The sequence below is a fragment of the Chenopodium album genome, chromosome 11 (genome assembly GCF_948465745.1).
Source record: "Chenopodium album chromosome 11, dcCheAlbu1.1, whole genome shotgun sequence".
NCBI classification, from domain to species: Eukaryota; Viridiplantae; Streptophyta; class Magnoliopsida; order Caryophyllales; family Amaranthaceae; genus Chenopodium; species Chenopodium album.
This window is the reverse complement of record NC_137844.1, coordinates 20234810-20306898: the sequence shown is the minus strand read 5'-3', so window position 1 is coordinate 20306898 and position 72089 is coordinate 20234810. Positions and strand designations below refer to the sequence as shown.

The following is a 72089-nucleotide window of genomic DNA, read 5'->3' as shown; positions in this document are numbered from 1 at the left end:
TATTTATGCTAGCATAGTGCTCGTGCGATGAACAATTTATAAATCAAATTATTAACTATCAATCCCGTAGGAAAAAAAAAATAAAGACAATTCAATTAGTAATAAAGGGCTCATTTACTAGTAGTCGATACAAAAATAAAGGAATGTATTTTGAATAGTATTTTAAGTTATTACTTTTTTTTTAATAATTTAATTTTATTAATTAAAAAATAAATGAATATTGCTCCATATAATTATATAAAAGAAGTAGATTCATTCATTTTCCATCTTCTGTAGAAAAAAAAATTAAAATTTTCTTGTCATACCTTTTGTTTTAGTAGCTATGATCTAATACGAAGTATAAATTTTACCTGTCGTATTCACCAAAATCTTTAATTATTATTATTATTATTATTATTATTATTATTATTATTATTATTATTATTATTATTATGATTTTGTTATTATTATTATTATTATTATTATTATTATTATTATTATTATTATTATCATCTCAAAAACAAAAGTCATACAACCTATAATAAATTAGTGGGAAGCCGAGATACAATCTGGACTCCCACTCCTTTAGCTATAGCAAAGCCTACCCTAATGAAGATATGAGCTACCACACGAGCCCCAATGTCTTGCGTCGTCGAGAACTTGTGAACCCGCTTTAACAACGCAACAGCCTCCTTCTCTAATTCTCCTAGTGAAGAAAAGGAGAAGGGAATGAAACCATATCCATTCTCCCAACAAAGAGCTTCATACTTACCCCGCTTCCGATGAGCCGCATCAGACACAACCCGTCCCAAAACAAAATCAGCTAGCCCTGTCTATGTCCTTATTATTATTATTATTATTATTATTATTATTATTATTATTATTATTATCATACAAAGTTATACAACGTATAGAAAATTAGTGGGAAGGCAAGATACAATTTGGGCCCCTACTCCTCTAGCTATAGAATAGCCGATCTTAGTAAAGATATGAGCAGAAGCACGCACCCTAATGTCTTGAGTCTATGAGAACTTATGGATCCGCTTCAGCAATGCAATAGCCTACTTTTCTAACTCCCCTAGGGAAGAGAAAGAGAAAGGAAGGAAGCCATATCTAATTGCTCGACAACTGGATTCGTACTTGACCCGCTTCCGATTGGGCACTTCAGTCATTACCCGTCTAGGAACAAAGTCAGAAAGCCCAGACTGTATCAATGGAGAAGACCCGTTGAAGTCAACACAAACATCGCGACCACGATCCCATGAATAAAGTAACACATCTGCAGGTCTGAGAGCCCCGCTGTTCCCTCCAGATAACCCAATTTCCACCTCCTTTCTAGCTAAAATCCCTGACCGATATCAAACATCAACAAGGGTATCCCGAAGAACATTATGCCGATGTTTAATGCCCACAATACCAGCACAAGACACTGTGAGATCACCGAAAATATCCCCAACAAAAACCCTTGAACAAGCAGAATACGACGTCGTGATAGCGAACAATGGAACACCCAACTGGTAGCACAACACACAACAATAAGTCTTGGTGTTCATCGTCTAACCAAACCCCGAAATAGGGACCACCCGAAGCCAAGAAGAGGTGTGATCTCCCTACTGTGATTTCCATAATGCTGATTATCGAGGAGTTAAAGAATATGCAGATTCTGCAGAAGCGGTAACCTTTGTGAAATATATATATGTCAATTTCTTCATGAATTTAGGGGCAGCGACCTCACTAGGATTACTCAAAACGTCAGACTCCACTGTTCCATTAAACAGACCCAACGCATCCTTAAAGGCTCGTCCAAGACCAACAATGCTAGCATGTCGTAGAAGTTGTGTCTACAACCCAGCAGACTGCAACCGAGAAGCAAGAAAAGCATAGTGACGAACATCACATTCGGAATAAACACCAAGCCCTCCAAACACAAATGGTAAGGTGGTAAGCCGCCACTGCTAGTCGCCAAACCCAGGCCCTGAAGCAGTAACAGTACGCTTCAAGTAAGATTGAAGAGCCCCATTGAAAGTGCGCTGAGCCGCCTCAAAAGTACTAGGAGGACAAGTACGCAATGCAAAGTAGAGTTTAGAAACTCCAGTACACGCCCTAAGTAACAACAGTTCACACTGAGGAGCATCCATTATAGCGACCTTATCCATAAGGGCAATGGTCTTGGTCACCCTCTACATCACAAGCTCACCACTAAAACCAGAATCGGAACTAGCGCAACTTAACCCCACGTAAAGGGGGAGCAATATTAGGTGGAAAGACACCCACAAGCTTGCTTCGAGGGTCTTCTGTAGGCTAGGAAACTTCAGTTTTTTCCACATTAAGACGTAACCCAGAACGAGGCCCTTCCTCCATAATCAACTGTAAAACCTTCCCCACTAACAACGTGTCACCAATAATAGTGCCGTCATCCAAATACCAAGCCTGAAGACATAAATCAAAAGTCTCTCTGATTTTACACACCAGGGGTTATAAAACCAAAGCAAAAGGCAAAGGACCGAGGGGATCACCCAACTGCACCCCTTGAGATGACCATAAGGTTTGGTCCCCGTAATATAATCTGGCTGGATTAGAATAACAGATTTCAACCCATCGCGAAATGCCTGGACAACAGCGATGTACTTCACGTAACATGACCGAACGATCAACTAGATTGAAGGCGTTTTGAAAATCCACCAACAACATAGAAAGATCAACATCAGAACCACAGTCCTCAATCAACCGATTCACAGCATGAAGAATTGCCTCACCACTTGAAGAGACCCCAACATCAAATTAAAGACCATCAAAGTAACTCCCTAAAAACTGACCAACCATAACAGCACCCACCTTCGAAACTAGACGCCATCAAACCATACCCACAACAATAGGACGAATACCACTACCGGGCTTAACAAGTGGTGTAAGAGGAGCACTAGCAATATACTCTCTTAATTCCATAGGACATCTTCCAACTAGAAAAAGATTAACCACCCCAGTAATAGAGTCAACCAACTCATCTGAGACTGCCACAACTGCACCACTCAAGCAATCCATAAGATGTTGAGCACGCAAACCATCCCTACCACATGATGTTCCATGAAGGAAACTCTTAATCCGATCCAAAACAACAACAGAAGTTGTAACGAGATGAAGGTGATCAACAGGTATATCAGGCAAGGATGGAGCTGGAGACGAAGGGTGCTTTGACTGTAAATCCACAAGAGAGACGTCATTATATGGAGCAACATCTGAAGAAGAAACAACCAGAACTGCAGCGGTGTAATGGCCATCGCAAATCTTCCTACGACACTGCTTAATATTATGCTCTTCCAAATCAAGGTCCTCATCATCAACCACCGACAAAGTAGGAGAATCCTTTGCCAAAATTTCCCTCACAAGGTGCAAATTACCACCCGCTACACGCCAAGAACAAATAGCATGGGAAATACTCTCTTCCTGATGTCGACGTCTTACCGAACACCGAGACTCACGACTGCTTCATGGGCGAAAGATTTTAAGGATGCAAAGAGGTAACACCAACAAAGAGACCCAATTAGAAATGCCATTAATCTTAGAGATCACCTTATCAAGAGCACCTTGTAGAACCCGAGAAAACCCTAGACGATACTTGGGTGGGATAGACTTAACAGAGCGAAACCCCTTAAAGAATAAACAATCAAGGAGAGCCACATCAAAACCACCGCTATGATCTCATGTCAAACCATCCACATGTCCAACTCGAGCAGGAGAAAAAGGATCTTGCGGCTTGGTGAAATTATGAAGCGCAAAACGAACAATAACATCTCCTTCATCGGGGGTGACACATCCACACCCCTACCATGATGACACTTAGAACGTACCGTGTGCGTTTTGAAGCAAACTACACTTAACCAAATCCACATATGCCTAAAAGTAACTTCTGCCTCTGTATAAATAGCCAAGTTAGAAGTAAGAGAATGTCGGGTGATATCTTGCGCACCGATACAACAATGATGATCACTAAGATGCCTGATTAGAGAATGTCGAGTAAGGCCATTTTCACTCCCATCTTGATAACCACTAAGACCCACAAAGGGACAATGAAACTTCACAACGGCAGCCGACATAGCTCCACACAAACATGCTGTAAACCCTAGAAATTCCTTTCCTTTAAAATACCTGTTTTGCTCTTTTTAAGGATCAAAATAGGAAAAATCTAAGACATTACCGTCACCATGAAAACGACTAAGGCAATTATCAAAGACACGGAGCGGAAGACTATCTTTAAAAATATTCAAAACAAGTCAACTTAAAAAGTCAACCAAACGAAAGTAAAGTCAAACCAAAGTAAAACGAAGTCAACCTACAACTTGGAACTATTGTAGGCCCTTATTAAAACCGAACAATATCAAAACCTTTGCGTTAGTCTCATAATTATAAATAAATATACAATATTCAAAGCAATAAAACACACCGTAGTCTTATAGAAACTAAGCATGATTCGTTTTTCACTCGCCCTTCATGAACATGCTTCACCATTGAAAAGCTTCACTCTACTTGTCCCCACTACTCGCCATTAGAAATGGGTCGTTGTAGGGCCAAGATAAAGACAAGGCCAAACAAACATACTGTAGGGAATATTTCAAGCATCCCATACTTGAGCCCCACTGTGATCATACACTTAAGCATGGTGGCGTCCAAAGGGAAGGAGGCTAGAGCAAAAGAGTCGCCAACAAGTTTTAGGAACTTGTAAACCGTTCACAGGGTGAAGGTTACACCCCTTCATGATCCATGAGATCGTTAATTCCATAATGGTCTGGAACCATGACTGGATATTCAGGGATAAAGGTACAAATTCAACCTAAAAGATATTGAACCTGCCCTAATAATAGACCTCTACTTTATTCTTCTTATATTCATGTGCGCTTTCTAACTAACATACAATCAATATATTAATCCTAAACATGTTTAATCTATGTTGGTTGAATATTAATGCACAAACAAATCTATTATTGGTGATCACTTAAATTAAAATCACATTAGCCTAAACAAGAATATTAATTATATTATTAAGCGTGATTACAAGTACAAATTCCCTTTAATCCTGCAAGAGAGGGCGTGATCAAGTAATAACAATAATATATCAAGCAATAATAATAACAACAATCATCATAATAATAATACCATCAAAGCATAATAATAGCAAGATCCTAGGCATGATACTAACAAGATTAATAACAAACCCTAATATGCCACTAAACATTAAAGATCAAAGCGTTAGCCCTAACATGATACCAACATGATAGAAGAAATAGGAAGCAACCTAAGAATGATACTAGAAACATACATGATATTAAAAATATTAGTTAATACCCTAAACATGATACTGGGAATCATAAAGACATCCTAACATGATACTAAGAATTAAAATAATCTAAGCATGATTCCTAAAGAAATAGAGTAACTGAATAACTTACTTTGTTGCCTCGTATCTCTTTCTATCAAAATAATACACACGTTAGTAACTTCAAGGAAAATATTAAATCGAACAATTAATTTAAATAATTAAAATAGGGATTTGGGACCAAACCCTCAGAAATTATCAACCTTTCACGTCTAGGGTAAAGGCAACTTTGAACTTGTCTAGGTGTGTCTAGAACTCGTGAATGCGGTATTTTTATTTGAAAAGGGGAGGCTTAGAAAGAGGGAGAAAAAATAAGCTATTAGCTTGAGAGAGAAGAGAAAGATGATTGTGAATTATTGATGATTGTTGATGATTGTTTGTGAATGATTAAACACGAGGAAATACAACCCTATTTATAAGAAAAATAGTCCGGAAATAATCAGAAAAAGACCGAATCCTATCAGGAGTAAAACTGCGCCTGTCGTTGTGCGACAGGCTTGTCGTGGCGCGCCAGCTTTGTTGTTTCGCGTTGATTCACACGTTTTTTTTAAATATGTACGGAATCATTAATCTAATTAAATTCGATTAATAACGTCCGTACTTATCTTTGAAAATCATATTTAATCTCTTTAAAAACACTTGATTTAATCCAAATAGAATTCTTTATTTTCATAAAAGATATAATTATTAATCCTAATCCCATTAGAATTAAAAATAACCTTCTATATTATTCTAGAAGATTAAAATCAATCCTAATAACTTTAGGAATATTAATTAATGAGCCCTCCACTAGATCATTGGGCCATAAAACCATTTCAGACACAATTTAGTATTTTGGCCATAACTTTCTCATTATTCATCGGAATTGGGCTTGTAATATATCGTTGGAAAGATCTTTTCAAGCCCAACCCAAATACACCATTATTGGACCGTTATCATGGACAAAACTAAATTAGACTTGACATTTTCATAAATAGAGTACATTTTCGAAAACATAAAGAAGAGATATTTTATTAAAACAACTGCATCACAAGAATTTTCACACTTTCACTTCATTTGATAAGCAATGACGCGAAAGATATTCATCACTGGTCTTGGTTTTGGGGAGACACAATTAGGTGTTTACACATACAAACACACAATCAGCAATGCTGAGTACATAAGCGTAAATAAAACACACTAGCATGCATTCACCCTAATATCACACGACTTACCTTGTTTTACCTGTTTACAAGCATACAACATACTCAACGACCAACTAATACATAACTAATTTATTAATTAGCTTGATTACGCATCGAACGGGTTTCCCCCTAACCTGCCCAAATAGAGGGGTGTTAACACGAGAGCTAACCGTGCCAGTATAAAAGAACCACTCGTAAGTGGCGGAATTCTTGCGCATAATAAAATGGAAAGTACAGCGTCCTGTACCCCCAGTAGAAGTTATGGTTAAATATAAAACCCCATAACTCCCCCCATATGTTCATACTCAAGGTATATACGTTCCAAGAGTTTTGGTGCATAATCTCTTTCACTTTACGTTATTTACATATTATTAGACTTGGTGATGACTCTCAAACCATAATACAATCAATCATAATAATTATTCAAACAATCAAACATACTAATATAATTCTTGACTAATTAGTGACCACATCCTCTTTAAATTTTGAACCCTTTTAATCTACTTCAATGTCAAAGACAACTTAAACGCAAAATATGCCATAATCCTATCCCTCGGTGTTAGAAACACCTTAAGTGCACGAAGGAACCAAAAATATAATTTAATCCTCGTTTACAAAGATACTTAAATAGCTCCTTTCTCATGCTTATAGCATCGATAAAAATTATATGAACCATAATAAAATTTCTTTCCAATATTCCAAACCAAATTTAACATTTAGTTTAATTAAACATGCTCATTATCATCCCAATAATAAAAGTGTGGTTCATATAAATCATGCCAAATTAATTATTTTCAATCACTAATCCAATAAATAATTTACTTCAACCAATCATGCTTCACAAATAATTCACCAAAACCATTCTCAATTTAATCAATCCAATTCATATCACCAATCTCATTTCAATTCAACCGTTCCAACCAATTCCTAGCATGACACTAACTTGGAATCACTTAAATAAATCCTAGCATGTTTCTACACGCTTAATAAATTTCCGAGTACATGTACGTACCTCAAATAAGCCCTTAAAGTAGCCGAGAACATTGCAATAATTCCTGAACCAAGTCTCCTACATAAAGGGATAATAATACTATATTAATTAACCTTGTAAACACAATTTCCAGCAAATTAAACTCACTTTAAACAACTTATAATAATCTAAAAATTATCTTAAACCCCTTAATTAAACTCTTCTTTAATGGGTAATTATACCCTTTTTATAAAACACCAAAAATAATACTTTAGGCAAAATTCTAGCGTTTTAGATTTATTAAACACCCTTCAAAACTTCACTAAAACATCACTTTTATGCTTAATTAATCCATAGAATCACTATACATATAAAAGCCCCAAATCAATTTATAAAAGAACCCTTAAAAATCCCTTCTTCCATATATTAAAACCCTAGGTTTATAAATTACAAAGTCTGAAAATTTTAAACACAATTGCTATTTGAAATTATAAGTTTAAACCATCAAAATCATGAATTTGATAATAAAAATATAATATTCATACTATAAAATCAAAACATAAACAAAATTAATAACTTTAAGCAAAATAAAAAAATTAAAAAAAAAAACAAAAACAAAAACAAAAACAAAAAACAAAAACAAAGGGAAGAGAGAGAAGAGCAGCCACGGTGGGCCGCTACTAGAGGTGGGTCACCGGCATACTGGTGGTCGCCGTAGACCAGGTGGCGGTGGCATCAGGCTAGGCGGCTCGTGGTGGCAGCAACAACGGTGAGCAATGATCACTTATGGAGGAAGGGAAAAGAAAGAAAAAGAAAAAGAAAAGGAAAAGAAAAATAAAAGGAATAAATAAAAGAGAAAGAAAATAAGAGTAACCTTTTGTGTGGGAAAATTTTGGAGATTGAATGAGTATTTATAGTGTAGGGTTGTTTAGGGTAGGTTTGGGCTTTATAAAAATTGTGGACTTGAATAATAGAAAAGGTAGCTGATATGTCTATTTTATATAGTATTTTACCCCCGTCCCTTGGTCATAATTGGTAGTGTTTCTGGCTCTTTAGAGCCACTTTTATTACTAATTTGTGTTTTCTAGTGTTTTCGTAGTTTTTGTTGAGTTTTGTAGGGAATTTCACTTTTGGAGCATTTTCCCGAGATTTTATGGAGTGACTACGAGCGTTGGAGGAGCACAACCAGTTTTCGTAGCCTAGGGCCGACTAGAGTCATCAAACCGGTGATTAAGGGCTCAACATATGAGATAGCGAGGCATTTGGACCAAGTATTCAAGACCCAAAGAGGAAATCCAGATTGGGTCGAAGAATCGGAGCCTTATAGAAGTCCAAGATAGCCCAAGTGGCCTTGCCCGGCCAAGTATGGTCCCGCCCGAAGGCACGCCGGCCGGAAGAAGAAAAGAGTCCTTCGCCCGAGCTCGCGTGCCGACCGGGCGCAAGAGAAGTCTCATGATAGCAAAAAGGCGGGTCTGATCGGGCAGTGCGGTCCCAGCGCGTGTCCCTGATAGAGATTTAGAGCATCATTAGTCGTTTTAGTTTAGGATTAACTTGCTGAATATAAATACGATTTCGTTAAGCAAGTTTAGCATCTCTTTTATCTTTTTTATTCTCTTTTTACCTCTTCTCTTAGACTTTCTCTCTCTACTTAGTTTTATTTTCTCTCTCTACAACCTTACTCTTTGTTCTTAATTCAACTCATTATTTCCGTTAACTTTGGTAACGATTTCTTCTTTATTAATTTCAATAATTTTATTTCTCTGATTCATCATGTCTTCTTTAATTGCTTTTTTAAGTTTAGATTTAATTATGTGTGAGTAGTTTTCTTTCTAGGGTTTGTGGGGATCCATAAATAATATGAAGGGGTAATTTATTGTTGTTGATTGTTAATGCTTGATTAATTTCCTATTGATTGATTTAATGCTATGCAACCAGATTTGCGCAGATCTTTTATGTATGAGTTTAGCAATATTGATTCGAGATTCGAGAGATGAGAATTGATATTTAGGCTTAGTTTCAATAGGCAGGTTAATTTATAAATGGTTAAGTCGAGATTCGAGAGATGAGATTTAATACCGGTAGATTAATTATGTGATTGTAATACGTAGCGAAAGCCCTTTATGATCTGATTAATTGATGCTTTGATGATTGATTATTATGTTTTACCCTGGAATGTTATTCATTGGTGAACCTATGCCTTAGGCTTTTAATCCTTGATTTTCTCTTTACCCTTAATCTTCATAGTTTAGTTTCCCTTCAATTAATATTATTTTGTTACTTAATAAATTAGATTGCTTAGATTAATTAGGAATAGAAAGACCAGTTTTTCTGTGGATTCGACCCTACTTCCCTATCTACTTTAGTTAGAGGATTTAGGTAATACTTTTGATTAGGTGATACGACTTTAGCCTGTCAGTAGCCCAAATGTAAAAATAGAATGATTGGGTTTATTATGAAGATGGATTATATTCGGATTGAATACTTATTAACCCAAAAATTAAACCTTGTATTATTTAAATCCCATAATAAAAATAATTTGGCCCAAAATTATATTTTACAAATAAATAAATAATTTATAAAATACATTAAAAATACGGGGTATTACACATGCACCACCCAAAACTACCCAAGCCGCAAGAAACACCAAAAAAGCCGATACGAGACAAAAACTACTAAATACAACACAAACATACGCTACAAATAACCTCCAAAGAGACCAGAAAATGACTTGAAAACTTCCACTTAAACCTCTATAAAGCTGCCTGAAAACAGAAAATCTGCCTGCACCCAAATTGCACCAAAAATTATTATTATTATTATTGTTGTTGTTGTTGTTGTTGTTGTTGTTGTTGTTGTTAATTTAGTATTGATTTTACTTGGAATTTTTTTTTTAACTTTTAGATGTATATTTTTAATCTAAGTTAATTTAATTTTACTTTAGGTTTGTACATTAAACATTTTGAAACTCTATATTTATTTAAAATTACATTAGATAATAGTCTAAAATTACATACCTAGAATGAAAAATATTAATTGCAGAAATGAAAAGTATATGAATCAAAATAATCACAATTATATTATATGATTTGGTGAATTTTTTGTGCATAACTTATAATAGGTAATTAATGGTATTGACTAAAAAAAGGAACAAAAAAAAAAAGGAAAGGGATTTGGACGGAAAAAACAACACTAGGAAATGACACGTGTCATTCATGGTGTCTGTTTTAGTATTATGTTATGTTATTGATTGATTGACCAGTATATTAAAAGTCATTATAAAATATATTAAACTCTTATGACCTTTATTATAACACACTAACGTTTATTATAGCATAATAACCTTGGTTTCCTCTAGGTTTTCTCCTTGGGAGGGTTTTATTGGTTTTCTCTAAGATTTTTTCCTTAGGTTGGTTATCCTAGCCTCAATTGCTAGGTTTTTTGTTTTAAAAGGTTTTCCTTCCCTCTTTTCTCTCCATCTCTACTACTTTTCCTTTGGGTCTCAATTGTGAATATTTGTAGGGGCATCAACTAATGTTCTTACCGGTGCTAAACTCCAAAAACCTTTTAACTGCTTTCAATAAATAGATCTTATACTTGAGATAATGATTTTTCTTTTGTATTTACTTTCATTTTCTATTTGCATGGCTAGAATAATTGAAGATCTATTAGAATAATTGAAGATATAGGGTTTCATATAAAATCTTTATAAGAATCCAAATGACCACATGAGTAATTTCATTCAAACGACTACACATCAGTGAATTTTAAGGTGAATCACTATTAACTCACAAATGTATTGCTTTACATGAAGTTTTTTTTATTAAGGCGATTGTTGATCAATTATGTAATATATTTAGTTTTAAGGTGTTATGTACCCGTGTTAGAATTCTTGATTTTTTAAGAATTATTTAATTTTTGTTTGGGCGTTTAACTATATCTTATTAGTGAAATCCCTTTTCTTCTTGTAAAAAAATATTAAAAAAAAGTATATTGACTTTTTTTAATTAATATAACGACTTTGTTTTAAAATAGCAACATTTAAACATATTGATCCTAATATTAGTGGTCCTCAATAAAATAATGTGAGGCAATTCTATTTAAGAGCTCTGGTCTAATATGAATCAAAACATGTTTAACCTAGTTAAACTCTTTTACAACCTGCCCATTTCAACTAGGGGTGAAAGTTCGGTTTGCGGTGTGATTTATAGCCCAAACCGAAACCAAACAACATTAATTCGATTTTGGGATTTTTCAAACCACACCACACCATATTACTATTGAAACCGAACAAAACCACACCGTTTTAAATTCGGTTTTTCAAAAGAAAACCGAACCACACCGAAATTTTTCATCATTTTCCTTTTTTCTCCATCTAACTGGTCATTCACTCCAACATCGCCCACATTGATTGACATTCTAGGACATAAAAAAACACAAGTTTTATTATTTTTTGGTTTTATATATGTAGGGTAGAATTTAGTTTTGGGCTAGGCTATAATTTGGATATGGACCATAATTCGGTTTGGATTTCGGTTTTTGTTTTTCAAATCTTAAAACCAAAACTAAACCATATTAATTCGGTTTAGGAATTCCTCAAATCGCACCGAACCATATTAAAAAAAAAAAAAAAAAAAAAAAAAAAAAAAAAACCAAAACCGCACCACATTTCTAATTTGGTTGGGTTTGCGGTTTGGTTTGGTTTTAAACCGCATTAGTTTCACCCCTAATTTCAACCAAAACATAATATGGCCTTCCTTGGTTAGAACTCGACCTAATTTGAAAAAAATTCAAAATACGATTGAACCAATTTGATTCTCTAGTTTTAAAATTGACCTAAACTAACCCATTGTCCAAATAAACCATTTAACCTAAGGAAAATTTTTAAATTAACCCAGAAATGTATCCATTTTCAAAATAACCACCCATTAAAATTTTTATTTTAATATGGACCCCACCCAACGACTTTTAGTGGTGGCAGGAAGAAGATGATCAGTAGTAGTGACAATTCAGATAGCAAGCTGTTGGTTTTTTTTTTTTATTATTATTTTTTTTTTACTTTTTTTATTTTAGGTTGTCTTGTACTCAATAAATTGGTTTAATGGGGAGGTGGAGTGAAGACAGGGCTGATTGTAATGCTTAGACATAGCCGTTACTAGCCGTTGGGTGGGTCCACATAACAGAAATCTACCGGAATTTTAAAATGGGTGGTAATTTGAGTGGTTTTTTTAATGTAAGGGGTGGTAAAATAAAAATAAAAATTAAACGGGTGGTTATTTTAAAAATGGATACATTTTTGGGTGGTAATTTAAAATTTTTCTTTAACCTAATGCAAAATCAAATTGTCAACCCAAATTGGGCACTCACATTTAGAGGTTTCAAAAATTAACCTGATCAACTAATCCAAAAACACCCGATTTAAATTACAACCTGTATAGACACAATAATTTAGTACTCAGTATCACTCAAAATTTTAATCGCCCCGATCCAATTTGTCCTAACTGAACCCGACACAGACACCCGAAATGACCCCTCTACTCACATTAGAAGTTTTGACTCGTTAATCAAACCTTATAACATGGGTCCCTTTTTATAAATTGCTCCTTGACTTTGTACCAAATTTAGAAAGTGAGGTCATGGAGTCAACGTCAAGATCACCAAGTGTAGTTATATTTAAATCTTGAAGAAGTTTCGTTATTGAAAAATTAGAAATACAACAAGTAGACGTATCTTAATTCAATTAACCTCGAGTTTATTTGACCAAAAATAAATAAATAAATGGAGTCAATCAACCCTAACCTGCCTCGTGGGGACATCATTTAAAATGTTTGAAGTTAATAGATAAAATTGGAACTTCAAAATCTACAACAACTACGAGTATAAATTTCATGTTATTGTACAAAACAAAAGTTTGTGATCAACTGAAGATGGGAGTATTATTTTCAAGGTTTTGTGATTGCCTTAAAAAGTGGAAGTTTCGCCATGAATCTGCTGCTGAAGCCGAAGAAATTTCTGAGCTATTTTTTGAGCTTCGAATTCTTCAGGTTGCAACCAATTTCTTCTCCGTAACGAATTTGTTAGGTCATGGTGGTTTTGGACCTGTTTTTAAGGTATTTTCAGTCACCTTCATTAGTAACTATTGCTATCTTTTATTTAATGATTTATCTTTAATTCACCAAACAAAAAAAGGATTTATCTTTAGTTTGTTGGATCCAAAACTTAAGTTCGTTGTCATTACTTTTTAAGGTCATAACAAATCACAATTTAAATGTCATATTATTATAATATTGAATGTCGTAACATATTGCTAAATTGTGGCATCTTGCCGGCCGGTAAAACTAGCATAGTAGCTACATATGTAAATTATGTTCTAAATACAGAAAAAGGATAAAGGAATTCAGAATTCTCACCCCCAAAACTGTGTCAGGGTAGGAATTGAATTATGACCTCAGTTATAATTTTGATTTATTAATAGTTAGAGTTTAACTTCTTCATATTTCAAAGCAGTTGACGGGGATTTTTTCTCAGGGTAAGTGTGAATGTAATAAGTTTTTTTTTTTTTTTTTTTTTTTTTGGATTGATTATGCTTCATGTCTCCTGTATAAATTAATAAATACCAATATACTTATTTTGCTAAATCTTTCAAAACTGTAGTCCTACAAATTCAATAGTGATTAACTCCTATTCTATGACTTTTTCTTATTGCAAATAATATGAATTAAACTGAATATGTCAATTATATTTTTATTTGAGAAATTGTCTCAATAGCCCTTATATCAATTTTTTGGTCCTAATCTATTTGAACTTTCTCTTAGAGATGAAATGATCAAGACCTAATGTAGATGGTCCAAGGTTTCATTTGGCATGTTTTTGTTTATGCAACATAATTGTAAGGAACTAAAATTATTTGACCAAAAAAGAAACAACATATAATGATGGTGATAAAACTTCAAGCACTGTATTACATATTTATATAAAGCTAGAATTGATCATTTGATCCTAATTTCTAGGATAGAGAATAGTTTGGATTAATCCAGAGATAATTTATGAAGAAAAAGGGAATCTTGAGACTCGAGGATGCTAAATCATGTAACAGTGACTCCTAGAGAGAAACATGGAGAGGGTAGAGAATGATAAGAAGGTATAATTTTATCGATCATATCATCATGTTACATCTTCTCATTTACTTATAGCTCTCAACACCAGTGCTATGATAAAATGTGCCCATACCTAAGCTATGACAAAGAAAGTAACTTTTTTTTTTGAACAAAGGAAAGTAACTGAATCAAAATGACACATAAAATGGAAAGGAATGAACATGATTAAATCAAAATAGAAAGCTAAACAAACACAAAATTCTTGACTGAAATCCGTTCATTTGAAAGCATATTTATGGGAATATTGCTGAATAGGTTGCAGCCCTGCCACCTCAGGTCCCCTGCACAACCACCTCTGGCTCAGAGCTTTCCTCTTCAGCAGCTGGCAATGATTTAACGTTTCAGCTATGATGCTTAATTCCACCTCAATACATACCCTTGAGCTTGTATCAGATGGTGGAGTTTAGATGCCTTCGATTGTAAAACCAAGTGTTGTCTGAGTTAGTGCTTACGTATTTAAGATATTCTTTTCTGCTTTATATGAAATATTTTGCTGCATGTTCTATACCATAGGCTTATATATCTGTTCCTTGAATTCTAATGGAAGTATGGAACATTACGATGTAATGTTTTGATTAACTTCATTACAGTTTCCATCTGTTTTTTTTTCCCTTAATCTAAACAAGCCTTAAATATTGTTCTATTGTTCAAAAGATTTTGCATTTTTATCTTCCTTTAAGGAGTGAGTTTGAGCATTATAGGGCAGTATCTAGACTGATATGTCAAGGAGATAAAAGGTGCAGAAATAATTCATGTTGCTTAATAACAGGTCATTTTAGAGCAAATGAAAATATAGCGATGGCTAATGAGATCAACAGGACATTAAATTCTTCCCTCTCATGTGCTTCGGCATCCTCTATAACCATGGATCTCTCACAACCAATGGCACAATTGGCATTTACTATTAGGAGTTAGGACAATGCCACTACTTTGCTGACCTTGATCTTCATTACCTTAAGTCTGTACCCTGTAGACTATCCACCAGCTGCATTTTTCTTTTTGATTAGAGGCCTCTTCTGAATAATGTTGTTTATCAGTTAACAAAATTTTCAGATTCTAATACTACAATTGATATTATTACTAGCAGATTTACTTGTAGAAAATCTTCTATAGTCCTGCTTAAGCATCAACTAAGGCAATGATTGATATTATTTGCTTAATCAATACTTGTATATTATTTGCTGGATCTGAGAAAGACAATTCTCTGCATTCAGAAGCGGAAACATTAAACTCATCCGGGTCTGAACTTCAGGGACTGATGCCAAATGGACTAGAAGTAGCAGTGAAAAAGTTGTCAGTAAACTCTAGACAGGGTGTTACAGAATTCACTAATGAAGTGAAGCTACTGTTGAAACTTCAGCATAAAAACTTGGTGACATTGTTTGGCTGCTGCATAGAGGGAGCTGAGAAAATGCTTGTGTACGAGTATCTTCCAAATAAGAGCCTTGATTATTTTATTTTCAGTAAGATGCCTTTCTGACTAGAAAATTCTGCTACAAGTCTCTTCAGTGAGGCTGATTGCACTGATTTGAGCTAATATAGTGCTAAATTTTTATCAGAGAAAGACAACTCATCAGTCCTTGATTGGGCTACATGGTACAGAATCATAACTGGTATTGCTAGAGGACTTCTCTACCTCCATGAAGAGGCTCCTGAAAGGATTATTCATAGAGATATTAAAGCCAGCAACATATTGCTTAATGATCAATTAAATCCTAAGATATCGGATTTTGGTTTGGCCAGGTTATTTCCTGGTGAAGGCACCCATTTGGATACGCTCAAGATTTCCGGTACTTAGTGAGTAATTGGAAGCAACTTTTTATCACTTTGAACTAATTTTCATTTGTACAGCTCATGATCCCCATGCTTGGCTCTTTATTTGATCGATTCTTATATTTACTTAAATGCTGATTAAGAAACTTTGTCTATGATTGCAGCGGGTATATGGCACCTGAGTATGCAATGAATGGAATTTTGTCAGTGAAGTCGGATGTGTTCAGTTTTGGGGTACTGACATTGGAGATCGTAAGTGGAAGAAAGAATTTTGTTGACAACCTTGGTGCAGAGAAGGCAGATCTCTTGAGCTATGTAAGTTCTTATTCTGGTTACAATATATCTGAAAAAGTCATCATTATGTGGAATTTGTACACCTTTTCCTAGATTATATTTCCTCTGTTCTCTTTAAGTTGCAACATTTGAATGACAGCACTTGTTCTCCCCCCTGACCACTTTTATTGATTTATATGTTAGACAAAACATAATCATATGGGTTCTTGTTAGAAAGATTAGTCTCAATTTAATTTTACAACATCAAATTTTTATAATTTTAAATTTTCTATTTAGCGATTTAAAGGGTTGAAATTATGCATTGAGAAACGTGAAAGCCAAAATATTACAACTAAATGAGAGTGAAGGTAGAGTATCATTTATTGCTTGAGAATTAGTGATGCACAAATACAAATATGCTTTAGGGAAGGTGCCATAAAAGAGGGAAACAGGAGCTTTCTACCTTTTGATTAATTGTAAGAGTTCTAACAATATACTGATCGCAGAAAATGCAAAACGTTTATAGACGTAAAACCTAACATGAAGTTATATGTGTTACAGAATTATAGGCAAAACACTGAATCTGCTATATAATTCTACTATCAATTTTACTGTGCAAAGCTCTTTGTCTAATCTGAACTGATCTTAATGAAGATAATATTTCTGATGAGGGCATGAGGCATTGTCTAATGCTCAGTATGTGGATCTTGCTCATGGTCTAGTCCTTGTAGGAAATCCGGTCTATGCAATGCACAAGGCCAAATAAACTAAAGGCCTCTTAATTCTAAAATATGTATTTAAGATATTCATTTATATGTGCAATACTTAATGAAGGTTATAGTTGATTGTTGACATATTGGTTCATACTTCATACTTATAGAAACTTCCTTAGACAACTATGTTACTGTTAAGCTAGCATCAAAGAGATACTGTTAGCTACTTCATTCCGCTTTCTGAATAGATGTGAAATCTTTAGTTCTAAAATTGTCTGTGCAGACATGGAAGCTCTTCCAGGAAGGGAGGAGCCTGGAGTTAGTTGATGCTAGCCTTGGTAAGTGCAATCCAGATGAGGCGGCAATGTGCATTCAACTTGGGCTGCTATGCTGCCAAGCGACTGTTGCTGAGAGGCCAGCCATGAGCTCTGTTCATCTGCTTTTATGCAGTGAGTCATTTAGTTTGCCTCAGCCAGGTAAACCTGGAATTCATGGTCGCCGATGGATTGGACCAACTAGCTCTTCTGCTTTCACCAAAACTAATCCTAGTAGTTCGTCCTCCGGTCTCACCAAGACTACAACAGGGAGCACTGCTGTTGAAGACTTTTCAAGAAATTCCATCTCTCTCTCTTCTGTAGATGAAGGTAGATGATTTATTACAGTATATTAGGAATTGTAATAATTTATATGCTTGTAAAGCTTATTCAATATTTGTTTGTCCAAAATTATCATCACTTTGTGGAAGTCATCATTTAACATCCATTACACCATCTTCATAAATCAAAATACTGGATTATAAATTTTACAAAATCTCTATCTCTGAAAGTAGCAATTTATTTTGGAATTTTGGTGTTGTGTTTAAGGGATGATAAAAATCAAACTAATAAATACAAGTTTTTAAATAAGATCGCCTTACCATCATATATGACTACCTTGTAGCCTTGTAGGTGGGATGAATTAAGAGGAGAGAAAATTCTGGATAGGGACATATGCTTACAATGATTCACAAAAGTGGTCTTATGATTGTAAGATGGTGTTATACGAAAGCTTCTTAATAGTGGAAATGAAAATGGATTAGGTAGTTAGGGGGTAAAGGCAATGATGATGGTGTAATAATATATATATATATATATATATATATATATATTTTTTTTTTTTTTTTTTTTTGGTGGAAATGATGGTGTAATAATAATAAGGGGGTTGAGAGGTAACTATTGTGCACATCTATTTTTTGCTCCTTTAATTGACCAAATAGTGCAATGATGAGACAATTACATTACTATGAGTCTACGAACTAGATAAAATCTAAGCTATTGTGGACTACTTCTCAAAAAAAAAAAAAAAAAAAAAAAAAAAAAAAAAAAAAGAGGAGGCTATTATGGACTTCCGAATGTGAGGAAAAGTGATCTCAAACCTCTTTAAGCCCAATTAGAATTACCAATGCACTGAATTGTATAAATTCGTGTTTTAAGCTCTGTTAATAATAGTAACGCTTAGGTTAAAAATCTTAAACTAGTCTTCCACCATCAAATTTCAATGGGGTTGCGGTAGCATGCCAACGCAATATTTAGGATTGCAACCAACACATCAATTGTATCCCAAGTAATATTATTATTATTATTATTATTATTATTATTATTATTATTATTATTATTATTATTATTATTATTATATTCAAAAATATACAAAATTATACAACCTATAGAAAATTAGTGGGAAGGCGAGATATAATCTGGGCCCCCACTCCTCTAGCTATAGAAAAGCCGATCCTAGTAAAGATATGAGCTGCAGCACGCGCCCCAATGTCCTGAATCTTCGAGAACTTCTGGATACGTTTCAGTAATGCAACAGCCTCCTTTTCTAACTCCCTAAGAGAAGAGAAAGAGAAAGGAAGGAAGCCATATTTAATTGCTCGACAACTAGATTCGTACTTGACCCGCTTCTGATTGGCCGCATCAGTCACTACCCGTCCAGTAACAAAGTCAGAAAGCCCAAATTGTGTCAATGGAGAAGACCCTATCAAGTCAACACAGACGTCGCGACCACGATCTCATGAATAAAGTAACACATCTGCAGGCCTGAGAGTCCCGTCGTTCCCTCCAGATAACCTAATGTCCACCTCCTTTTTAGCTGAAATCCCTAACCGATAGCAAACATCAACAAGGGTATCCCGAACAACGTTATGCCGATGTTTAATGCCCATAATACCAGCACAAGACACCGCGTGATCACCGAAAATATCCCCAGCAAAAACCCTTGAACAAGCAGAGCACGACGTCGTGATAGAGAACAATGGAACACCCAACCGGTAGCACAACACACAGCGATAAGTCTTGATGTTCATCGTCTAACCCAACCCCGAAATAGGGACTGCCCTAAGCCAAGCAGAGGTGTGATCTCCTTGCTATGATTTCCATAATGCTGATTCCGAGAAGTCAAAGAATAAGCAGATTCCGCAGAAGCGGTAACCTTTGTGAAATATATATCTGCCAATTTCTTCATGAGTTTAGGGGCAATGACCTCACTAAGATTACTCAAAATGTCAGACTCCACTGTTCCATTAAACAGACCCAGCACATCCTCAAAGGCTTGTCCAAGACCAACACCAGCATGCTGTAGAAGTTGTGTCTGCAACCCAGCAGACTGTAACCGAGAAGCAAGAAAAACATAGTGACGAACATCACCTGCGAAATAAATAGGGGTGTAAATGAGTCGAGCCGAGCCGAGTACTACCTTTTTTCATGTTCAAGTTCAATTAACTTAGGCGAATCCGAGCACGATCCCGAGTTTTCAAGTGAGCTCAAAAATCTGTTCAAGCTTGGCTCATTTAATACACTATATGTTCGCGAATGGTTCGTGAACGGCTCGTTTATTAAATGAGCGTTTCATACATGATTTTAGTAATAAATGAGCTTCTCTAATAAACGAGCTTTGTACTTTGACAATTGAAACTCTACAAAAATAGCATAATAATTAAATCCTAATTATAAACCTAAGAATTAAATTAACAATTGTGAAAAAAACAATAATTCATGAATATAAATAAACGAGTAGTTCGCAAACATAAATAAACGAGCTGTTCATGAACTTATCTGAACGAGCATATCTATGTTCGTGTTCAAGCTCCTTTATTATACGAGCTACAAAATTTGTCCAAGCTCGGCTCATTTATCAAATAAACAAACATGAACGAGCTTCAATTGAGCTCGAACCCGAGTAGTTTATCGATCGGCTTGGTTCATTTACACCCCTAGGAATAAACACCAAGCCCTCCAAACGCAAATTGTAAGGTGGCAAGCCGCCACTGCCAGTCGCCAAATCCAGGCCCCGAAGCAGTAACAATACGCTCCAAGGTAGATTGAAAAGCCCCATCGAAAGTGCGTTGAGCCGCCTCAAAAGTACTAGGAGGACAAGTACGCAATGCAAAGTAGAGTTTAGAAACTCCGGTACATGCCCTAAGTAACAACAGCTCACACTGAGGATCATCCACCATAGTGACCTTATCCATAAGGGCAATGGTCTTGGTCACCCTCTGCATCACAAGCTCACCACTAAAACCAGAATCGGAACTAGCGGGACCACCAATCAACTTTACACCACGCAAAGGTCGAGCAATATTAGGTGGAAAGACACCCTCAAGCCTGCTTCAAGGGTCTTCTATAGGCCAGAAAACTTCAGTTTTTTCCACGTTAAGACGTAACCCAGAACGAGGCCCTTCCTCCATAATCAACTGTAAAATCTTCCCCACTACCAACGTGTCATCAATAATAGTATCGTCATCCAAATACAAAGCCTGAAGACATACATTAAAAGTCTCTCTGATTTTACAAACCAAGGATTGTAAAACCAAATCAAAAAGAAAAGGACCAAGGGGATCACCCTGCTGCATCCCTTGAGATGACCATAAGGTTTGGTCCCCATAATATAATCTGGCTGGATTAGGATAGCAGAATTCAACCCATCGCAAAATGCCTGGACAACGGCGATGTACTTCACGTAACATGACCGAACGATCAACTAGATTAAAGGCGTTTTGAAAATCCACCAACAACATAGAAAGACCAACATCAAAACCACGGTCCTCAACCAACCGATTCACTGCATGAAGAATTGCCTCACCACCTGAAGAGATCCCAACACCAAATTGAAGACCATCAAAATAACTCCCATGACCAACCATAATAGCACCCACCTTTGAAACTAGACGCCGCCAAACCGTACCCACAACAATTATTAATATTATTATTATTATTATTATTATTATTATTATTATTATTATTATTATTATTATTATTTAAAAAACACACCAAAATCCTAGAGGTGATTAAAATTGGGCTGGGCTGGGCCTTAACATGATAAGTCGTGCCCGGCCCACAAAAAGTAGCGGGCTTGTCAGGCCAAAGCGGGCTTTTTTCAGACAAGTTTCGAGCCTTTAACTAAAAATGTGTTTTTAGTTTGCCTAAACCCAACCTATTTTCGGGTTTTGGACCGGGTCAGGCCAATGTTGATCACCTTTACTAAATCCTTTTTTTTTTTTTGCGATAACACATCTTACGCCATTGACTTGGTTTGCCGTGTAATACCCCGTATTTTTAATGTATTTTATAAATTATTTATTTATTTGTAAAATATAATTTTGGGTCAAATTATTTTTATTATGGGATTTAAACAATACAAGGTTTAATTTTTGGGTTAATAAGTATTTAATCCGAATATAGTCCATCTTCATAATAAACCCAATCATTCTATTTTTACATTTGGGCTACCTATTATATTATTCAAGTGCATAATTTTTATAAAGCCTAAACCTACCCTAAACAACCCTACACTATAAATACTCATTCAATCTCCAAAATTTTCCCTCACAAAAGGTTAGTCTTATTTTCTTTCTCCTTTATTTTATCCCTTTTATTTTCCTTTTCCTTTCCTTTTTCTTTCTTTCCTTTTCCTCCATACGTGAGCTACTGCTCACGACTGCTGCCGCTGTCTGTCCGCCTCCCTTGCCCGCCAAAAACCGGCGCCGACCACCAGCCCGACCGTCGCCATGGCCGGCCTTCCTTATTCTCTTCTTCCTCCTTTGTTTTTATTACGTGTTTAATTATAAATATATTAGTTTTGGGTTTTGATTTTATAGTATGAATATTATATTTTTAGTATTAAATTCATGATTTTGAGGGTTTAAACTCATAATTTCATATTACAATTGTGTTTGAAATTTTCAGATTTTGTAATTTATAAACCTAGGCTTTTAATTTATGAAATATGGGATTTTTAGGGTTCTAATATAAATTTAATTGGGGCTGTTATATATCTAGTGATTCTATGGATTAATGAAGCATAAAAGTGATGTTTTAGTGAAGTTTTGAAGGGTTTTTAATTAATCTAAAATGCTGGAATTTTGCCTAAAGTATTATTTTTGGTGTTTTTATAAAAAGGGTATAATTACCCATTAAAGAAGAGTTTAATTAAGGGTTTTAAAATAATTTTCAGATCATTTTAAGTTGTCTAAAGTAAGTTTAAGTTGCTGGAAATTGTGTATACAAGGGTAATTAATATAGTATTATTGTTCCTTTATGTAGGAGACTTGGTTCGGGAATTGTTCTATCGTTCTTGGCTACTTTAAGAGCTTATTTGAGGTACGTACGCGTACTCGGAAATTTACTAAGCGTGTAGAAACATGCTAGGATTTAATTAAGTGATTCCAAGTTAGTGTCATGCTAGGAATTGGTTGGAATGGTTGAATTCAAATGAGATTGGTGATATGAATTGGATTAATTGAATAGAGAATGGTTTTGGTGAATTATTTGTGAAGCATGATTGGTTGAAATAAATTATTTATTGGATTGATGATTGGAAATTGTTAATTTGACATGTTGCATATGAACCACAATTTTAATATTGCCATGATAGTGAGTGTTTAATTAAACTACATGTTTAATTTGGTTTGGAATATTGAAAAGGAATTTTATTATGGTTTATATAAATTTTATTGATGCTATAAGCATGAGGAAGGAGCTGCTTAAGTGTTTTTATGTTTAATTTTTATTGAAAAGGAATTTTTATTATGGTTTACATAATGGAAAAAAAAAGTTCAAAGACAATTAAAACATTAAAATTGACTAAAAATATGAGAAATTAAAGGGGAATGGATATTAGAAAACATCATGAAAAAAAATCAAAGAGATTGTCAGAAAGAAAAGAGAAAGAGAATTGATAAAATACCGGTGACGAATTGGGAATGAATTTAGTATTTATAAATAATTGAAATAGAGGAACTGAAAGAGAATAGCGTCGTTTGAGGGGCTGATTGTATGAAACATTGTGTCTTTTTGTGAAGGAAACTGAAGGATAAATCATAAAAATAAGAATAAATTAAAAAAAAAGGAGAAAAATACCTAGGAAAAAATAGAGGTGACGTGGCACTCTAACTTTTGTTTTAAGTTTCTTGTTTTAAAATAATAGTAATGATGTGGTCACTAATTATTCAACAATTAAATTGGTATGTTTAATTATTTGAATAATTATATTGATTGATTGTGTTATGGTTTGAGAGTCATCACCAAATCTAAAAAATATGTAAAACAACGTAAAGTGAAAGAGATTATGCACCAAAACTTTTGGAACGTATATACCTTGAGTATGAACACATGGGTAGAGTTATGGGGTTTTATATTTAACCATAACTTCTACTGGGAGTACAGGACGCTGTATATTCCTTTTTATTATTATGCGCAGGAATTCCGCCACTTACGAGTGGTTCTTTTATACTGGCACGGTTAGCTCCTGTGTTAGTACCCCTTATTAGGGCAGGTTAGGGAAACCCGTTCGATGCGTAATCAAGATGAATAAATAAATTAGTTATTTATTTGAGGGTCATATTATATATTGTATGCTTGTAAACTAGTGCAACAAGGTAAGTTGTGTGACGATAGGGTGAAAGCATATTAGTGTGTTTTATTTACACTTACGTACTCAGCTTTGCTAATTGTGCATTTGTGTGTTTGTTTGGCTTTGTCTTTACTTTGGCCTAACAACGATCCATTTCTAATGGCGAGTAGTGGGGACAAGTAGAGATGAGCTTTTCAGGTGATGAAGCATGTTTATAGTGGGCATGAGTGAAAAGCGAATCATGTTTAGTTTCCATAAAACTATGATGTAATTTATTGCTTTATTGATTATAATATTATTATGCATGTGAAACTAACTAACGCAAAGTTTTTCAAGTCTTATTTGGTTTTAATAAGGGTCTACAATGATTCCAAGTTGTAGGTTGTTTTCGTTTGACTCTACTTTCGTTTGGTTGACTTTTAAGTTGACTTATTTTGAATGGTTTTAAAGATAGTCTTCCGCTGTGTGTCTTTGATAGTTGCCTTAGCCGTTTTCATGGTAGCGGTAATATCTTAGATTTTCCTATTTTGAGTTTTTAACAGGGCAAAACGGGTATTTTAAAGGAAAGTAATTTTTAGGGTGTTACATACCGGCGTTGACCCCCTCACGTGAGGGTCATGTGCTTAAAATACCCCCATTTCTCTCTCCTCAAAGCCACCACAACCACAACCTAGCCTAGCCAACCCTAGCCGCCAAACTCTCAACCGCTTATACCACCACCCATCAACCTAGCCGCCATCACCGCCCACCCAAATCACTCTAAACCTACTTGAGAAAATCCCCCTCCCTTTCTTCATCTGTAACAACCATCCTCTTCATCTTAATCTCTTCCAACACTGCACACCGGCACTACGATCCACGGCAAAGCGTGACCACCCCAACCATTAGGAACAAGATTAAATTCAGCAAATTTGTGGTGGATTTGATGTGGGTTTTTGCTAGGGATTCTTGCTCCATTGGTTAAGTCTAAGAAAAAGTTGCAGAAGTTGATGATCTTAAGGAAAGAATGAAAATGGAGGAGAAATAAAGATATGATTTTTCGAGTGGGTTTTTGTTATTTGGGTGGGCGGTGATGGCGGCTAGGGGTTGTGGTTGTGGTGGCTTTGAGGAGAGAGAAAGGGGGTATTTTGAGCACGTGAGTCTCACGTGACGAGTGAATGCTGGTAATCCAAGTCAATGGCTTGAAATCGGGTAAGGTGTGTTCATGCAAAAAAAGGTTTTAGGTGTATTTTAACAAAAAAAAAATTAAAAAAAATAAAAAAAAAATTATAAGGTGCTTTTTTCACAACCAAATGGTTATAAAAGGTGTTATCTAATAAATTTTCCTTATGTTAATCACAAAGTTTCATATGTACTGGTCGCGTTAATTGGTCGATGAGGGGTTACTTGATTGGGTTTATCGATCAGTTTTTTATGTATGTCCGGCTATATGGAAAAAGCGCTGTATTTTTATAAGGTAAAGAGAATATAACTTAATTACGCATCGTCAATGTTTTAAATACAAGTATTTGCATTTCTCTAAAAAAATAAAAAAAAAAAAAAATAGAAGTATTAGCATTAAACCTTTTAATACACCCATTCCAGTTTTCCTCATCTCCCGCTAAAGAATGGAGAGAGAAAAAGACATAAACTGACGGGGGAGCAGCCCATCAGCAAACAAATTTGGTTTAAAAAATTCCAAATTTCTCAAATTATTATTTAATAATTCAGAGTATAGTTTTAGTAATCTTATGTCGTCACGAAATTCCATAATCATCAATTCATACATTTGATAACTCCCACCTAAAGCCTTCTTCTCCATCTCGAGGTTCCATTAATAATTTCTATTTCTACTCAACCATCAAATAAAGATTGGAGTAGAAATATTGCTAAATTTAGGATAGAGAAAAAAAATTTACCAAAAAAAAGGATGGCAAATTGGGAGTTGAAGAAATGTTGCAATCATGAACAAGTTGTTTTCTTGACTACCACAGCTGTCTGTACTGTTGTCATTCTTGCTGTAAGTTAAGCTTACCCCTATTTGATCTTTCATTTTTTTTCCCATCAATAAAACTTCAATTTTAATCTAATAAATACACTATTTATTTTATTTATGATTCTATATATGTTTGATTGATGGATGGGTATGAATAAATTAGCTTTGAATTACTACTTGTATTTGTTTTTTCTTATATTAAGTTGAGTTTGATTGATAATAAAATTGTGAATATAGTCAAACAAAATTTAGTATGTACCAGTGTTCGGCACGCTATCACTGTCATCAATGTTATTATAATAGAGTATTTTTTACAATGGTGGTTGAATCTTGACGTATAAATTTTGAATTTCAAGTGTCAAAACTCAAAAGATAGCATTTTTTTTTTTTTTTTCATTTCTTATTTGAAGGTGGTGGGGTGTCGGTTGGTTAAATTAAGTCGTGTCTCGTGTGGTATTGGTTATGGTCCTTAGGGAGTACTCTCCAATTATGTTTGTTCATCTTATTTGGAATTGGCAGGTTAATTAATAAAAATGAATCTTTAATGAGTGAGAAACAATTAAAATAATAAAGATTATAATTTTATACTTATTATTATTAAATAGTCCCACATTCATATAAAAAAATGAAAAAAGAAAAAAAAAAGGATAAGTTAAATAAGAGTCCCTCGTCGCTTGAAAAAAACAACATACCGTAAAAAAAAAAAAAAAAAAAAAAAAAACTTGTAATTCTCACCGAGTAACCCCTACAATATTGACAAAGTATCTCTGACCGAATAACCTTTATAACACTAACATATAACTCCCATGATGGCTGGTCATACCACATACTCCCTTAGTCTCATAATATAGTTGTTTGTGTTTTTTCAAGGTATTTAAAAAATAGGAGGAAAAGTGGATGAAGTACATTAATAAAAGTGAAAAGTACAATTGTAGACAAAAGTTAGAGAGAGTGTGGAAAAAAGTACTCCGTACTAGGCATGTGCAAATTTCACTATAATGGTTTTTACAAACTATCCAAAAATAAAAATAGGAACATTTTAGATCTCTAAAATAGAAAAACAGGAACTATATTATGGACGGAGGGAGTATAAGAATTTGTGGTTAACTAATGTGGTGTTTAAGGTAACAAAAATAACAAAAGGATCAGATTAGTTCTTTAGGGTTAAATCACCGAAAATATTATTCAAAATTGAAATCTAATCTATTTATATCATTTTCTTTCTCAACTTTAAAAAGTTCTAGTACACCCATTAGAGTCTCACCAAACTTATTCAAATGGTTACAGGATAAAATTGAGGCTCTTATTTTAGAGTAATGTAGAATCTAAGATCATTGCATAATCAGAAATTATAAAGATAGAGAGAAGAGAGAGAAAGATAGAATAGAATGAGAGAAGAACAGATTTTATTGATCTCTTGAATGAATAAAAATGAGTAGCCAAAATATTACTGCAAATCAATTCTAACAGAATTCAGTAACAGCTAACTAACTTCTAACAAACTTGACAAGCTAAACAGTTATAACAGAAATAACAGAATTGGTGCAAATAGTGCCAAAAGTAGTTATAACCAATGAGTCCATATCATAGATTGGTGCTTTGTGGTGTCACAAAATCACTTCTTTTTTGTAACTTTTTTGTTATTGAACTGATGTGGCCTACTTTAAAGCTTTAGGTAAATTTCTCATTTATTGTTTTGGTGAATGAAATCAAGGAATGACTAATAAAAATACCTTTCATTTAATTGGTTTGATTAATTCTTCGACTTTTATACTTCTTCACTATTTTCTTTCATAAATCTCCAGTTTCTTTAGTAGCCTCATGATGGCAACATATAAGCGTGGCTGTATAAGGTGGCAAAATTCATGGACATTGTCATAAAATGACATTCTTTGACTAAAGGTGTGATTAGCAGGAGTTTTTTTATAAAACAATTCAGATCAAAACTGTAATAGCCTTGAGAATTAAGATGTAACGTGGAGCAAGGGAGCGTTTTAAGGTACTAGTTAAAGGATATGTTACTTTGTTTCAATGATAAATGGGGATATAGGGAAGTTGATTGAAATGAGTTATATGAACAAAATGCATGGCAGTTTGTGGTTACTGTCATAATATCACACATTTAGGTTTATAGCTCCATTGAGTTTAGGTAATTTTAGCCTCAAGGCTAAAAGCTCATCCATAACGAATTCAGCTTTCAGTTTTTGAATGCACTTATTCGTCAAGGGTTATAGTTGGTGATAGTGAGTGCCTCTTGTTTTGTTACTATTGCAGCTATGGAGAACGGTGCTACTGATGCCATTTAAGCTCGTGACTGTTTTTCTTCATGAAGCAAGCCATGCTATTGCTTGTAAACTCACTTGTGGCCATGTAAGTGCATACTCGTAGTTGGTCACATTCTTATTATTCTTTAGTCACTGTAAAAATATCATAAATCAGCTCAAGTATAAGCTTATGTGTTAATGACTAACATTTGAATGAGAGGTAATCAAGCATGCAGACAGATATCATTAGTTAACTTTTCTGCAGCTACTAAGTATTTGGTAAATTCTATCATTGGTTCCTTGCTAGGTGGAAGAGATGCAAGTACATGCGAATGAAGGTGGTTCGACGACAACACGTGGTGGTGTTTATTGGTTTATCTTGCCTGCTGGATGTATTGACTACTAAGACCTGAAAACTTTTACATTATAACTATTCAAAATCACAATCTTCCTTTACAATTGAATTGATATGGGATTCTTGAATGGAATTAGGGTAGTTTTACTATTATCATATGATGCTCTGCTAGCGAGTTGAACGACACCCCTGTTGTTTTCAGACCTTGGCTCATCATTCTGGGGAATGGCTTTAATACTTGCATCGACAAATCTTTTGACTGCCAGAATCGCTGCAGGATGTTTAGCCCTTGCTCTATTTATTGTTCTTTTTGTTGCCAAAAATGTAAGCATCATTCAGCTAGATTAGTATTGAGTATCTAGATATGGTAGATTCTTGTTTCAAATGCTGCCTCTAAAAGTTATTGTGCTGCAGTGTCTGATGCAACCATGAAAGTGATGTGAGTGATTTCATTATTAATTTGTAATGGATGTTTTGCATGTTATTTTCCAGATTTCCTACACAAGCTTATTGCTTTCTTTTGAGAAGCTCACTTTCATATGCTAGGAAGAGGCAAATCCTGACTTGAAAGACTTGATAAATACTGAACAATGACATGACCTTATTGTCAACCTTTTTACAGTGTTAAGCTATTATTTGTATGGATACTAATTATTTCTTTTTCTACAGTGGACACTACGAGGACTATGTGTTGGTATGCTCAACATTTAATTAATCTTCATTTATGACAGTAAACTCATCAAAAGAACGTATGTACAGAGTTACAGATAGAAATGCCTAATAACAGTGTTCTTGATCTTGCAGGGTTTATTATTGTTCTTGCTGTAATCTGGGTTCTGCAAGAAACAACAAAAATACACATCCTCCGTTATATGATTATGTTCATTGGTATCGTTTTCATTCTGAGCTGAATATTTTTCCAGGTTTTTCATCCATTACTGGATGAAATAGTCCTATTAACCTTAGTTTCTCATTTAAGTGTCCTTCAATTTTGCAGGTATAATGAACAGCCTGTTCTCAGTTTACGGTAGGTCCAAGCATCAAATTCTTACTATACTTGTAATGCTAGTGCAGAACAATTGGTTTGATGTTTTGATCCATTCCAATCCATGTAGAGCTGATGTGCAGCGTCTGATGGATCTATAAACTACAGATATATACGGTGATTTAATCTCCCGAAGGGAACACACTAGTGATGCAGAGAAGTTTGCTGAAGAATGTCCTTGCTTCTGCAATGGTGTGGGATGGGGTATTATTTGGTAAAGTTCTCCGTTTCTTGATTATTAATCTGTACAAAGTTAGTCTGCAGTGCGAATTGATTCTTTAACTATGTCTATCTGCAATTGCAGGGGAATAATATCGTTTATGTTTCTATGTATATCCATGTACTTAGGCCTCGTAATCCTTTCTTCAGGTATTCTCTTATACCATCCATTTAAGCTCAGTTTTCCAATTACAATAAGTTCTGCAACCTTGATCTTTTCCTGACTTCTGGCAGCTTAAGAAGAATCAGATTGCTTCAATGCCACAGCTCACATACCGAATCAACAGCTTTGTTTAAAGGCTTATTAAAGCTACAATTCAATACATCATTCTCGCTGCACACCTTGAATGTCTCATTTTTTTTCAACCCTTCTGTTTTTATCGGGTTGAAGCCTATAATACCATTATAATACTTCGGTGGTTATTCTTATACAGCTGATTCGTCATATAATATTGGTATACAGTGCTTCCTAGAGAAGATCAGAATTGTATTTCAAATACTACGTCATAATGTTTTGAACTCAAATTGAATACGATGTATATGCTCAGTTTCAGTCATAGCAGATTGAATATATGGTGCTTCCTAGAGCAGATTCCTTTGTATGATAATATTTGTTTCTAAAATTACTGCTCATCCTTTACAGTTTTATACTATTGAGGTGATAATAAAACCAAATATTTATATTTTATACATTGTAATGAATGAATATTGTTTAGACATGAATGAATAATTACAACCTCTACATTGAAAAATGAAGAAATAGTACTTCCAGATCCAGTTTCATGAGTACAAGAGCTAGCATAAAATAATCAAGAGGAAAATTTTCAAAAGTGAATTACAATATGGACCATATTATCCACCTTTCCGAGTTTCAACACTTGTAATATAAACTATAAAGGGATTTCTGGCTCTCCTCCCATAAAGATCAACATGTAGCAAAGCAAAACATTTGTGTACATTCAATGCTTCTTTTTAACAGGATTAGCTGCTGTGAATTGAGTAGTTGAATTTGTTTGGACGAATTTCCTATAACTAGATCTAGTTGCTACAGTAAAGATACATGTAAACAAAAATACAGCAAAGCACGAAAATGATATTGGAGGATTCAGTTTGCCGCGGTTGCATAATGTGGATGTCATTCCCAAAGTTGTAGATGCAAAACCAGTTCGTGACTGCCTTTCTCTTCTGTAAATAACCAGCAAGAAAAAGAAAAACAATCAGCTACCAATCAGAAAATAGAGGCAGCAAAGTTTAGCATTACCCAATTATGAATGGAGTATTCAGCAGTTAGGGAAATAAACGAAGAATACAACAGAATAGAAGGCAATTATAAAAGACAGTTGAAATTAAGAGAACAGTATAATCACCTTTGTAGTAAACAACAGAATAATTTTAGAACGCAACAGAATGGAGGACAAAACATATAATCACCTTCGTAGTAAACAACAGAATAAGTGAAGAAGGCAACAGAATGGAGGACAAAAAGAAGGAGAAAGTCGAAATTAAGAAACTATATCTTCCCTCTTCAGGAAAAGTAACACAATCAATTGCAGTAAACAATCTCTTTAGTATATCCTCTATCTTTCATAGTATGATAGAATGATAGCAACACTTGCCATTCCATTATTTCCATTTGTACCAAAAAAAATTAACATTTTTTTTTAAATGGACTCACTAATTTATAAATAAAAAAAGACCTACTAATTTGTTGTTGTTGTTGTTATTGTTATTATACTACTCTCTCTGTCCCACATTAGTTCGAACACTTCTCATTGAACAAAGTTTTAGATGTGGTAGGGTTATCAATTGTAATTTTAATGAAATGGTAAATGTGACAAGAGTTAATGGGATATTTGTATGGTTATTTTAATGAAAAAGAAGTAGGAGTGAAAAAAGGAAATAGTGAGCCAAAGAAAAGGAAATATAATAAACAGCTGGTAGAACCTTACCACCAAAAAAAAGTGTGTTCAAATTATACATGGGTGAGAATGGAAAGAGTTCAAACTATGTTAGGATAAGTGAGAATGAAAAAAGTTCAAACTATGTTAGAATGGATGAGAATGGAAAGTGTTCAAGTATTCGGGAAAGAAGGGAGTATTTCTTACCTCTCCATTTTGAAACCAATATATCCTTTTACATTTATTTTCCAATTGAAATAGCAATACTCAACTACCTCCATTTCCTTTTGTTTTGCCCCATTTTCTTTTTGTGGGCGTCCTCAGAGCATTGTTCACACTAAAAGCGGCCACAAGGGATCAACACTTTACTCAAACATTCAGCACATCTGGCCCCAGCAATTAGTCTCGCATCAATTCCATCCAACCAACCTCACTGGGGCAAACAAAGGGTGACGAAGGGAGTAGCTCATTATCACACCTACTTAGACACTAAAATAACACAACTGATAGCCCACAAGCCAGATCTCTTAAATATATGCTAAGATTATTCTGGGACTAATGGAGTATATCAGCAAATTTACATTGCTGTCAAATAATTTCTCGTTTACAGATATGCATTAATACTAAGTTTAATGTTTTACAGAACACCAGTATCAAGAATTTTACATATTTTCTTCGTTTTTGGTCGCAGGCTCTTCCAGCACGTGGTTCTCCACCCTTGTTTTACACAATTACAATGACAAAATTTGAAGCCACACAATTTCTAAAAATAACAATCATAAATAAATAAATAAACAAGACAAACTACTGCTATTAAATGGTATTTTCTTCACAAGATTTCTTATCTGTTGAAAATAATATCATACCACAAAGCTTTGTACAGAAAACAGAGGGAAAAATTGGACATATTAAAATGAGCACTCAAATTGCCATGGAAGAGATGCTCAAATAGACTTAATACTGTCACAATGCATTCCTTTGAAATTCGGAAAACTAAGATAGCAAAATGTTGAAGGCATATAACAAACTCTTATGCGCTTATGCTGTTATAGGCATTACATAACAAATGCTTAATATAGGTAACCAAAATAGAAAATGAATATCATAAGAAGAAATACAGGGAACTTCTTTTGATAAACTGAAACTGATGCACTACAGAGTCGACATCATGATTGGTTTAATGCTTAAATTTTTATTTTTTTTTTCATCAAACAGAGATCCAGATTTCTGTCTTAATACTAGAAAATTAGACTTTATATCATTAAGCATCTGCGATAACCAACAAGCTACAGGTCTGCCACTAAGCATCATGCATGAACTGCATTAACTTGAAAAAAAAAAAGGGAACCGAAGCAATTTTTTGGGATCAAGGAATTTTAATGTGATATAACTAATAGCATACGCAAAGCAACCAAGCAAATGTGTCACTAGCAACATATATAAAACTAAGCAACTAAATGGAAAGGGACAAAATCAAAGAACTACAGCCAACTTACCGAAACAACTGTCCTACTGACTTCAATAAAGATCTCCCAGGTATCCCTCTCTGGTTTAATTTGTGTACAGTCTGTCTGCTTTTATCTATAACAAGTTGAATAATTTAAGCATACAATTATTTAAGACAGAAAGAAATAAACACCAACATGTAGTACAACATTTACAACTGAGCTTTTACCATCAATAGAGTATTCTTCAGAGGATGCCTGGAGAGAAGCCAACTCTTCAACCAGTTCCCTTTCTCTGTCACTGCCATCAATAATTGCTATAAGATACATTTTTAAACCTATGGTTTTACCAGTACAGCACTAAAGACTTCAAGTCTTCAACATTCATAACAACAGAAATATTGAGAGGGGAGCATCTAGGATTACAGTACAGCTCAAAGTGTTAAGACTGTCTTGATATATACCTTCAAAAGATTTTTCATTTTAATAATATTTACCAAAAGATAATTTAAGATACTTACAGTCAATGCTATGCATTGATAAACGTAAAACTCCAAATAGTGCAAGTAAAAAAGAACACAAGGGAGTACAATACATTGTTGGTCAATGCTAGTATGATGTCTATCTTTAAAACCTTAAGTGGACTTGTCATAGTTGAAATATTACTAAAGAGCCCATCCAGATATTTTAAAATCCAAATAGTGCATTGATAAATGTAAAACTCCAAATAGTGGAAGTAAAAAAGAACAAAGGGAGCACAATATATTGTTGATCAATGCTAGTATGTTGTCTATCTTTAAAACCTTGAGTGGACTTGTCATAGTTGAAATTTTACTAAAGAATCCATCCAGATAATTTAAAATCCACCCCCCCCCCCCCGGCACCCCACCCACTTGTACATAAATACTTACAATTTAGGGAAAGGAAAAAAAATTAGGCACCAAAATAAGGGGTGGAGTATTTTATTATTTCTCTCTCCTACCAACGTCACACTACTTTTTTATTATTTCTCTCTCCTATTAATAATTACATACATCCCTACTAACTACACATTATATTATCAAATTTCCCTTTAGGCCCCCCACCCTATAATTTTCCTAAAACTATGTGTCACACCTACTACTACTGCGATTATTACGAAATGAAGGGAGTAATAAATGATCTAAATTTTACTCATGTGTTCTAAGTTTTAAATCGGGTTTTTCTAAATTTTTACTCACATGTTCTAATTCTCAAATCAGATGCTCTAACTTCTAAATCATTACTCATGCGGATATTCTAAATTTTTATTCATGTATTCTAAATTTTTTTTTTTTTTGAAAACATGTATTCTAAATTTTGAATCATGTGTTCTAAATTTATCATCATACATTCTAAATGTGAACTCGTATGATCTAAATTTTTACCCACATGTTCTAAATTTAGATCTATTTTCATAAAAGTATGGGTTCTCACATAGGGACCTGTTCTCACATGGGCTCTACTCGAATTATAAATTCAACATCTCAGACTTTCAGTGAAATTGTTCCCTAATTCTTTAGGTCATATTTTCCCCTTATACTGTTGAACAATTAGAACCAAAATTTCAAGGGTTGGGGGAAGAAAGGAAAGCATGGATTACACCGGCACCAAACCTGATTCTTTTGGGGATTTGAATGTCGACAATAAACACATGATCACCCCTTCCAGAGCGCTCATTAGGTTTTGGAACTCCCAAGGATTGTAATTTTACAACATCTCCAGGCTGAATTCCAGAGGGAATGTAAAGTTCCTTCAAACCCTCAACAGTTTCCACCTGATGTTGGTCAAAATGTTAGCAGTGTAGTGAACAATTAACATCTTTACATGCCTAATGCAAATATTTACATCCTTCTAAGTCTAGAAATTTAAACATGACTATAATAAGAAGCAGAGAAAATCTGGAATCATAGGACATTGCTTTGATGGAAGGAGATAAGAATGACATAAAAAGTTGTGTACGGTAAGACATAAGATTCACTAGTAAAGCAAGTAGGGAATCGGAAAGGGGGATTTTAAAAGAAGCCGAGTGAGGCCAACGATGACTTGGGTGGAGGGAGGTATGATGATATAAAAAAATTGGGTCTACGTGAGCATACAATATTCGATACAAGGGAATGGAAGGAAAGAAATGCATTGAAAATTGGAGATAAACTCCTGTTTCATGTAGCTGATCCCATCAAATTGGGATTAAGGCTCTAGTAGTTGCTTTCAGTTTCTATGCCACATAGTTTGCTTCCAGACCAAACAACTCAATCAGAAAGCTGAAATCAGATTAGACACTCACAGATTTAAGCATTTTATCTAGCAGTGTACAAAAAAGAGCGCCTTAGGCATTGAGGCGCTAAGAGATTAGGGCAGAGCATCATTTTTGCTCTAGGCGAGGCACATTCAAAGAGGCGCACCCAAGGCGTACATGAGGCACATCTGAAGGGCACTACAGTAAAAATTCTTATACGTTTGTACAGTGCACCACTGCACCTCACTTCAACGAGGTGCACCAAGGTGCAATATAACCACTCTTGTTCTAGTGCGCCTTGAGCTTTTTTATACAATTATTTTTAATAGAGGTAATTCATCAAACAGATATGAAATAATCATTCTACATACATAGAAAAATCGAAAAATCAATTACACATTAATTTCCCCTAATCAGATAACTTAGTCAACATACACAGCCAACACAGATAGGGAAAAAAAATGTACGTACCTTGACCACAGTCCCCAATATCGCCTCAGTATAACTTATCTTGACTCTAGAGAAAAGATTGAGACCTTCTCTCCAAATTCCATGTTTTTTTTTAATATGGAGTACCAAGTACAGATCTCCACGAATACCCCTGCATTAAAAGAACACCAAAACCTTAATGTCAACCCAGCACTCTCTTTCAGCATTGGCATCAATATGCCAATCCACTCCCATCCTAAACTTCCCAGTTCCCTGAACATCAGGAATGCAAGACCACATTATCAAAACTATAAAACAGCAGAGCACATGAACAAGAAACCACCAAGCCATATATTTTATTTCACCAAAAAAAAATTCAATATTAACTAGCTGTTTTTCAGTTAAAATCAAAAGTTTTGAATCAAAAGAGATGATACCAAAAGATTCATCACAAACTGGGAATACTTGTTCCTAAATTATTTTTTCCACATATAAACTGGTGACAGAATATGGTTCCCTTTCTATATTATCTTAGGCAAGTAACATTATTTACTAGGTTCACCACTCACCTGTAATTATATCAAGACTAGACAGGGAGAAAATAAAACTGAATATAATTTAGGAATAATTTAATACAGAAAGGTAAAGGTGGACCTGTTTCTATCTAAGTTACCCTCTCCTCGTAATTGCATTGTAGCCCCATCATCAACACCTGGTGGTATATCTACATCAAAAGTCCGCTTGGATCTTATGCTTCCCCGACCACCACACTTTGCGCAATTATCAGTCACAACCTTGCCATCTCCTGCACAACTTAGACATGTAGACACCTACAAAATGAACATAACATGCAACTTCTAGGGAACAAGACCATAATCTCAGATTTGGATGAGCTACAGCTTACCAAAAACATATCAAATGCTTTTAACTATACACACGCACATTACAACATTAACCAACATCTAATGATGCAAGAAGCCAAGAACTGACAATACAGCATAAGCTTTTTGTGCACTTATGTCTACAAAACTAATACCAAACAAATAAATTAAGATGCAAACAATGTAGATGCATAAGCCCTTTAAACCCCTGGCTACAGGACTCAGTGAAGCAGAGCCACAGAGGCATAAAAAATACTCATTACACTATAATATAGCCTATGCCATCTGGACAGCAATCTCAAACCATTTACAGCATGTAAACTTGCATTAATAATAAGAAATCCATAGACCCCCAAATATGATTTTTACACAAGCCATTCAGCTGCCACCAAGTACGATACATATTCGATATTCCTAACCAAGAAGAAAAAGGTTAATTTATTTTGGTCATCTTGTTTTGAATTCAATGAAATACATTTAAGTCTGAATATTATTCAAGAAAATGGGAAATATGATAGCACAGTTACTTTCAAGTCATTTTTCAATATGACCAAGCTTTACAGGAAAAATTATTATCAAAGTTACTAGACAATTTGTTAGAATGTATTATTAAATTCAAGGTCATTCTCGGGAATGTTGTGAGGGTCATTTTGAAGGATGGCCTACAGTACAAAGTTACCAAGGTTAATTTCCCAATAATAAAATGATTGGAGGGAAATTCCTACATTTGAGACCCTTCTTCAACTCCAATATTTGGAAGTCACAATTGACATTTGTAGCAGACATTACCAGCCATTAAAGCATGGTTTTGCAATTTAGCATCATCACATCGACAAATATATTATTTTATTATATTCTAAATACTAGGGTGGCCTACGTGTGCGATGTGCACAAAGGAGCTAGCTCTTGCAGAGAATTTGTATTGTCGTATATTTATACCTTTGGTTTGGAAGGTAGACCTGATAATTTTAATACGTACTATTTGATTTATGTGCCTATGTGGTGGTTTTGTATAAGTATAAGAAAACTACCAAAATCTTGACAATTATTTTTTAAAACCCTCAAAAGTTTGACATTGTTATTTCAAAAATATTATTAAATAATATTTAATTGATTTGCATCGTTTAATATCTTAAGTTATTGTTAGTTTAGAACTCTTAATTGATTTGTATGATTCAATAATGCCTAGCTAGCGTATTTTTCTTCAACTGAGTTTTTTGTGAGCTTTGGTAATATAGATTAATAATTTGTGAAATGTTCGCTGTAGCTAAAAATTTAATAATGTAAGTTATTTAATGTTCTACGACCATCTAATATCTGTATCTATATCTATCTAATACTAAAGCAATAACCACTTAGTTATATTTCTCCTCTTAAATTCTCTCCCTAATTAATACTAGTATTTTTTTTTTCTATCATCGATTTCCCTTGATTTTAGGATTTTTAAGTTCTTCATATCTCTTGATAACATCTGCTCAAATATCACTATTTAATATGAATCCCATTCAAATTCCATAACGGTGTTTATGTGCCATCAAATAATGTACAATTAAGAAGCTAATAAACCTTAACAATAGTTGCAATTAAAGAACGACAAGATTGTAAATAAGAAGAGCGACCACAAAGGAGTAAAAATAAACAGTCTCTTGATAATACACATCCTCTTCGTACAGACAATTTTTTTTCTTTTTAAATAATAATAATAATAACATATGAAATATAATTTTTTTTTTATTAAAAAAAAGGCATTATAAGTTTTTTGTCAAAAAAAAAACTTTGAATTAACTGATGATATGTTTAATGAAAAAAAAACATAAAATATATTAATGAGGGTAAAAAAGTAAATACACATGTGCATATTTTTGTACATTATTTTTAGGGTATAGTTGGTAGCACACTATTCCTAAGAGTTATCTTCTACTTTTTATAAGGTAGGGAAACAAATCTAGTGCACATGGCTGCTGCTTCAAGTGAATTCTAGGGATGCACATAATATAACCTTAACTCTAGACAGGCTGATTTTAACAGTCCCTTGTTTACAAATTGCATAACATGAAGTCATGAACTGCTTGTAGTAGTCCACAGACCAGAGCAAATGAATGACGAAAGACAAACCAGATCTTATGTGGTCCATTAATGCAGAAAATCACCTCAAAAAAAAAAAAAAAAAAAAAAAAAAAAAAAAAACCTAAATATGTGTCCCTTCTTAAAAACTTTTAACCCAGATCTCGGCAGCTCAGCCCCTCTACTTCAAAAAAAAAAAAAGCCCAAAGAAGCAATCAACAGACAAAAGAGAGCATGATGTCAAATGCATAATGGAAATAACTGTTACCTGTAGGTGCAAAATAAATCACCATCAAGTTACAGAATATATTAGGTAGTTGTAAAGTTGTATTTACAAAACACAGATCTGAACTAGCTAATAAGTTACCACAAAGTTGTAGTGTTACCTGAGAAACTACACCAAATGGTGTTCTCTGACTTTTCATAATCCTTCCTCTGCCTCCACATTTGGTACATGATTTGATGCAGTTAGTCGATTTAGCTCCTGTACCACCACATACACCACATGTCTCCAAACAGGGAACTTCAATTTCTTTTTTTCCTCCAAACACTGATTCTTCGAAGGTCAAATTAAGATCAGACCTATAGAAGAAAAAAAAAATCGTAGGGTAGTAAACAGCAGAGACTCAGATAGAAGGAAAAAGACAGCCCAAAAAATAGGTGGATAAAGTCTTTTAAATGCACCGATATCTGAATCAATCGATGGTCAAATATTAAGGTTATACAAAAAAAAGTCAAAATTCATAACAGACCCTGATATCAATAGCCAATGATGCAAGCCAAGAAACCATCACCACAACCAAAGAGTCAAAGACAATGTCATGCATGTCAGTGGCATCTTTTTCTCCTCCATTTCCACGGTCCAAAAACTGGGCTCACATGTAAAATATATTGCATTAACTTATTAGGTCATGACTAAACCCAACAAAAAGTGACTACTTTCCTAAATCTCAACTTATTTTGGTTCTCAGTTTCCCCATAAAAATCAGTATACCAAGATCTTCCAGGGTTCTAATCTGATTAGCTCCCAATTACTATAAACCCTATTTTCTGACTCACTAATCCAACTGTCTAGTGACTATCCTATAGATGGTGAGCTCAACAATCAGCAGAATATGTCAGAAAGGGATAACGAGACTCCCAGGTGCTGTCATTTTGTGTCATATAATGCCAGCATTTCACATCAAGGTGGCTGTTTTGTAGCAGTTTTCCTTTCATAAATCAATTTAAGTGTTTCCCAAGTGGCAAAATTTCTTCAAAAAATGATGGTTCCCAACTCCAGCAGCTAAGAGCATCATGTTGTTAGAAACAGACTGCAGACAGTGTGCTGCTAGATTAATCACAGCGTTCTGGAAAATTGGAAAAATGAAGGTTCCCCATTGTTCTCCATGATGTTCAAAGATTTCATAGAGGATATTCTATTGTAGAAATGATATACAACCATCTATAACACTAACTTAATATAAAGATCAATATGTTGATATTCCAAAAATAAATCCTGACAAAGGATTACCCTTAAGGCTAATTTGAACAATAAGATAGGAGATAAATCAGTCTACAACATAAACCAAATTGCAGTTAGTCCGTCAAATTTGAGCAATATGATAGGAGAAAACAAAGGAAACAAAATTGAACAAAGTTGACCACGACAAGTTGTTCCTTCTAACTAAGCAATACCTCAGCTAGTGTTGTAGTTTTCATATCAAATTCAAAGTATTTTTTATTATAATTTTAGGACGCCTGAGTGCCTGACATCAAGACTTATAAATCAAAAAATAAATACATATATAAATAAATAAATAAAATTAAAAAATATTGCAGTAGTAGTTGAGGAGACAAATTGCAGATAACTGTAACATTTAAAAAAAAAATAAAAAAAAAAAATTATGTTTACAACCATGGGGAATCAATTAAAGCAAGCACTAGCAATAATACTCACTGGTCCTACCATGACATTTATAGAGCTAAAGGCTGAACACAACATTATTCCCAAATTCAAAAGCATCTACTAATTGGTGCTTAAAAGGAAATAGCCATGCAGTAATTTGCAACAATTACCAGATATCAAGATTAAGCCTGCTTTTGCTTCTACCCATGCCATGACCTCCAAAAAATCCATCTGCTTCACCAAATATTGAATCAAAGACTTGAAAAGGGTCCACCTAATTAAGGAACAAGTAAAAGTACATGAAACAAGTAACACATATTGATTAGAAAAAATTAAAAAAAAAAAAAAGAATATGAGAATTTACATTACGAGTTTCCTCTGATGTTAGATCACTTCATGATTTCAATGCTATTTTTCTTTCTTATACTATATATTCCAGAATTTGACAGAAGTAGTTTCAACAATCCACAACAGTTTACCTGACAAACAAGTCCATAATGCCTTTAAATCCTGGTTTTGATTTTTTTTTTTTTTTAGATGGAGCCTACAAAAAATTACCTATAATATCTAATTACCAATACTCACACAGTTTACCCATATTGATTTTGGTCTCCATAATAAGACGTATGCAAGGGGCAACAAATTTTGGTCTCCAATCATAATAATCCCACTCATCGGGGAACCAAGTGCAAAACTAAAGACAATGATGTTTGTTCAAGAATACTCTAAGGAAGGTTATGGGGGTTCTGATGAAGAGCTTAAACGTTAAACCGAAGATAATAAAATCACAGATACTAAAAGCTGACAATGATTTTAAAATACTCTAGCTGAAGAAAAATAAACAAATTCCAAATGACAATTATAGGATGACCTTCGATGATAACTTGGGAGATGATTATTCTATTAGTATATAATTGATGTCTAAGATGCTTAAATTATGCTACTTTTAAGTTTGGGCCTGTAATTTTTTTGTATTGGTTATGGAACAAGTTTATTTTTGGTAATTGATTTTTTATATGGATGTGTTTTCATTGTGAATTTCAATGGCAGGTATAAAGAACCACATATTGTTTGCTCAAACATTCCTTTTCTTTTTTTTTTTCCTTTTTTTTTATCAGAGAGATAAAGGTTTAACATAGATTTTAGCCTGTAGATTGAAGCATAGCATCATAATTGCATGATGCATATTGCCTTGCATGAGTCAAAGAGATTGCTTATCCATATAGAATGAAAGCCCCAACTTGGCTACATGTAGGGGGTGAACCTAGAAGTGAGTGGATACATAGGTAACTGACTGGGCATCCTAATTTGTGCAAAGAACTAAGGGTTAATAAAGATATCTTCATGAAACTATAACACAAAAAAGTGTGGGTTCCTAAACAGCCTGTTGTAGTGACAGATGCTTTTAAGAAAAAATTACTATCATCAAATGGTTGATTTATACACTTCAAGTAATGACTACCAAGTATAAATTGAAAGAAAATGTACATGTCTACAATATCAAACCACAATATGTGTACAACATCTAGCTAGCTAGTGTATTACGCTCACACATCCAATATCCCCTTAAAATAAGTGAGCACATCAAAAAAAAAAAAAAGTGTAGAATACATAAGCAAAATTATATTACAACTAAATCTTACTTCTTGGGCATTAAAGCTTGGGCCCATCGACTCTCCTTGCAAACATGCTTCACCAAAACGATCGTACAATGCTCTCTTCTCTTTATTTGAGAGTATCTGCAAAAAATAATTTTGCCACGGGATTAAAGATGAGTATTTGTAAGTGTTTAATCCAATATCTACCATTTTTTCCATGAAACACATATCAAAAATCAGATAAATGGATATAAAGAGCCATAAAGTATTAGATCTAATAGGAACTTCACATGTTTTCTTCATACCACCCTATGTTTCCACTTTAATAAACACACAAGCGAAGGACTCATCAATTCAATATCATTAAAAGTGTATTCTATTCACTAAAAGTTTATCTTGGGACGATACTTAGTATCATCATGACAAAATAAGTATTCTAAGTGGTTCCTTAACAATAGGTGGTAAACCTAGGAGACAAAATGTCCATGTGTCACAATCTTCTTGTTGTGATAGAGTTTTCATAAGCTACAGCACAAACATGGCAATGTAGAAAATGTAACTTATACAACAGCAAACTGTTCATACCAATGACTGAAAAACGGGATCATGAGAGGTCCAAATGTACTCAATCATACCTGTAACTAGTCTAAGATACAAAGAGGTTGTTTCTAAAAGACAAAGTCAATCACGACAACACTAAATGTAAATTTGTTAAGCATGGCACAAAGTTACATATAGCATACTATTCATATCAGCCACAACAAGTCCAAGATAAATGTTACATTCTTCAAACATCAATAATTCACTCACAAAAACCAAAACTCTTGATGATCAAAGTCAATCTAGAGTCCATGCTTTCCCATTATCACACAAGCCACAACAGAGATCTTCTAGCCTCGGTGGGACAAAAAGACCACAGCCAATCCGAAGCAAGATGGCAGTTTGTTCACAAATCACGTCCTATATTACTGCCTACTCCAAAATCATGGTGCTAGCCACATCTCTAAGCCTCAAATGACTTAATTTAGGATAGAAGGAATATCAAAAAGACTTATAAGGAAAAAAAAAAAAAAAAAAGGGTTCTCTTATCAAATCAAAGGTAGAACAAAAACACCCAATACTAGGCTAGTAAATGGCAATGCAAAATAAGAACATAATGCAAGTAGCTAGAACTACATGGTGCAGATAATTTAGATTTGATTGCATTCTAAAAAACTACTTCATTTTAAATATTTAATTAATCAATTAACACATTCAACCACATAATTATTAAATTATACAACAAGAAGAATGCCATGACATACCCATTAAAATAATATGTCATGTTAATTAGTTCAACCCTTCAACGAGCATTTTAATTTTAAACTTAAATGTAAATATGAAAATCCCTAAGGTTTTGGTCTGACATATTAATGGTTTTAGTTGCAATACAATAGATACTTCTTGATGTTCCTTCTTTGTTACATGTTCGGTTAGCATAAAATTGATGAATGAAGACATTGTGTGAATATTCATTAAATTATGGCCTTTAAACTTATCTATCATTATAACAAGCTCCTTTTTAAGGGCCCGCCTGGATTCTAAGAAGTAATTAAGGGAGTAAAAATCAATGGGGCAAAAGTTACAGAAGGATTTGTTATTGGGTGATATTTACTTTTTCAAGAGTTTGGCATCTTTACTGGGTAAAAGCAATAAAACTTTCATGCGCCTCATCCTCAATGGCAAGCCAAGCTTGAAATACAGCTACACCAGTACACCATTGAACGGACCACCACATCAACCACCTTATAAACCCAATCCTACCTTGCAAACTACCATTAGTGCCCTGCTTATCAAAAATAAAACAGCAGATCTGAAGAAGAGGAGAGGCGAAAGAAAGAAATAATTCATCAAAAATACTCAATGAAGGTAACTCAACTCCTTTGTGGTGAAATTTGAGTATGAAGGTTGTCGATCTGAAATTATTGGACAATTTCGACCACAAATTAATTGAATATAGCGCACCTTGTTCATAAAAAAATGGAGTAAAGATGATGGTGAAAAGAAGTGACGGCGGTAGAAGGGAGATGGTGGCAGTAGCCGGTAAGAAGCCTTGGCAGTGGCGGTGGAAGGTTGAGGATGGGCTGGTGGTAAATGCTACGGGTAGGAGATGGAAAAAAAAGAGGAGAGAGATGGAAGAGAGAGGAGTAGTTGTTCAGGGAAAAAAATTATGCTAGGGAGGGCATGGGTAATTTTTACCCCCATTTTTAGGGGAATATATTACCCTCCTAACATATTACTCTTGCAACTGAATTTTTTCTCCCATAGCTTTTACCCTCCTTTTACTGGCAATCCAGGCGGGCCCTAAGTGGTTATCAACATTCGCATAGACATGAGTTCAACGAACCCAACACAATTACTGTACCTGATGTAATATAAAAATATAATCATCCCTAAAAAGTAGGATTTTGTCTTATCACATAGAGTTGGGCATGGTCAAATACTTTGATTCGGTTTCTATATGATCAACACATACAGGGGTTATAATAAAAATAACAATAATAGTAATTAGTAAATAGTAAATAGTAAATAGTAATTAATTACAAGCTATATCTTTGCCTTTTGTCATATTTACTTTACATGTTACTACCTCCGTTTTTTATTAGTTGACACGCATTCCTTTTTGGGAAATTTCTTTTTAGTTGACACGTTTCTATTTTAGGTAAGTTTTATATGTTAAAATGTCTTCTCTCTCCTCCCTTTAGCAAATAATCTGATTTCTCACTCCTCCCTTACCTTCCCCACTCCACCACTTCCATCATCAAATTCATCACATGAGACCTTCAACATCACCATCACCATCCCAGCAACCACCACCACCACTTCTCTCTCTTCTCTTCCTAGTAACATACCCAATTTTTCAAATAAAACCCCATTAAATTAAAATCCCCAAAGCTTCTCCTTGCTTCCTGTAACTCCACCCAACCACGCCGCGACACCACTAGCCCTGCCACCAGAACCTCGCTGCCGACGACGCCACCTCCCAAAACCACCGCTGCCGAAAACCATTTATGCTATAGAGGATAAAACCTTTGAACGTATATATAAATTTGACGATATCAACTAGCTAGTTTGTGCTTTTTTGTTTTAATTGCTAAAAGGAGGAAAGAAAAAAATTTAGAGGTGAGATGATCTAGAATGGAGCTGCAAAGCGTGAGTAGAGGAGGAAAGAGAATGATGGTGAATGGTGATGATGAGAGAGAAAGGTACTCGTTAGTGGTACATGATAAGTTCATATTTTATATACTTTATTATATCATTTAGATGATATTTTAGAGTATAATCTAATATATAGTTTAAATGAATTTTATATCTTAATTGGATATTTTATTTTGCCTAGTTCAAATAATAATATCTAGTAAATTTAAATTATGCTCTTTAATATTGTTTACAGGTTGTTGCAAGTATAATAAGGAAATAAAGAAAAGCCCACTATATACTCTCACGTGCTACACTTCACCAAAGAAAATGGAAGTAGGTTGAAAACCCACTAACTTTTAAGAGCAGCCACGTACAAGAAGAGCAAATTGGCAGCCGCACAAACTAGGGTGAAACAAATTTGGTTTAAAACCGAACCAAACCGAAATCCGAACCGAATTAAGAATATGGTTTGGTTTTTTTCTTAAGTGGTTTGGTTTCGGTTTGCAAAATCAAAAAACCGAAATTATATGGTTCGGTTTCGGTTTTGGAAAATGAAAAACCGAAAAACCGAAACCAAACCGAATTTTAAGCCCAACCCAAAAAAACCCTAGCCCAACTGCCCAACTCTACATATATAAAGCCAAAAAAACCCTAATCACCTCTCACTATCTCAGCCTTTTTCTCTCTCCTCCTCCCTTACAGTCGTTTCTCTCCTTTCCTCTTCTCTTCTTTGCCCTTTCTCTCTCCTCGTCGATCCTTTCTTCGTTTCACTACTCTCCTCTTTTCTTGTTTCTTGTCTTTCTCCCCGCCACTAGCCCGCTTCACCATTAACGAACGTCAAATTCGAGGTTTTGATTTCGAACACCATCAAATAAAGGTTTTTCAAGTCCAATTTGACCGTGAAAACCCTAGATCTAGAGTTTTCATGGTCGAATTCGACCTTTAAAACCCAAATCCGATGTTTTTTCGGTGGTATATGAGAACGAGAGGTATGTACTCTTTTTCTTTCTTTTAATTTGGTAGTTTTGGCTAACTGTAGAGCTTGACCAATATTAATCTCTAATTCGCCAACTAAAGAGCTTGGAGTAGTAAGTTTCTCTATTTCTGTCATCTTTTGTTTTCCTCTTTTTGACTTAGATTAAAATTATTTTTTGTAAAAAGGGAACTGTAAGTTTTTGTGGCTGAAATAGCATAATTGCAGCACTGGGCAGAAACGGTTTTCTGGTAATAATTAAAGGGTTAGGATTTAGGTGGAATGGATGAAGGGTGGTGAAAAAGGTGGATTGTGGTGGGTGCAGATCTGGGTTAGGGGTGGTGAAATAAGGATAGAACTTGTTTAATTATTGTTGTATGGATTGGTTTGGTTCTGTTTTGTTTGGTTCGGGTTTGTTTGGTGTGGTTTGGTTCGGTTTTTTTTGCCAAATTTGATGTTTAGGTTGCTTGATAGGAAATTTCGGTGCGGTTTGGTTTTTTTTAAGAAAACCGAAATTTAGGTGGTTTGGTTTGGTTCGGTTTCAAAGCTAAAGTGGTGCGGTGTGGTTTGCAAAATCAAGAAACCGAAATATGGTGGTTCGGTTTCGGTTTGGGCAAAAAACCAAACCGAAAACCGAACTTTCACCCCTAGCACAAACCCTCAATGAAAAGGGCCTACTTATGTAAAGAAAAGCAAGCAGGCAGGGAAGGGGGGGAGGCACACGAGAAGACGGAGGAGGAACGCGTAGAGGGAGGACGAAGAGCTGTGATTGGACCGAGCCATAAGCAGCGTCCAACTTCTAAAATTCGAGTTTACTCTTCTCTATTTAAGTTTATGCAATTGACAATGTTAATTATTATTGATTGTGTTTTCTTAATTGTGATGTCTAGCTAAATTTCTTTGTTCTAGGTTGGGATGTAGTCTCTTATTATCTATCAATGAATTGAATTATTTTTTTTAGGTTTGAGATATATGATTGCAATTTGATAATCTTGCTTTATTTCGTATGATTAATCTGGCCATTTGATTGTATGTTTAAGGTATTGGATTATTAGCGGGAGTGAACCTTCAATACTAGTTTGTGGGATTATCAAACATCAAGTAGTATAATTTCAGGAATAGTTATATACTGTGGTGGTCTTTATTGAATTCCTATTCTTAATGAGTTTATTTCAATTGTTGTGATCACGATAGTAGAAATGAGATTGATTTAGATATACGTTTTCTACCTTGGGAGAGGAGATTACATACTATTGGAAATTCGATCATTGCTATGTCATATTTGTTCAACCCTGCAATTAGATTAATTTCATTATAGAGAGTAATTGGTGAAACCCGAAACCTAGAACTTTAATCGTTTATAGCTTTAGTAGTATTTTTCTCATATTTTCCGTCGTCTAAATAATATTTTAGTTTCTTAACTTGGTAATTGAATAGACCTCCATGTGGATACGATACCTTGCTCATCCTATATTTACAGTACTTGACCCGTATACTTGCGGTAGATTTAGGCTCGATCAGTACAGTAGCTGACTAGCTGGTAAGGGTGGGTAAGGGTATTTTTGTCTTTAACCTTTCTTTCTCATTTCTCCTTAATGTGTGCCAAAAACGGAGGAAGTATTATTTAATCAACTTGAATATTTAGGAACGCATCCTTTAATTAAAACAATTCCGTTTCTAAATACTTGTCCCCTTTGGAATCTTGAGAGTTTCTATGGAAAATGGAATCTAATAGGTAACAATTTTCTGTACTTCAAAACATAGTCATTTGGGATCTTTTGCTGGATTCATCTCAATTTTTAATTTCCTAATATGTGTTTCTTTTTCGGTAACACATAGCTTGAAATTTTTTAATTACAATGTTGCATTGAAACTTTGAACAAGTTGTTAGAAACAGAGGGAGTGACTAATATTTTTGATTTTTGAATATACGTTGAAACTTTTGTTCTCGAACTAAAATGGTCCCAAAATACTATGCCCATTTCTATTTACTACTCACTTTATCTTATTCCATTTTAGCAAACCTCCTTTATTATTTTACCCCTCTTACCCGGCAATGATTACACCTTTTCACACACTCACTACTACATTATAAACTTTTTTCTTACATCCACCTACCTATTTACTTTCTCTTTCTTACTTTATTTAATTTTTTCTTACACCCACTACACTTTTTCAAAATTCTTATGTATATATGGTAACTAAGTAAATAAACAATGAAAAAAAATAATAAAATGAAGATAGTACGTCATTTTATATTATATGTTATGGAAACTAAAAGCCATAGTACTTGCCTCATTTGATCAAAAAGCTCTCACAAAAAATAATTAAATGAGCCAAGTATTATATGACACAAGGAGTATATATGTTCTCTTTTTTCCCGGCTAGTATAATTACTTCCTTGCACTTGCTAAAACTAAAATTAAATCAAAAGTGATTTTCTAGGTAGTTTTGCACAAGCCAAACAAGTACTTGTATTAGACTCTTAAGTTACCTTCAACTTTCTTCACTTACAAAAGCGCTCTGTAAAAATTTTTACCCCAAAGCAACAATGAACATTTTCAACAGAGAGAAAGAATTGGGAAAGCAAAGCAACAAAGAGCCCAAGACACAAAATGAATTATATTACCAAGATAGGTAAAAAAAACACTAGGAAAGTAACAAGCAGAAAAGTACCTCATATGCAGCACTTATTTCTTTAAATTTGTCCTCCGAACCTGGAGTTTTGTCTGGATGGTACTGTTTAGAAACAGAAAAAGCAGATTAGAGAAAAATGCTGCAGCACCACTTGACACTCAGAAAACATATTTGACAAGAGGAGTCTAATATGCTACCATGATGGTACTGATAACACAAAAGGACTAGATAGAGGTAACTCAGACATAGTGAAAAATGTTTCAAGTCAAGTTAATAATTTCCTTTTTAAAAGGGCCCAGCCGCATATAGTACAGTCTGATTGCTAAAGAAAGGGTCTAGCTATCATTTATATATTGACCTATCTTACTTACACACTGTGATCTATTTGGGCCAACAGAGAACTTTGGTAAAACTATAACATGATAGTTGTGAAAATATATAGGTTAGGCTGAACAAGCCATTATCTCCTTACATGTTTACCTTTTTGTTTAGCCTGTGGAGAGACAAGGAAACACTTATTCTTGCAGTGATACAGTGGATTTTCTTTGCCAAAGGCTCTCATAGTTTGTCTGGGTTTATTGGATTACTCTTCTAATTGTTTTACACCATCAGCAAATACAGAATATGAGATCTGGGAGACCAGGAATTGGGGAAAATTTTGTGATGAGCTATGCTTTTTGTTGTTAAGTGGGCACTTTGATTTGAGGAGTATGATCATATTTATTGTTTCTGGTAGCCTTCCTTGGCTTCCTTACACAAAAAGTTGATGTCTTCAGTCACGGGGCTTATCATATCTTACACAAATAGTTGGATTTTCTTTGGGCTCATAGTCACGGGGCTTTCCCTATTGTTTCCCTTTCTAATCTAATGTGTGATTGAAGTGTGAAATTTCTATTTTTTGAACATTGAGTTTGGTAGGATTTTGGTCCCCTCATAACTCTTCTGACTTACTTTTTAACTTTAACGGAATATCTTTGCACATCAAAACATGATTGACTGTAAAGCCAACTAAGAACACTAGAACAGTCCCACCCTTTATGTATGATAGTTATCAAACACAACTAAAATTACATTATTCTATGCTTCTTTTTTGTTTAAATGCATTTTTAGATCAAAAAGGTTACATTATGGATAGAAATAGAGCTGGCAAAAGTTGACACAATACAAACCGAACACAAAAAAAAAAGAAAAAAAGGTTAGTGTCAAGTGTTCATCACAAGTTTTATTAAACGGGCCAACACGACACGACATGATTAATTAAACAAATTGAGTTAGTGTTGAGATTCCCAGCATGAATTAACACTATTCAACCCGCCAAAGTGAAAAAAATAAAAAAAAATAATTAAAAAAAAAACAATATTTAATGGATTTTATAATATATATGTTGAACAGGCTTACACTTTTTCATATAGCACCACAAAGAGTTTCTTACACATTTAAATAAATGGATCAACACCACATGACTCGTTTATTAATTGGGCTGGGTTAGTGTTAAGGTTTCCCGACCTGTTTACCTTCAAGCACGAGCACAAGAAGATACAACGTGTTTCCACCTCTAGATAGAACATACTTCCTTAATTCTTTATAATTTTAACACCTATATTAACAACTTTGGTAAGTCCTTCACACTGCAAAATCAACAAATATATTTTTCTGAAAACGCACAAGGGCTATTATTGATGCAGTTTGAGAAACTTTGTGTCATAAAATAAATTTCACTATTCATATAGGCATTAGTCCCCCAATACGCAAACCACAATTTTCCAACATGAACCTCTAAATCTTACTTGCAAAGTTGCATATCCCATAGAAAATTCTGAACAGGCAGAGATGATAAATAGGATGAATAGGCAACAAGATTGGATGAACAGTATTCTCCCACCAGTAGAAAAGCACTGCTTCTTCCACTCATATAGGCCCTTAATGAACCTCAAAGGTAATTTCTCAACTCCATTACTAAATTGCATCATTTAGTTTTTTTGTTCATTAAATTGAGCAATTCAAAAGCCAATTTTCCAAAATAAGATTTGGGTGAAAATAATAAATTCACATTATCATTCTCTCTATTGCACCCTACCCCGTAGCAACCTTTAAATAAGTGACAAGCGAGTGATGATATTGTCAGTATATAAATCCATTTAGAGAGGGTCCTTTTAACTAGGTGATGGGCAATTACACACATGCTAGGGATCCTAAATTTTTGTTCCTTACCAATTTACCAATCACTTTTCATATTCAAATATCCTGAATAAAGGAATGTACTACCTTTTGGAGCATAAGCTCAATAGTCATCAGCACCAACAAAAAATAATTTCTAATGATGTGCGCGTTTACGTGTTTTGGGATAGTGAAGTTGTTTATTTTAGCATAGACACTTGACTAGTTTATCAGAGCACAAACATTGTTGCAAGGGTAGACAATAAATCCAATGAAATTAGGGATGTTCTGATTTACTAAAGTGAGCTGAACTTGAAATGATTGGAGCTGAGCTGAATTGAATATTAATGAGAAAAGGAAATTAGGAACTGAAGTGATTGGAGCTGAGCTGAACTGAAAATAAGCCGAAGAGAACAGGCCCTTAGTACTTGAAAATTAAAAGTGCTTTATACAAGTATAAGAATGTGGTTCATCCAATGGACTGAATATCAATAATCCCAAAAAGCTTATCATTTCTTTCCGTCTTAACAACAGTCAACTATTAGTTTCATCCAGCAAGACAAGTTTCACATTCTGAATTCGAGTTCGAATTTGAGTTCCGCAATATAAGAAGTATTAGTATTAGTATATTCTGTGTTTATATAAGATTAAACCCTTTAAATATGGCATTCAATTCCACAAAATACCAAAAAGAACCCTCAAAAAAACTTTCAAAATAAGGTGTCAATAAAATGAGTATTATGAGTACTATAATTATCATAAACCAAATACAAAATACAGCATTATCAAAGATAATCAAAACCCCAATTGCATGCACCAAAAAAACTAGTTAAAAAATTAATTCGACAAAGAAATTGAAAGCAAAATTAAGAGAAAAAGGAAACCTTGCGAGCAAGCATCCGATAAGAGCTCTTAATTTCATCCAAAGTAGCATTTCTACCAACATTTAAAGTAGTGTAATAATCAGCTTTTGAGGCTGCTCTAATTACCCCAAATGCTCGGCGTTTGGGGTGAGAGAAACGATTAATTGGGAGTAGATATTGCTTGTGTTTGAGGAGAATTTGATGAGAAGAATTTGAGAAAGAATTTGAATTTGAAATTGATGGAAATAGTTGGGGATAGAACGAAGGAATTGGGTGTTGGATTAAGCAGTTGAGGTGAAGTGCCTGCATTGCGTTTTGCCACTTCTAAGAGAAGTGAAGGAATTGGTTGTTGTTGTCTTGTGCGTCTGGGTTCTTAGTTAAAGGCTTGAAGCGAACCAAACTATCGTGTGTGTGCTGCTTCGTATCATGCACCGTAACTTCACTATATTCAACCAATAAAATTTTTTAAAGAAATGTATTAAAAATAACACAGATATAATATACGAAAACAACATAATTATCGCTCCCTCTATTTTTAAATATTTGCTTTATTTTTTATTTGCAGTCGTTTTTAAATACTTGCTTCATTTCCTTATTTGGAAAGTTTTTATAATATTTAATTCATTTCTCTCAAGTAGCGGACCCAACATAAATTATATTTTATTAATTTCATATTCTCTCTCCTCCAATTCTCTCCACTACTTTTAACAATTTTTAATTCTTCCACCTACCCCACTACCTCCAAATTTTATTACTTTCTTCAATTTCTTCTAAAATTCCGCGCATAGAAAAATGGAGCAAGTATTTAAAAATGGAGGGGTATCTTCTTATTTTGTGTATACAATGAAATGAAACATGAAATATAACAAAAGAGTTTGTTAGACAAATGAATATATTAAAACTACATGGTGTTTGAAAAATTCAATGATAAATTAGTATCAATTTTCATTACACCTATTGGGCAGAAATAATAACCCCGATTTAATGATATGTGGTCAATTTTTTTCCTAAAATATGATAATATATGAAAGTATTGGAGATATAAATAAAAAAGGATGAAATTTTAATTAATCAAATTTTCTAACATGAAATTACATGCAAAGATAAAGTGTTTATAATGTTGCACTATGTTGTTAAACTCCCTTCATTTTGTTATGTTATTAGTATTAGAGTTGTGTAAGAAACCAATTAACATATTAAAAAAAATCAAAATTCTTGTTAATAATAACAATAATTTGTACAGGACGAATATATTTTTTATAGAGTCATCATTTTAAATCATTTTACAAAATTAGATTATTTAGAAAATATTATCATTTGAAGGAATAGAATATGATGTAGTAAACATATGTCATACACATTAATATTTATTATGATGTATTGTCCTATTATTAAAAGATATGGAAAATGGAGTAATAACTATAAAGGAATGGACAAAATTATCAAGAATAATGCGACATTTCACCGATCTTCCAAAAACACAACGACCTTTAGATTATTCCGGAATAAAATGACCTTTTACATGCATTTGCTTAAAATAAGATAGAAAACAGGTAACCAGTTTCACTCTCTCATATTATGAATACTTTGATATACATGTTTGTTGATACATAAATTTATTTTGTTTTTATTTACGTGGAAAAATTCTTAAATCTCATTCATCACTTTCGCTTAGGTGGCGAGTGAATTTTTTTAATTCTAAAATAAAATACAAATCTTAATTGGTTAAAATAATATAACGTCTTTGCTTATGTGGCGGACCGAGTATTACCAAAAAAATTGCCTACTTTATTTATAAAATATTAGATTTTTTTTTTTTGGATCACACAAAGAACAAAGCCCCAAGAAAAGAAAACTAAATAACGAAACAATCGAGGAACAAAACCAGGTAAAGTTACGCCTACTACATACATCATCATGTAAAATGCGACCTAAAGCTAAGAGGGGACTTGAATTAGTTCAATCCGATTGCTTTGGGATATGCCTTGATTCCCAAGCCAATCCGCATCTCTAATTGCTTCCCTATAAACATGTATGATGTATAATCTCCACTTGCCAATCACCATCTTCAATCATCTGTTTGCAATGAGATATCATATGAACACACTCTCCTATGCTCTCTTCACCCTCCCTTTTTAAGGCCAGCACAACGGCTTTGTTATCTAGTTGGATTTGCAGCCTAGGAACTCTCATTCTCTTTGCTAGATCAATATCATATCCAATTGCCTTTACTTCAACCTTGAAAGCATTACAAACACCAAAATTAAGAGAGTATGCATACCTCATTTTAACTTCACAACACAAATCATACCACCCCTACCTGTTGGACCTTGCTTCCCTTTAGCAACCCTATCATAATTCAGCGTGAGCCAACCACAAGGAGGAGCAGTCAAGCAGACCACCTGACATGCACCTCTCTTCTTCTACTCTGCCCTTGCAAAGGTTCCTAACCTAACTAATGATCATCAGTGCCTAAGAATCGCCAAACTTCCTCAAAACGTTCAAGCAAAACTTCCTAACATCAATTGGTATCTCATGAGATTTATTAAACGCAACAAAATTTCGCTACCTCCAAATCCGCCACAAAACCAAAGCAATATATGTAAGCCAAATGTCATGGAAGAGTTCATTATGTGCCTGAAATTTAATATTTCTTACCACCCATAGCTGAACAGTTCCCAAGAAAAATAATCTTGAGTTAGTAGGTCCTCCCACTTACCTCAAAACCTCGCGATCTGCTTTATAGTCCCTTAGGTTGTGAAGCACACACTGATTCCTCTAAATTATGACATTGGTTACATTTTGAATCATTCACCAAATTTCTCTTGAACCGGTTCAAATTGCACATAATGCATTCATGCATTACAAGCCAATAAAGACCTTCATACGTTATTGAACTCGTAAGCTCCAAACTAAGTCCCAACTACCATCATTAGCGCTCTGATCATCTTTTCGAATGATATTGAGAGCAGATTTGGTGGTGAATTTACCTTTTGGTGCACCGCCCCTATAGAGGAGATCACCTACTGTTACATCAAGGTGTGATGAGTGGCATTTATGCCAAGATTAAGGGCTTATTTTAACAGTTTTTCCCCATACTTGTAGCTTTTTGTACCCTCATTCCTATCTTTAGTTCTCTTTTCTCTTGCTCGTCTTCTTTTCTAGTTTTTACCTCCTTTGTCTATTTCTCTCTCTTGGTTTCCTTGTTTGTGTGTTTGTAGGAATCGTGGTGTTGAAAACAAGAAGATTTTGGCTAAGGGATGCGCAGCACGACCCCGTGAGAGAGCGCACATGAGTAGTGTGCGGGGGCGCAGCTCTATGAGAAGGAGCGCAAATCGAGATTTCAAGGGGTTCAAGGCAAACTGTTTTGCGCGAACATTGCACGATACTTGAGAGGGCGCACAGCTCTGTGAGAACCTGCGCAGCTGGAAGAACAGGAGGCAGAACAAAGTCAGAGAGTTTTGCGCGCCTGCTGCGCAACCCTGGAGAGGGTGCGCATTGGTGCTATGCGGGCGCGTCTTTTTGGGTTTTATTCCCCGTACCCAGGAATTTGCGGGCGCACGGATTTTAGAGAGGGTGCGCATGAGCTCTGCGCGGGCGCGCAGGTATGCTGCACGAGCGTGCATCGCTAGGTTCTAGTTTTTCCTTCGCTTTGTTGCGGGCGCACGGAGGACGCACTATTCTCGACCTCTTCTTTTCCAACACTCATATACATAGTCTGTACTCCCCTTTTTGATGTAATTAGATTAGCTTAGCTTAATTTTCTGGTTTTTAGCTTAATCTAGAGAGAGAAACACTATCAGTTTTAGCTTTTTAGAGAGAGAAAGTGTGGATTTCTCCATTATTGTCTTGGATTTTGAGAAGCTTAATCAACCTCTTTATAGACTTTTAACTTCAATGAATGAGCATTTTCTTACTCTTTTCTCTTTATCTTGCTGTTTGATTTTGCCATAGATTGCTTTTGTGTTGTTGATTACTCATTAATCATGCCTTTGCTTGTTGATTTCATGATTGACTTGTTAATTGCCATGGATAGTGAGTAGTTCTTTAGCTAAGGGTGTGGGGATGATGTAGTTGGAATTTGTTCATGCTTTTGGCTTGGAATTTAATTTGATTGTGATTAAAGCCTTTACTTGCTTAATGTTCTTCGATCTTCTTGTAAAGTGCACGTTATTAGTTGATTGAGGGTGAATTTATGCTAAGTGATGCAATAGTTGAATTAGCTAGATTCGTTTGTATCGATTGTTATTTGATTGCACCTCCTAATATATAGTTCTAATGTGATAACATAAAGGCTATGTTAGGAGAAGCCAATTAACCTCGATAGGTGGCTAGATTGGACCTTAAATCGATATTCAAGCATGTTTAGTTAATGATCAATTTGTTTCCATGTTTATGTGTGTTCAAATGAAGCCTACATATAGGGGGTGAAAGTTCAGTTTTCGGTTTGGTTTTTTGTCCAAACCAAAACCGAACCACCATATTTCGGTTTCTTGATTTTGCAAACCACACCGCACCACTTTCATTTAAAAACCGAACTGAACCAAACCAAACCACCTAAATTTCGATTTTCTAAAAAAAAAAAAAACAAACCGCACCGAATTTTCCTATCAAGCATCATAAACATCAAATTTCGCAAAAAAAAAAAACCGAACCAAACCACACCAATCAAAATCGAACCAAACAAAAACAAACCGAACCAATCCATACAAACATAACCAAACCAAAACAAAGTATACAGATCTGTAACTTATTACCAGTAGCAGATGTTGAAGACCTTGTTATTTGATAAGAATTGGAAGACAAAAAAGTAAGACTAACAAACACAAATACAATCAATAGAATTTTTTACATGTATTCCTTGAAATGGAACACTGACTTAGATCCTCCCATTTAAATTTATTCTAAAAGGAGAGAAAGACAAGTGTCCAAACAAAATCCCCAGAATTTACTTATCTCTGAATTTTTTTAGCCCATCAATAATACAACACTTGTATCACTTAAAATCATACTTTTTAAAACAAACCTTAGAAAATAGCAGGTCCTTGAGCATTATCAGCAAAAGAAAAGACAGTTTTTGTACAAGATTGAAACGCTTGTAATTGCACCAACACTAGCCAAAACCAACTCTCGCAATTCAATCACACACCACCATAAAACAAAGTAGAAAAAAAAAACTCAAACCAAATTAAAAGAAAGAAAAAGAAATACCTCACAATCCACCGAAAAACCTCGAATTTGGGTTTTAAAGGTCAAATTCGACCATGAAAACTCTAGATCTAGTGGTTTCATGGTTGAATTTGACATGAAAACCCTTTAGTTGATGCCCTTGATGGAGTTCGAAAAACCTCAAAAGTTCGTCGATGGTGCGGGTGGGGAAAAGAGGAGATGAGAGTGAAGGTGGAGAAGAGATCAAAGAGGAAAGAGAAAGAGAGCAATTAGAGAAGAGGAAAGGAGAGAGAGTGAAATCTGAGAATGGAGAAGAGGAGAGAGAGGGCAGAGAAGAGGATTAGAGGAGAGAGTGGTGAAATCTGAGAAGAGGAAAGGAGGGCACAAGATTAGGGTTTTTTTGCTTTATATACTTAGGGTTAAATTTGTTTGGTTAGGGTATTTTTTGGGTTTGGGCCTAAATTTCGGTTTGGTTCAGTTTTTTTGGTTTTTCACTTTCTCAAACCGAAACTGAACCGAATTTTTTTTTTTCAAAACCAAAACCGAACCACTTTAAAAAAAAAAAACCAAACCATATTTGGTTTTCGGTTTGGTTCGGTTTTAAACCGAGTTTGTTTCACCCCTACCTACATCTACCCATTTCCCTTAGTGTTTTCATTTCATTGATTCTAGTTCACATCACTCTTAGTTTTAATATCTTAGATAACTTCATTCCTCCTTTTTCGAGATAGCTTGATTGTTAGTATTAAAAGTGGTGCTTAGCTTCTCCCTAGGTTCGACCCTTGACTTACCACTAGACTTGTGTTTGGTGCTTAGGTTTAGGTTTATAAATTTTGTGTTTGATTAGGAGTGTTTTAGTTTCAATGACCTTAAATATCTCTTGTCAGGTTGCAATTTATGAGCTTCAAATTTTGTAATATATGGCTGGTTAAGGAAAGAAATTTGCAAAGACATCCCACCTCCAAGATAACGTTTCACTTTTTCACATATCTTCAACTATGGCCCCCTTCAATACTCTTAGGAACATCTTGAATGGTAAACTCTCTTAGGGGTCTTTTAAAGTGGCTCAATTATGTTTCTAGAAGAGAGTAGTACACTAGTGGAAAAAACACCATTCATAACGGGCAGTATGAAATCCGTTACAAAAAATGCAATTATAACAGGAAAAACTTATGCCCGATACAAATAATCAACTCTTGTAACGAGCAATGCTACGACCGTTATGACTGGTAAATTTTTTGTATTGGGCAATGTTATGACCGTTACGGCTAGTCACTAATTAATGTCGTGCAAACAATACCCGTTACAATTAAATCACAATTAGGTTTTCAATCCCTTCTTTTTCTTCCGCCGCTTTCATCTCTTTCTCTCCTCTCTCTCTATTTCTCCCTCCCAATATTTCTCTTTCATATGATGTCTCTCCTTTCTTTCTCTTTTATCTCTCTCTCTTTCTCTTCCCCCCCCCCCCCCCCCCCTCTCTCTCTCTTCCTCCATCCCTATCTCTCTTTTTCATCCGATCTCTCTCTTTAATTTCATCACCACCCGTCGATGTTGTTTGTGTCGTTATCAATAATTCTAAGGCGGTGTGCTGAATGTGAAAGTGTCGATATGGTGGAATGCGCATGTCGTTTTTTATTGTTAGCCAACAAAACGATGTTCTTCTCGCCGGCGCCGCACGAGTTTAGATGCAGATTAGCTGTTGAATCTTCTACATGGGCCAGATTTAGTTCTTGAATCAGTCTTAATGCGAAAGAGGTTAATTGATTTTTCATTTTTTTACTTCATTAAAAAAATTAAATTACTCCTATTATTTCTCTTCTATATTTGAATTGTTGTTTATTTATTAATAATATATGTTATTGATAGTTTCTGTCCACTTTTTGTGTTGAGTATTCTATGAAATCTTACTGTTAAAAAATTAATTGGGTCTTTTTGTTGCCAGAAATTCGGAATTGGGGAAAAATAAGCTGTAGAACTTGCTGCTATAAATTTTCAATGACATGTTTCTGCGATTATGTTGTTTTGTGGTGTTCATTACTGTAATTCACTAAATAATTTCTTTGAGAATCAATTGACCTAATAGATTGCTCTGAGATCTAGTAACTTTCATGTCGTATCATCTTAATTACTTTATATGGTAATGGATCTAACTGATGTATTTATGTGTTAATCGGGCATGTTTATGTACTTGGTCCTCTAATTATAGTAATGGCTACTATAATAATATTTATGCCTAAGTGACTGATTTTTCATCCTTGTTAACATGAATTTCATTGAATTTTTTTTTTCAAGTTTGTTGTATTTTTAAAATTTTGGCTTACTTGTATTTTTAAAATTGTGGCTTACTTGTATAACAACTAAATCTGTAAATGTCAAGTTGTCAAATGGGTTTTTATCTAGTCTTCTTTGCTAGACATGACTTTGACACAGATTCTAGAATAGGTATCCTTTCATTTTGCCCTCCATAGACAACTTTGCTGTTAAATTCTGAGATTTGTTTAAGTGATGGTAATTTAAAGTATTGAAAATAGACAACTTTGCTAGACATGAAGTTATTTTCTTTTCGCCTCTTGGATCTCTATGCCATCTCTATGAAGTACTAATTAAAGGTAAAGTTCAGTTCTGGCTATTATATTGGAAACTGGCTTTGGTATCTATTTGAATTGCTATATCCCATTGTCTGAACTTAGCTGTTCAAAGTATCTGGCTTGCTCTGATTTTTCGTCCTCTCAGTTTAATGTTTACAGATATGATGTTTTGAACAAATGTTCCCTTTTCTTTCTTCTCATTTTGGCTTGCAATTTTTATTAGGAGGTTTTATTCTCGGCATAATTACAAGTAGCTTTGCATTATGGGCTTTATGCATGGTTTACAATTGTCACTAATATTTTCTTTGATTTTACAGAATTGTGATATTATTACTCTATGACATGCATGATATCAAATATTTTAAACAATTGAGTGCTCATATGTACTAAAGTGTGAGGTGGGTGTTGCAGGTTCCTAAGGCTCGGAATTGAGATCAAAGTTGCAGCAACTCGGAAAAATGGTGGAAGCTATAAACCATTAAGATTTGCTTATGCTTTTTTATTATTATTTTTTTATTTTTTAGCTTTAGTTAATTAGAGGATAATGAATATTGGCTTTTGCTAATTGTATGTGAAATTATGAAGTTGATTTATACTTGTATAATACACAATTTTTTATAATAAAAAAATACATTTTTTTTCATTATTTAATATAATAATTGTACTAATAGTCCAGCATGGCAGCATGTGCTAGATTTTTTTTTTAATTGGGTAAGATACTATTTGAGACAGACAAATAACATGCCTGTTACAAATAACTGTTATTTGTAACGGACTGTTAAAATGTCCGTTACAAATAACGGGTTATTTGTAACGGGCAGTTTTAATGCCCGTTGGTTATTTTTAACGAGCAGTTGTAATGCCCATTACGAATAACGAGTTATTTGTAACGGATAGTTGTAATGCCCGTTACGAATAATAGGTTAGTTGTAACAGACATTGCCCGTTACAAATAACATAGCCTATTCGTAACGGCCGCATACGTAACGCCCCCTGCCCGTTACGGATAGGCTATTTTTGCCCGTTACGGATAGCTATTTGTCCACTAGTGGTATCACCTTTGCTCACAACCACTCTCGTCGCCCCCTCACAAAGAATACTCGCATTCTCTGATCCATAATTCCTTGCCATACATTTGACATATTTGATTCAGGTTCAAACTTGTCAATGTCACATCGGCCTCTACAATACTTTTTCCGCAAAAACCTTGACCAAAGCGCAATAGGCTCAGTTAAAACTCTCCACCCTAGCTTAGTTAAAAAAGCGGCATTGGCTTGTCTTGAAGATCGAATCCCCAAGCCCCCTAGGTCCTGACACTCCCAAGATAGAAGATAGACCCTCCCAAGATAGAAGATAGACCCTCCCAAGATAGAAGATAGACCCTCCGCTTTTCTTCATCACCTCCCAAACGAGTTCACTTATCTATGACGTCATTACAAATGGTTAGGGGGATCTTCGCCTTTTGCATTACATACGAAGCCATGGTTGAGATAGTGGACTTTACAAGAGTAATTCTATCCGCTGGGGATAGGTATTTTGCATTGCTTTCCATCCCGACAAACGTCGATTGATTTTTTCACACAAATAGCCAGAAGTTTCCTTGGTTACATGCCTAAATATATAGGTGCTTATATGATCAGTTAGAGAGATCTCTAGGGTTGCACTTATATCTATCCTGTTTGCTATTTTGGTCCATATTATGGGAAAAGTAGACTGTGGACTTTCCATAAATACGCTTCCCTGAAGCATCATAGAAACGCTTTAAACAAGACAATTTATATGCACTTGACCAAAGCTTGCTTCCGTAAAAAGAATAATATCATCCACAAAGCATAAATTTGAAAGCCTTGGCCCATCATTGCTAGCTTTTAATCGGCTTCCAATGATTCTCAATAATCAATTCTTCAATAATTTGATTCAGCCTTTCCATGCATAGAATGAAAAGATAAGGTGGCAATATAATTGATCACCTTGACGGATTCCTCTACTAGAAGAAAAAGAAGTAGCAGGTTATCCATTCCAAAGAACTCTTATCGATGACGATGTCACACATTCCATTATTATTTCGACAAGAAGGCATGGCAATCTGATTCAAGGAGCATGTCACAAATAAAAGCCATCTCAATCTATCATAGGCTTTCTCAAAATCTATTTTGATTGCTATAAAACCCTACTTTCCTTGCTTTGTCTTCATGGTGTGGATAACTTCTTGTACAATTACAATATTATCTGTAATTTTCCTTCCCGGAACGAAGCTCGTTTAGGTGCAAGAGGTGAGGTGAGTTGAGGCATAAGAGGCTTGGTTCAGTTCACTATAGCTTTTGTAATAGTTTTGTAAATCACATTACATAAGCTAGTTGGCCGGAATTGAGAGGCTAACTCCGTACTCCCTCTGTTTTTAAACACTTGCTCCACTTTCCTTTTTCGGCCGTTTTTAAATACTTGCTCCATTTCCTTATTTGGAAAGCTTTTACAATATTTAATTAATTTCTCTCACCAAATGGACCCAACAATATTAATTTCATATTCTCTCTCCTTTAATTCTCTCCACTCCTTTTGGTTTTTTTACAATTTTTTATTCTTCCACCAACCCCACTACCTCCATATTTTATTACTTTCTAAAATTTCTCTTAAAACTCCGCGCATGGTGAAATGGAGCAAGTATTTAAAAACGGAGGGAGTATTATATACCCACCTTTGGTAAAAGTACAATAAACATGTCATTCAATGAAGTTGGCAATCCCCTTTCGGGAAGTGCATCCGGCATAGGGATTGCAACGGGTCGGATCTGGATTGGGTTTGGATGGACCCGGATCCAGATCCGTTTTTCAAGCTTGGATCCAGATCCGTCCCAGATCCGACGGGTCTGAAAAATGAAGACCCGGATCCAGATCCGACGGGTCCGAGTCCGGATCCGGGTCTAAAATGGGTCCAATACGTTTTGCCTAATTTTTTACAATAAATGTAGTGTTTGGGTCAAAAATCTTCTACCGGATGTTTATTAAGTTCAACCTAAATTAAAGTTATACAACTAATCTAAAAATACAAAGCAACCAACTTATACACTTGTCTTTTGAAACAAAAATTATAAACAATGAAAAAATACGATGCTACAAATGAGCAAGCAAAAAAACAACGATAATGTATCCGATGTGAGCATCAAAAATCCATCTTTTAAAAGGGCTAATCTTCATCACTAACATCATAAACATGTTTAATAAAGAAACAAATAATTTTAGTTTTTTTTAATAGGAAAATTATAAAACGGGTAAACGGATCTGGGTCCGAGTCTGGGGGTTGGACCCGGATCCGTTTTTTTCAACAGGACCCGGATCCGACCCGGATCCTTCGGGTCCAAAATTTGAAGACCCATATCCGTGGAAAATGGATCTGGATCCACGGATCCGGGTCGGGTCCAAATCCGCTGCCATCTCTAATCCGATACTACTTTATGCGCATTCCACAATTTCCATTATTCTGGAAAAAAAGTGCTTGAAAACCATCTGGATCCAGGGTTTTTAGAGCACATCTCATTTATATCTTTATCAATCTCACACGTAGCAAAGGGGATAGATATTCTTTCCCAATCTCTTGATGTGAACTTAGGTTAAATATCACTAGGAAGGCTAACATCAGCATGCTCCACACAATCTGTGAAACAATTTTGAAAATACTCCATAATATGGCGCTAAACATCATCTTTTTCCACGAGCCATTCTCCATTAGGTGACACTTAAATAGTTGAAATTTTGTTTCTCCATCTCCTAGATGTAGTATTAAGCTGGACAGAGGTTGTATTTCGATCCCCATCTTTTATCCACTCCACTCAGGTACCATAACAATTTATTCTGAGCCAACACATCATCTAGCTCAATTCTTAAGTTTGACTAAAGTTTGATCAGATTTTTGGTTTATTGGATAGCAAGGTTGCGCTAGATTCCACTAATTGGAGCTAACAAATTTCCTTTTCAAAAAAAAAAAAAAAAATTGTGAAAAGTGCTCATGTTCCAGTCTTGTAAATCAGCTGTCAGCTTGTTCAGATGAGGAATTAGAGGGGGAATTCGAATCCTACTTTTTTATTTCACAAAATTTGTAAATGACTCATGAGTAATCCAGGCTCCTTGAAAGAGGAAGGGCCTATTAATGCTTTCAATCAAAGTGAACGCATCGAGGGAAATTCAAAGCAAACAATGGTCCGATAGTACTACAAGAAGGTGTTTTACACCTGGCATTTGGGAAACGTAAGCTCCATTCACCATTACACAGAGTACAATCCAACCTTGCACTTGTGTAAGTATTCACATTTGTTCCTCGAGACCATATAAGAAAAGCACCGCTAAACTCGACCTCTAGAAGTCCCATATCCTCCACCAATTCGTTAAATCTATACTTACGTCTAAAATTTTCAGTACATCTAGAACTTCTTTCCCAAGAAAAATGAGTATCATTGAAGTCTCTAGCTAAGAGCCAAAGTTTATTATAATGAGAATCAAAATCCTTCATTGAAGGCTTCTTGTTGGGTCTAGACTGGCGTACACTGCAGTCGAGTACCAAGGTTTACACCCCACCCTTTTAATACCCAAGGTGATATATTGTTCATGCTTCCAAATTAGCTCAACAATCACTAAATCCGGCTTCCAAAAAATTCATATTTCACCACTAAATCAATTTGCATCAACTCTTGTATGCCACGGATATCCGAGGACTGTAGCAATATGATTTGCTCCCCCCCCCATATGCATCTCCACAAGAGAGATAACGTCTGGTTTTTGAACACATACCACTTCCTTCAACGTAGACATAACTGCATGACTCCCCGCCCTTTGCACTTTCCAAACCTTACATGAAATACGGAGAGAATTTGGAGCTTGCAATTTGGATTACAATCATCCATTAAAATTGGTATGTTTTCAAGGGAATTTAAATAAGCTTGAGAGATCATTTTAAGAAGCCTATTAATCTCATTAGGAATGAGCATTGTGATCACGGTAAAGTAGGTTGTTGGTTTACTACCCTAATCAAATTAGATATTTATAAACCTAAACTTACACTAGACTAGTTAGTGGAAAGTAAAGGGTCGAACCCAAAAGGAAGCACATGAGTTTAAACACCAAATTCACTAATGCAAGAGTCAAAGGAGAGTATATTTTTGTTGGTTTCTTTGATTAAAGACACTAAACAATAAAGAAAGAAAGATAAGAAGGATTAAACCAAAGGGAAACAACGCTAGAGGGTGCGGGGGTGTCAAACACGATCAAACAAAGATGGACAACGATGATTATCATGAAGTACATGCCATAGAATACTAAATTCTACCTAAATAACCTCACTCTCATGCAATTGTCTAAGTAAATCAATGAATTAGGTCTTGGCCTAATCGAGATCACTTTCATGCATCCAATTAGACACTAATCAGAGCGAGAGATTAAGAGCACACAATACATAAAACTCTACTTAAACAATTCATTTTCATGCAATCATTAAAGTAAAGGTGATCTTAATCTAATTCAAATCACTCTCGTGCATCTAAATTAGGGAACATCAAACAATGTGCTACTAATAATCTCAAGCCATCAAAAATCATACATTCATCAATTTATAGCATGAGCTCAATCAAATCATCATCAATCATCAATATTAATACATGTTTTTCACCCCCTTCCCCAAGCTATAAACTTAGCCTAGGGAAGAAAAACTAACCATGAAAACTAAACAATGAAAGAAAGCATAATTAACAAGGTTGAACATGAAAATCAAACTAGAAAGAACAATTAAGAAAGTAATGAATCAACAAAACAATAAGTAAACAAAATGAAAGCAATAAACTAAAGTAAAGAGATAGAGAAGAAGGGATTACTAATGGAAGATTTGAATTGACAAATCTTGAAAAAGATCAAGGTGCAACAATGGAGAAAATCCTAATCTAATCCTAAGAGAGAGAAAATTAGAGAGACTCAACTAATCTCATCTAATTTCAAGTTAAGAGAGTATTAAACCCCAAAGGGGTATTTATATTACAAGTTAAAAAAAATAAAAAAGAAATAAAACTAACCAAAATAATTAAATAACAAAACTAAAAAAAGAAGGAAAATAAAAAGATAAAAGAAAATAAAAAAGGGAAATAAAAAAAAAAAGAAATAGAAAGCCCCAAGAAAAATCAGACCCCCTAACTCCTCAATTTGTGGCTGCTTTCTTCATCATCATCCAATTCACATCATCACCATCAAACGGCTCAAAGTTCAATCATCATCAAATCACAACCACTAATTCGACTCAATGCATCTCAATCGTCCAATTTCATTAATCCGTACATAAATTAGCGAGAAATCGGAGCGCCCGCGGCTAGGCATCTCCCAGCCATCTACCGAAAATTGGAAGGTTGGGAGTTCACCGCAGCCCGCGCCCGCGGCAGAAGTGGCCGCACCTGTAGTGGCATGGGCTCCTCCTTGCTGCTGTTTGTGGGGTTGTTGGTGCGTGGCTGACCGATGGTTGTGAGCTGGTGTGACGGGTTTTTGGGGCTCGAATTGGTGGCGAAACGGTGGCTGCGGAGCTACTGTGTGTGGTGGCAGGGAGTTGCATGGGGAAAATGGTGGCTGCGCTGCGGTGTTCGGTGCTGCTGCTACTATTGGTGCCAATTGGTGGGGTTGTTGTAGCTGTTGGTGATTTTGGGTTGGTGTTGCTGCTGTGTGGCGGCTGGCGGTTTGGGTGGTTGTGTGAGGTAGAGCAGATGGGTGGACGACGGTGGTAATGTCACTGTTGTTATTGGTTGTTGCGGTGGTGATTCTGGAGGTGGGTGATGGTGGTATTGTGAGGTGGAGATGGAGGTTGGTGATAGCAAGTGAGGGAGCAGGGGAAGTGTGAGTTGTGGAGCAGGGGAGATGTGTTGTGAGTTTAGTGTGCGGTGGAGGTTAAGGAATGGTGTGGTGGAGGTTAAGGAGATAGAAAATTGGCAGCAGCTTGGCATATGGCAAGGGAGTGAGGGAGTTCGACTTTGCTTGTTAGAACATTTGACCTTGGACTTTCGAATATGACTTTGATTATAACCAAGCCTCGACTCGAACGTTCCTACAAACAAAGCGAAACACGAGGGTAGGATCGAGAACAAAATAAAAATAAAATAAAGATAAAATTAAAGTAAAATAAAATATTAAAACTAAAAGAAATAATAAAATCAAATGAAATTAAATAAAATAAAGAAAACAAACTTGAAAATAAAAGAAAATAAAAGGAGGAAAACGAGAAGAAAAATATTAACAAGAACCTAGACTAAGAACATTATAAACTAAGAATTATAAAATAAATTACGAAAATAAACTAAAAACTATTAAAAACTACTAAAATACACAAATTAAGAGACAAAAGACGAGAATAAGAAAATAATAGAAATAAAGGATTGAAACGAGGAAATTTATTGGAAAATAAGCCGAAAAACGACTCTAAAAACACCCCTAAAAGTGACGTAAAAGTCACTTATCACGTTGTCACTATAAACTCTGGTGGTTCTGGCATCGGTTTCACCTAATCAAGTCTCCATTCAAACTTCTAATATGTGTGTCAAAGGGTCTGTAATGACAATGTATGACTTCTCCATTGGCTTCCCCATGCAAATAATCTTCTTAGGGGGAACCTTCAGTATTATTGCACTGTTGTACAAATCCTATTTTCTCATTGTTCAGGCCTTTTGTTACCACTTCTAGAATTACTCTGTCAAAATCTCCTTTGAGTGGTTTTTCTACTTCATTGGGATTTTCTTGTGAGTATCTTTGTTTATTTTCTTTCCGAGGCTGAGTAAGATGCTTTTGGGAAATTTCAATCACTCCCGATATAACATTGGTAGTTGACATTGAAGGGGGATTTGCTGGGATGGATTTTTGGGAAGATATTTTTTCAATATTTTTCTGCATAAACGTCGATTTTGAATATTCCTTTCGCTTTTTATTCTTGCTACCCTATTTAAAGGAAAAATTATATTTTTCTTTAAAAGTATTGATCTTGTGAATTTTCTCCCAAATTGATAATTAGCAAAAATATTAAAGGTTTTAAAAGATAAATCCCATTGTTTATGCTCACAATAAATAATAGGGATATGTCGTCTAAATCACCGTTTTGAAAAATATCTTGACACCCTTGTTTTTTGCGAAACATTCTACTCCCTGTTAGCTTCACTGGCTACAGGGGTGGTTGAACCCCTGTTGCATTGTTTCCTTTCTCAGTAGTTGGTGCTTGGACCCCTAGTTTTGGAGCACATTTTATGACTAGTTTCTTGTCTAGCATCCAGGAACCATAATCATTTTCCTCTTCAAGTCTTAGCTTGGTCCTTTATCCACTTAGTTAACAGTGTCAAGTTGCTGGTTAACTTGATCAACTACCATGCCATCCGAGTGAATATTAGATGCACACTAATCACATGTCCTAATTTCCCACAATTATAACACACCATCTTTATCCCTTTGTATTGAATTCTCAAATTTTTCCCTTTAAGAAAGAACTTAGATAGCAATGGCTTTGATAAGTCAATTTCAACACTAATAAGTCTCGTAAATTTTTGTACGAAATTTCTTCAAGTACTCTTTGTCAAAATATTCAACAACTAGATTTGGAATCCTAGCCCAATCAGTAAGGACATTTATGGAGGCCTCTTCCGGGATAAAATTGGGTACCCATATACGAATTGTTAGATAACTATCATCAATAAGCCATGGACCCTGAGTCAAGACATGATGATAATCCTCTTGATTTGTTAACCGAGTAATAAAGTATTTGCAACCAATGTCTGTTAAAAATCACCCTTCAATAGTTATTTTTTCTTTAGTCTTTTCATTAGTCCATATAACTATTTTTTCTTTTATTTTTTGTTATTTTTTTTACAAATAATTATTTTGGGGCCTTTTATTAAACTGTGGTTGGGCTTTTGGTCCGGGGGCCTAGAGCGGTCGCCCCACCTGTCCTATCCTTGCTACGACCCTGATCATCAATTGCTATATCCCCTTCCTCTCTTTAAAGACTCTAATCCTCATGATAGTCCAAAATTAATTCTTTATCTGCCAAAATTCTATCAATCGTCATCTCCTCTGCTTCTTTTTTTGTGATTTAATGCTACAATGAACTTATCATATGCTATTTGATTATAACTGATTTAATCAAACCACTCCAGCGTCATATACGAATTATTATGTGTATAGAAATTAAATTCCTACAAAACCACCTATGAGGTTGTGAAGGCGATGAGGCTGTAAATATTGGTATTATTATAAGTCAATGGAGAACGAAGCAGTTATACTGTACATTATCAATGTAGAAGTATTTTTTTTAATGCTAAAAAAGCAGTTTATATTAACATTAGGTAAAAAAAAAAATCATGGTCAAATAAATGAATGGATAAGATCTTCTCCTTAAAACGAAGGGTCTAGATCACTATTTTTATGTATTGAATAGTCTTCCTATAATAAGCGAATCATAAAACATAAAGTGAATATATACAATGGCGGATCTTGGTTTTTAGGAGTGTTGGGTCGCCGTCACTTATCGACCATAGATCACACTTTTTTTTTTTCCTTTTCATTATGAAAATTAAGTGACAATTTCAATTAGATTAAAAAATTCATTATTGTAAAAAATATCCAAGTTAATTTTTTTTTTCAAAAATAAAATATCCAATTTCATTATACAAACATAAACTTAAAAAATCCATACAACACAATTTAAAGGAAAAGGCACTTAATGTAATGTCTTAAAACAACACAAAACATAACATCATGACAACATTGAAGAATAATCAAATTAATCACATGATAATCATATAAAAATAATAAGATCATAACCATTTAAAGGGGGGGGGGGGGGAAAGCACAAAGCTGCTATAGTGAATTGAAAGAAATAAGAAAACAAAATTCAAATAATTACATGAAATAAATCACATAACCATTAAAAATAAAAAACTAAACTAAAAAAAAATTGATTTATAATTCATATACTTCCTCAGTTATTTTTTTTATTGTACCATAGGAGTTGAGCACAAAATTTTTGGTAGTGGAAAAAATGATGAGAGAGAAAGGTAAAAATACAAGATTGCCCATGTGATGGTATACATAAACTAAAAAATCAAGTGTCGAAAAGTAAGGGTATATTTGGTATTTGTAGTGTGAGCACAAATATTTCTTTTCCTAAAATAGAATTGGTGCAATATTTGTGATACTTCCTTAAAAGGCAAGTGGTGCAATAATAAAAAAAAATGGAGGAAGTACAAAAGAAAGAAATAAAAAGAGAGGAGAAAGAAAAAAAAAGAGAGGAGAGAGAAAACAAATGTAAGCACAGAAAAAGAGAGGAGAAAGAAACGAAAAGAGAGGAAGAGCATGAAAAAAAGGGGAAGGGAGAGAAAAAAAAGAGCGCGAGAGAAAAAAAGAGACACTGAGTGTAGGTTTTTTTTTACTGTATTTTTTATTTAGAAGCTAATTATTCTTTTTTTTCCCTATGTCACGTGACCCAGCATGACCAAGGCTGGGTCCGCCACTGAACATATATGATAGTTAGATATAATAGCAATTAAATATTGACTATATTTATTAAAATAAATGTTGATAATACTTATAAACTGAATATGATAAATAGTATACTATTTATATAGTATTCATAGCAAGTACTCCGTATTACTGATAGGTTAAATGAAGTGTTCATCAATAAATGATTGAATTGAATTGGATGGTAGAAAACTACTCTCGGATTCAGGCATTTTCTAAGACATTTGCTGACCAATTTGTAGAAAAGACATCACTCATATATTACCTATTGGGTTAAAAATTAATTTGTTTTTTTAGAACGGAAAAGAAAATGACTAGACACTAAAGACTATGAACCATTTTATCTGTCTGATGAAAATTGTGTATTTCAATTATATTTGTTTATCTTTTGCATGCGTTATTATTTTATTTTCTTTGAAAAATTTTGTATGTCTATTAATAAGGCTGAATGATCGATATAATAAAAAGTTCTAAACTTCCAATCACCTCCCATTTTCCTTCTTTTCATGCACCTTGCAAACATTTTAGACTTATTAGTTCGTTTTCTCACTAAGCTAAGTTAAACTAACTCTACTCTTTGCCTACCATCCACATATCAAATGGAAAACAAACCCTTTTCTTGCTCGAGATCCAAAAAACCTCGTCATCGCGATATATATCGTGTGGATTACCCTTTTGTTATGGATGAAAATTCTACCTAAGAAGAATCGAACCATGAGATGAACGTGATGATTTTGGGAAGTGTGGTACCTGGTTTTTAGTGGACAAATTAGTCTTAAGAGGTTCCACTTAAATGTCTGATAAGACTTTAAATTAAAAACGTAGAGTGCCACCTTATTTTTACCCGAATAATTAAGGACGGATTGTAAAATAGTCAATTTTTAAGAAATAATACTAAAAATAACTAACTGCTAATAACTTCATAAAAAGAAAATTTTAAGGCATAGTCTTGGGTTCGGGATTTAGGTTAAGAGAATTGAATGTCTGGAACTCGTCTTCTCTTCCGTTCTAAAGAACGGGCTCTTACTAATGCGTTGTTTAAAGTCAAGTTTTAAGGCATGATAGTCTCATAAAATGATATAATACTTAATATAAGTAAGGTAGGTTTGAGCACCAAAGTTGCACTACGTACCAATCATAGCGGGATTTGAATCCACTCACGGATTAAAACCATCGTAGTTCGGACAAATGCCGTGTTTTAAATAACCAATTCCATAAGGTTTTTAATTTGGACAATTGACATAAACGTCATTTTTGTAAGTGAGATTTTAGTGATCTTTGATGGATTCACTCATAAAAGTAAAATGAATCACCTTGGTTGAGGAAAATCACCCCGATTAATGATTACCAAAAATGTCTTTTGAACAAGAAAATTCAACAAA

The 72089-nt window shown here is 34.5% G+C and overlaps 3 protein-coding genes and 1 long non-coding RNA gene across 8 annotated transcripts; 3 read left to right on the top strand and 1 right to left on the bottom strand.

Moving 5' to 3' along the window:
• Window positions 1-13278: 13278 nt before the first annotated feature.
• On the top strand, window positions 13279-18142 carry LOC145568712 (cysteine-rich receptor-like protein kinase 44). The gene is made up of 5 exons (XM_081628133.1): window positions 13279-13611; window positions 15911-16121; window positions 16218-16455; window positions 16596-16746; window positions 17701-18142. The coding sequence occupies exons 1-5, from the start codon at window positions 13390-13392 to the stop codon at window positions 18067-18069; spliced, it is 1191 nt and encodes a 396-aa protein (XP_081484259.1). The 5' UTR covers window positions 13279-13389; the 3' UTR covers window positions 18070-18142.
• Window positions 18143-25379: 7237 nt separating this feature from the next.
• Window positions 25380-30705, top strand: LOC145568711 (uncharacterized). Of its 4 annotated transcripts, XM_081628131.1 has the most exons (10): window positions 26107-26304; window positions 28555-28650; window positions 28852-28936; window positions 29102-29223; window positions 29569-29593; window positions 29704-29787; window positions 29897-29926; window positions 30053-30158; window positions 30249-30313; window positions 30398-30705. In XM_081628131.1, the coding sequence occupies exons 1-10, from the start codon at window positions 26215-26217 to the stop codon at window positions 30400-30402; spliced, it is 708 nt and encodes a 235-aa protein (XP_081484257.1). In that variant the 5' UTR covers window positions 26107-26214; the 3' UTR covers window positions 30403-30705. The 4 variants fall into 4 exon arrangements, 3 of the variants coding, with proteins under 3 accessions (XP_081484258.1, XP_081484257.1, XP_081484256.1); XM_081628132.1 differs by lacking the exon at window positions 26107-26304 and adding an exon at window positions 25380-25496 and having other exon boundaries at window positions 30249-30705; XR_014095906.1 differs by lacking the exon at window positions 30398-30705 and having other exon boundaries at window positions 30028-30158.
• A 236-nt stretch (window positions 30706-30941) lies between these two features.
• On the bottom strand, window positions 30942-52789 carry LOC145568710 (uncharacterized). Of its 2 annotated transcripts, none has more exons than XM_081628128.1 (11): window positions 52455-52789; window positions 49453-49515; window positions 42669-42764; window positions 41196-41299; window positions 39524-39719; window positions 36847-37022; window positions 36235-36364; window positions 35141-35301; window positions 33737-33807; window positions 33558-33642; window positions 30942-31348 (listed from the first exon to the last, which is right to left on the bottom strand). In XM_081628128.1, exons 1-11 carry the CDS (start codon window positions 52740-52742, stop codon window positions 31123-31125), a joined length of 1596 nt encoding a protein of 531 aa, XP_081484254.1. In that variant the 5' UTR covers window positions 52743-52789; the 3' UTR covers window positions 30942-31122. The 2 variants fall into 2 exon arrangements, with proteins under 2 accessions (XP_081484254.1, XP_081484255.1); XM_081628129.1 differs by lacking the exon at window positions 30942-31348 and adding an exon at window positions 32138-32778.
• A 6291-nt stretch (window positions 52790-59080) lies between these two features.
• Window positions 59081-60833, top strand: LOC145568709 (uncharacterized). Its single transcript, XR_014095905.1, has 2 exons — window positions 59081-59357; window positions 60602-60833. It is a non-coding gene; the product is annotated as an uncharacterized LOC145568709 (long non-coding RNA).
• Window positions 60834-72089: the final 11256 nt, after the last annotated feature.

Bases quoted from the DNA above. Each gene is read 5' to 3' on its own strand.
- LOC145568711 (XM_081628130.1), top strand. From the start codon at position 26,215: ATGGCAAATTGGGAGTTGAAGAAATGTTGCAATCATGAACAAGTTGTT. The intron at 29,224-29,568 runs GTAAGCATCATT...CTTTTTCTACAG, and splicing joins TTCTTTTTGTTGCCAAAAAT to TGGACACTACGAGGACTATG. The intron at 29,594-29,703 runs GTATGCTCAACA...TTGATCTTGCAG, and splicing joins ACTACGAGGACTATGTGTTG to GGTTTATTATTGTTCTTGCT.
- LOC145568710 (XM_081628128.1), bottom strand. From the start codon at position 52,742: ATGCAGGCACTTCACCTCAACTGCTTAATCCAACACCCAATTCCTTCG. The intron at 33,643-33,736 runs GTAAAAGCTCAG...AACTTGTTATAG, and splicing joins TGAAGAATACTCTATTGATG to ATAAAAGCAGACAGACTGTA. The intron at 31,349-33,557 runs GTAAGTTGGCTG...GGTTATTTACAG, and splicing joins TCAGTAGGACAGTTGTTTCG to AAGAGAAAGGCAGTCACGAA.
- LOC145568712 (XM_081628133.1), top strand. From the start codon at position 13,390: ATGTTATTGTACAAAACAAAAGTTTGTGATCAACTGAAGATGGGAGTA. The intron at 13,612-15,910 runs GTATTTTCAGTC...TCTGAACTTCAG, and splicing joins GTTTTGGACCTGTTTTTAAG to GGACTGATGCCAAATGGACT. The intron at 16,122-16,217 runs GTAAGATGCCTT...AATTTTTATCAG, and splicing joins CCTTGATTATTTTATTTTCA to AGAAAGACAACTCATCAGTC.